The sequence below is a fragment of the Phoxinus phoxinus genome, assembly GCF_949152265.1.
Source record: "Phoxinus phoxinus genome assembly, chromosome: 17".
Lineage (NCBI taxonomy): Eukaryota > Metazoa > Chordata > Actinopteri > Cypriniformes > Leuciscidae > Phoxinus > Phoxinus phoxinus.
In genome coordinates, this window is record NC_136892.1 from 12,560,139 (window position 1) to 12,631,187 (window position 71,049).

General features: G+C 37.3%; 6 protein-coding genes across 11 annotated transcripts in view; 2 read left to right on the plus strand and 4 right to left on the minus strand.

The window, feature by feature from the left end:
- Nucleotides 1-679: 679 nt before the first annotated feature.
- Nucleotides 680-19,329, minus strand: cluhb (clustered mitochondria (cluA/CLU1) homolog b). Of its 4 annotated transcripts, none has more exons than XM_079585382.1 (26): nucleotides 17,053-19,329; nucleotides 16,437-16,621; nucleotides 15,706-15,877; nucleotides 15,388-15,531; nucleotides 15,139-15,266; nucleotides 14,891-15,045; nucleotides 14,672-14,797; nucleotides 13,644-13,791; nucleotides 13,476-13,568; nucleotides 11,885-12,279; nucleotides 11,144-11,443; nucleotides 9,578-9,621; nucleotides 9,364-9,464; nucleotides 8,030-8,182; nucleotides 7,338-7,400; nucleotides 6,983-7,227; nucleotides 6,819-6,903; nucleotides 6,148-6,301; nucleotides 5,256-5,395; nucleotides 5,062-5,142; nucleotides 4,851-4,976; nucleotides 3,420-3,541; nucleotides 3,209-3,302; nucleotides 2,987-3,121; nucleotides 2,840-2,913; nucleotides 680-1,231 (listed from the first exon to the last, which is right to left on the minus strand). In XM_079585382.1, exons 1-26 carry the CDS (start codon nucleotides 18,296-18,298, stop codon nucleotides 1,105-1,107), a joined length of 4,836 nt encoding a protein of 1,611 aa, XP_079441508.1. In that variant the 5' UTR covers nucleotides 18,299-19,329; the 3' UTR covers nucleotides 680-1,104. The 4 variants fall into 4 exon arrangements, with proteins under 4 accessions (XP_079441508.1, XP_079441510.1, XP_079441507.1 ...); XM_079585384.1 differs by having other exon boundaries at nucleotides 9,578-9,846; nucleotides 18,738-18,848; XM_079585381.1 differs by having other exon boundaries at nucleotides 9,578-9,846; nucleotides 17,053-18,421.
- Nucleotides 19,330-19,818: 489 nt separating this feature from the next.
- On the minus strand, nucleotides 19,819-24,413 carry ccdc92bb (coiled-coil domain containing 92Bb). Of its 2 annotated transcripts, XM_079585731.1 has the most exons (5): nucleotides 24,255-24,413; nucleotides 22,661-22,823; nucleotides 22,507-22,554; nucleotides 22,091-22,440; nucleotides 20,065-22,011 (listed from the first exon to the last, which is right to left on the minus strand). In XM_079585731.1, exons 2-5 carry the CDS (start codon nucleotides 22,788-22,790, stop codon nucleotides 21,682-21,684), a joined length of 858 nt encoding a protein of 285 aa, XP_079441857.1. In that variant the 5' UTR covers nucleotides 22,791-22,823; nucleotides 24,255-24,413; the 3' UTR covers nucleotides 20,065-21,681. The 2 variants fall into 2 exon arrangements, with proteins under 2 accessions (XP_079441856.1, XP_079441857.1); XM_079585730.1 differs by having other exon boundaries at nucleotides 19,819-22,011; nucleotides 22,091-22,554; nucleotides 24,255-24,393.
- A 3,349-nt stretch (nucleotides 24,414-27,762) lies between these two features.
- aifm5 (apoptosis inducing factor mitochondria associated 5) lies at nucleotides 27,763-38,047 on the plus strand. The gene is made up of 18 exons (XM_079585597.1): nucleotides 27,763-28,038; nucleotides 28,313-28,388; nucleotides 28,625-28,734; nucleotides 28,849-28,958; nucleotides 30,442-30,486; nucleotides 30,583-30,664; nucleotides 30,750-30,862; nucleotides 31,461-31,547; nucleotides 31,624-31,715; nucleotides 31,853-31,983; nucleotides 33,948-34,063; nucleotides 34,161-34,232; nucleotides 35,399-35,462; nucleotides 35,559-35,635; nucleotides 35,720-35,837; nucleotides 36,314-36,412; nucleotides 36,507-36,765; nucleotides 38,005-38,047. The coding sequence occupies exons 1-17, from the start codon at nucleotides 27,945-27,947 to the stop codon at nucleotides 36,584-36,586; spliced, it is 1,566 nt and encodes a 521-aa protein (XP_079441723.1). The 5' UTR covers nucleotides 27,763-27,944; the 3' UTR covers nucleotides 36,587-36,765; nucleotides 38,005-38,047.
- Nucleotides 34,070-42,832, minus strand: liat1 (ligand of ATE1). Its single transcript, XM_079585598.1, has 4 exons — nucleotides 42,453-42,832; nucleotides 40,883-41,169; nucleotides 36,578-36,710; nucleotides 34,070-34,163 (listed from the first exon to the last, which is right to left on the minus strand). Exons 1-3 carry the CDS (start codon nucleotides 42,643-42,645, stop codon nucleotides 36,579-36,581), a joined length of 612 nt encoding a protein of 203 aa, XP_079441724.1. The 5' UTR covers nucleotides 42,646-42,832; the 3' UTR covers nucleotides 34,070-34,163; nucleotide 36,578.
- A 10,192-nt stretch (nucleotides 42,833-53,024) lies between these two features.
- On the plus strand, nucleotides 53,025-54,702 carry trarg1b (trafficking regulator of GLUT4 (SLC2A4) 1b). The gene is made up of 3 exons (XM_079587204.1): nucleotides 53,025-53,652; nucleotides 53,907-54,030; nucleotides 54,233-54,702. The coding sequence occupies exons 1-3, from the start codon at nucleotides 53,290-53,292 to the stop codon at nucleotides 54,238-54,240; spliced, it is 495 nt and encodes a 164-aa protein (XP_079443330.1). The 5' UTR covers nucleotides 53,025-53,289; the 3' UTR covers nucleotides 54,241-54,702.
- Nucleotides 54,703-63,354: 8,652 nt separating this feature from the next.
- cpdb (carboxypeptidase D, b) overlaps nucleotides 63,355-71,049 on the minus strand; it is an 18,036-nt gene continuing 10,341 nt past the window's right edge. Inside the window, exons 20-21 of one of the 2 annotated variants that reach the window (XM_079587013.1) lie at nucleotides 70,691-70,787; nucleotides 63,355-64,091 (exon numbers count right to left, since the gene is read on the minus strand). In XM_079587013.1, coding sequence (XP_079443139.1) covers nucleotides 63,889-64,091; nucleotides 70,691-70,787 — 300 coding nt within the window. In that variant the 3' untranslated portion in view covers nucleotides 63,355-63,888. The remainder of the gene's footprint in view (nucleotides 64,092-70,690; nucleotides 70,788-71,049) is intronic. The other variant, XR_013794743.1, reaches the window with a different exon arrangement.

The following is a 71,049-nucleotide window of genomic DNA, read 5'->3' on the forward strand; positions in this document are numbered from 1 at the left end:
TTAGATCTTTCTCTCTCACACTTCGAGCATTCCTTGACCATTTCAGAAATTGCAACCCAGTTCTATACAATCTATGTAATCTATAGAAACCTAGACAAACCAAATGATTCATCGTTTAAATATTAAGATCAGTTGGATTAAATGATAGAAAAATGTGTTAAACTGAATGAGAAGAGGTGCAAATTTAACGTTTTTTAGCACTAATGAAAAGGTATGTGAATGAAATGTTTATATAGATGAGAAAATAATTTTGTGTCACACCTTGTTATCTGGAACTATTGAATCTGCCTTCAACCCCTTCCTTGGACTTAGACGTTACAGAACACCGGACCTAGAAAAGAGTGTGTGTCCGGTTTTAGTTTTTTTGTGATTTGGTGAGGATGATTCCCTACCACAACCCCCTCCCACCAAATTTGGTGTTATTACCATGGGATTTTAAGGTATGGTTGCTAGGTGATTTAGTTTTGGAACCTTCAGAAAACTTTAACTCGATTAATTTTTTTTTTTTTTTTTTTACTTTGCTGCCTCTAACTGAAATAAGTTTAAGTTGATGCATTAAAATAAGGCAGCATTAAAATTGCTAAACAAAAACGAATGAAAATGTAACTAAAATTAAAATGAGAGCTAAAAAAATAAATAAAAATAGTAATAAAAAAAAAAGAATTATAATAAAGTAACACTGGTTTCGACTGCTTTATTTGAATCACTTTTCACAAAGTATTTTATCACAATGCAATAATCATATTTCTTGGCCTACATTCCTGAAATCAAGCTAAACGCAGTGTAAACTCAAGTATGAAGTGCATGCATTAGCCCTCTTTACTAGTCTTGTATACAGTGCACTCAGCACACATCAACATACAAAGGAAGATATAAATGACCAGACAGGCCTGTTTACAAATGTGCAAATTTGCAGTTACAATCAACAGCCAGATACACTCATGCTTTTTAAAGGGAGTGCTATATTTTCTTGCAATATCATCCGTGTGGTCATGAGTCAGAGCTTCACTTTTTCTTTTTTAATTTCCTATTAATATGTTTAAACCTAAACTAGAACATTCTTCATTTAATAGCTCATCTGTCTGTTTACTTCATTTAAAGGTGTTAGTCGCCTTGAGTCACAGCTTGCAGTGTGTCGAGGTCCTGCAGATCCTCCATTGACTCGACGTTATTTTGTGTGGGCTGACATGTTTTCTGAGCGTCAGTCCTGAGCTTCTCAAGGTCACTGTCACTTCAGGGATAAAAGAAAGTGGATGAATTTTAAATAGTTATTTAAGACAATGAGTAAATGCGAAGAGAGAATAATATAGAGAACAGAGATTTTCATATTTAAGTTTCAAAGTATGGGTCTGACACAAGGGTGAAACAATACATTTGTTTGTTTAGCATAATATATTAGTAAAAATCAGTGAAGACATGTAAAAAAAAAATTAAGACAGTTTTAATGTGACCTTCATATAACAAAAAGAAAGAGAAAGTGTTTTAAAGTTTGAGGTTGATCTGATGAGTTTTTGAAATAAATTATTGGATTAAAAACACAGTAAAACAGTAATAGATTATTACAATTTAAAGGAACTGTTTTCTATTTTAATATATTTTAAAACGTAATTTATTTCTGTGATGCAAAGCTGAATTTTCAGCATCATTACTACAGTCTTCAGTGTCACATGATCCTTCAGAAATAGTTATACTATCCCCCTAGTAGTGGGTGGAGTCATGTTTCATATTACAATATGTATTTTAAATATTTTTTTTATATTGTGATATTGTGACAGAAATTTATTAATTTGTTATAGGAGAACGCATAAAAAAAAACTATTCAATGGAATGTGGGAGACACCCAGTGGCTATTTTTGGTACAGCGACTAAACAAAATCATATACAAACTTTAATTTTAAAGTTCAACAATATAACAAAAAGTAAGACGTTTAAATCTGTTAAATTAGTGAAACACATATTTTTAATCTCTCCCTCACATCCTGAAACAAATCCTTCCCTCGTGGGTCAAAATGACACAAAGCCCTAAAGTTATACTTTTATTTTTTGTCTAGAAAACTTATATCATTTCATTTTTATGTTGTTGTTTTAAAAAAAATTTCTCTCTATTTTTTTTGTATAATTCTTTACTTGATATACCTTTAAATTACTAGATTTTATCAATACATAATATTATTTAAGCACATTCTTTCAACTTAAATTCAAAATAACTCACCAATACATACAATAACCAGCTGAAATCAGCTCAAAATATCTCACTCTGGGTCAATTTGGGTGTCTCTGCCGACCTCTTGTGGAAAATAAATATATAACATGATTTTCATGACTCTAGCCACTAGATGGCCTTATAGCCTTATGACCTTATGACCTATCTGGAGCAAATGCACTCTCCCACTGGGTCAGTTATCGAGATTATCTCATTCAGATACAAATGTAAACATTATAAAATAATTTTTGGGTACAGTTTTAGCAATTTTAGGGTTTTCTATATATACTGAAGCATTCATCGCACTCCATTCATTCCTAAGGGGGTCAAATTGACCCGTGAGGGAAAGATGTTACTTTTTTTTATTACAACCACATATTTTTTTTGAGTATTTGTAGTTCAAGTGCGACACAAATCCTAATGTCTTGGACCACTCCGATGAACACTCAATTTAATTTCTAAAAAATGTTTTTAATGAGTTTCGAGTCAAATTATCCCGAGGAGGGAAGGATGAAAAACAATCACAGCCACATAAAACTGCCCTTTAACGCATATTTATGTTATAATTACATTGCAATTGAAAAGTTCCCAGTACACTCTCATATCTTACTGACTTGTAATGGTTATTTTTCTTACCTAAGAGGAATAAGGACAATCCCAGTGACAAGATTTAGTTGCTCCACTATCCAGACACGACTTGGAGAGTTCAGCTAAATGAGGGGACAACTCAATTAATTCATTATTATTACACAACAATACCAACTGAGACGTGTGTGTACTAACATTGAGACGGGAAACATTGGTGTCTGATCCAGTCTTGTAGATCCAGTTCATAGTTTTCTGTAGAATCACTGCCTGATGTGTCAGATGCTTTAGGTACTCTGAACTCTCTTGGGTCTTCTCGTGTGCTTCTCCCACCTATTAAAAACAGCCTTTATTCAAATCTAGACTAGATTCAAGGCAAAAACAAACCTGCTCATTTTGTATGGGCTTGTACCCATTCACCTGCTTCCTGTATATGCCGTAACGCTCCTTTTCATGCCTCAGTGCAGCACGGAAATCTCCTTTACTTTCATGCACCTTTGCCAATAAGTGATGACTGTAGAGAAGGACAGGATCATGAAACACTTTCCAGTTATGTTTTCTTCAGGTTCAGAACATATGCGTACTGTATCCACAACAAAGTGGCTTGTTTGTGTTTGTGTTCACCCTTCACCTTTGTGCCAGTTTGAGAGATGAGGGTCCCTGATATTTGGAGGTCAGGCCAAGGGCGTTCTCCAGGAACTTCAGGGCAAGATCACAGGCCATCATACTATGAAGCACAAGGCCTATTTTACTCTGTACAGGACATGAACGCAAAGCATGCTTGGGTTAAAGGTGCTTTAAAAAATGTTGTGCATTTAGTACATAAACATTTGCAAAGATATTCATGAGCATTACTTATTATCATGAGTATTGGGGGAGATGCAAATAACATGGTAAGATTTTTTTTATGGTTTTGAAAGAAGTCTCATGCTCACCATTTACTTGATCAAAATATAGTAAAAAAAGAGTCATATTATGAAATACTTATACAAATTAAACTGTTTTCTATGTTACAATATTTAAAAATGTGATTTATTCCTGTGATGTCAAAGCTGAATTGTCAGCATCCTTACTTCAGTCTTCAGTGTCACATGATTCTTCAGAAATCATTATAATATGCTAATTTGGTGAAACATTTCTTCTTAATATTAATGTTGAAAGCTCTTGTGCTGCTTAAAACTTTAGTGGAAACTGTGATGCATTTTTTCAGCATTCCTAGATTAATAGAAAGTACAAAAGAAAATAACTTATTTAAAAATAGAAACCTTTTGTAAAACCATGTCTTTACTGTTGCTTTTTGTCAATTAAACGCACCCTCGCTGAATCAAAGTATTCATTTCTTTAAAAAAATATTTTGAACAATTGTGTGAGTGTACAGTGTATATATATATATATATATATATATATAATAAAAATAAAAATAATTGTAACATTTTACAATAAGGTTTAATTAGTTAACATTAGTTAATGTATTAACTTACAATGAACAAACAATGAACAAAACATTTGTTACAGTTTTTATTAATCTTTGTTAATATTAGTCACTGATAATAAGTCACTCATTGTTTGTTCAAATTAGTTCACAGTGGGTTGACTAATGTTAACAAACACAACTTTTGATTTTAATCATGTATTAGTAAATGTTGAAATTAACATTCATTTAGATTAATAAATGTAGAAGTATTATGAATTATTAATTCATGTTAACTAAAGTAGTTTACTGTTAACTAATGAAACCTTATTGTAAAGTGTTACCGAAATTAAATCAAATTAAATGTAGCCTTGAGCATGAGGCTTCTTTTTAAAAACCTTGAAGAAATCTTATTGCACACATAGTATATATATAAAAAAATATATATTTCAGCAGATGTACACAACATAAAATAACAGAATATAATGTATAAATCAATATAAATCTCTTAATTAATATGGGAAACTATACAATAATTATACAAATGTTGTATAAAAGCATGTCATACTGCAGGCCACTTTGGCATTTTGTTGGTTGGTTTTCAATGTCCCTGTTATTCATTATTATCACATTGCTATGATTATAACTCACATCCAGTAAAGTCATCTCAGGATGGTCTTCTCCACACACCAGGAGCATCAGGTATCGAGCACGGTATAATAATCGCAGCGCAGTCATTGGCTGCCCTCCAGCAAAGCAATATAGACCAAGGTGCTTCTACACAAATAGGAAACAACTTTGTTTGTCACTTTCGTACACTGACACCAGCATAACTGTATGATACATAAAGATGATTACGTACATATTCCTGTATCGTGTTGGGATGCTCAATTCCCAGGACTCTTTCACTGATCAGCACAGCCCTCTGCTGGTGACTAAGGGCCTGACAGCATTAAATACACATTTTCTTTTTAAAATGTCATTTTTTTAAAACTATTTATTCAGGTTCTGGGTTTTTAGTCTGTCATCTGTCAATTTTAGAGCATGTGATACTACCTCAGCATAGTCTCCGAGGACGTAGTGTATGCGTCCCAATAGCCTCAGACATACGCAGACGTCCTGATGCAGAGCCCCGTAGACATTAGTGAAGAGACCCAGAGCCTGGCTTATTAACTCACAGCCCTCTTTCAGACAACCTGGTGATGCACAAATGCATATCTAGTTTATTTAGTTTTTTCTTAAAGAAATGAATACATTTATTCAGCAAGCATGCATTAAAGTGACAGTAAAAACATTTAAAATGTTGCAAAAGATTTCTATTTCAAATAAATGCTGTTCTTTTGCAATTTTGCAATAAATTTATAAGCAATTATCAACATTGATAATAATAAAAATAAAAGTTTTTTTTAGCAGCAAATCAGCATATTACCGGTATAATGATCTCTGAAGGATCATGTGACACTGAAGACTGGAGTAATGATGCTGAAAATTCAGCTTTGCATCACAGGAATAAATTACATTTTGAAATATATTAAAATAGAACAGTTATTTTTAAATTGTAAAAACATTTCACAATATTACTGTTTGTATTGTATTTTTAAACAAATATATGCAGCATTGGTGAGCATAAGAGACTTCTAAGTGCCTTAGAGTTACCTTTAAAGGCTCTCGATAAAAATAGATGATTATTATTAATAATAATAATAATAATAAATACTTTTATTTAGATTTTTGCTAATACATTCCAATAATAGTTGCCACTTAAAAATAAAATAAAAATACTAAATAAATTAATATGATATCTATCTATCTATCTATCTATCTATCTATCTATCTATCTATCTATCTATCTATCTATCTATCTATCTATCTATCTATATCTATATATATCATTTATTTATTTCAGCCAGATAAAGTCCCCAGATTGAGAGCTACTTTGAATGCTCACCTTGCTGGACCTTAGACTGACCACAACGCAAGAGATAAAGAGCATCGTTGGCCCTGGGACTGATGTGCTTTACTACGGGGAAAATGTTAAGGATGTCCTCTTCAGTGAACACAGTTCTGTGCTCAGAATCAAAGTGATACTCTCTTAAAAGAATCTGAAGGAGAGATAGAGATGGGGTAGTTATCAGAGTAAGAAAAAAAGCAAAATAATCTTGTTAAATCTTGTTTTTAAAGGGTTAGTTCACCCAAAAATGAAAATTCTGTCAGTAATTATCCACCCTCATGTTGTTCCAACCCCGTAAGACTTTCGTTAATCTTCGGAACACAAATTAAGATATTTTCAAGATAAGCTCCATAGGCTTCTATTTTAATTGAAACTTTCCGGCCCATAAAAGTTATTAAAGACATCGTTAAAATAGTCCAAGTGACTACAGTGGCTCAACCATACGTTTATCAAGCGTCGAGAACACTTTTTGTACGCAAAAAAAATAAAATAACGACTTTATTCAACTATTAATTTTCTTCAGTGTGGGCCTCTGAGTGAGTTCACGTAGTGTAACAGCGCAGCGCTTCTGTGTTGTACGTCACACGTAGGCTCACTATTGGCCGACGCTGGTCATGTGTGTGATTACTGACAGAAATTTCATTTCTGGGTGAACTAATCTGAAATACCTGAATGCCAGTTTTGACGGCAATCTCTCTGAGCAGGGTGTTTCTCTGCAGCCTGCATTTGTCCACGGCCTCCTCCACACTTCCACTGCCAGAAGGAGATGAGATCCCACTCATATCAAATCACAGCACAACATCTATTTGTGTTCAGAGAACTGGTCACTCACCAGGGCAGGCTGTAATGGTAGTACTCCTGGGCCTCAGTTTTGATGGCCACCCAAAGGTCACTGGGAGTGAGGTTGGCCCAGACAGTCGCGGTGCCGCCCACAGGTGCACGACTCCGCCTTCTCCGACTCCTGCGTCTAGAAGCTAACTTGTCGTTTTGCTGAATGACTCCGGCGTCGGCAAAGGAGCTCAGGAAGCAGTTGAGGAAATGGCTGACGGAGGCAGACAGGGCAGATGGTTCCACTGCCTGAGGATTAAGGATACAAGAACCAGTTTGGGCAAAAGAGTCATAACAAAAGAGTAATATACAGCATTATATTTTATAAGCATGATATATAAGCCATTTCGGACACTCACCAAAAGATATGTCTTAAACAGATGTTTTGCACATCTGGTGATCAGCTCACAGAGTGCAATTCTCTGAAAGAGGTTCAAAATAGTTACTTTTTTCAAAAGGAAGTATTGTATAATGGGCATCATACACACATTTTTCGTTTTAACATCTTATTAGTTCTTCTCTTCAGATTCTCTTCAGACTAAAATGAGTTAGTCTAGTGGTACAATTTTAATTTACATTTACATTTTATCATTTGGCAGACGCTTTTGTCCAAAGCGACTTCATCTGGTTGATTTTTGAAGGCAGCATAGTTGTATCCTTCGCTACATTTGATATCCCACAATCCTGTGCTTTCCATTCTGACAGTTGAGCTAAAAAATAAAGATGGCGTCTGAAAGTTGTGGGTGACGGTCAGTTTGTGTGTAAATGTTTTTGACCGACTTTTTCCACTTCTGATGTCATTTGTAGCAAGAAATTGCTATTGTAGTTATTAGATATAGTTCAGTTATTTATCAGCAAAGCTCTTTCTATTTTGCTGTAGATCATTAACCTGTTGAGATGCCTCAGAAGTCTGTCTGAAATCAGTGTTGTGAGGTGCCTTCACGCACAAACGCTGCCTAGGTTTCCGGATGCCATCACAGAAAAACAAACTAAAAATCCAAGGAACCAACAGAAAACAGACGTGACAGGCATGAGTAAAATACACACTCACATAGACATGATCAAGCCTTTCTTTCAGGGGTATCTTCTGAATATTCTCCAGCACAGCGCCCAGGTAGCGGATGTTGATGCCGTGCTGGTGCAGAGCCTCAGTTAGTGTGACGCCGTCTATTGGCATTGATGTGTGATCAAGGCAACTCTTCATCTACAAACACACACAGTTAAAGAAGGGATTTTTTCCCATTCTGCTCGGGGTTACACAAGGACAGACATCAGGGATAATCTGTTGTATATCCTTATTCAATTGTATATCCTTATCTATATTCTCCAATCCTTATAAAAAGCAATTGGGCTACTCGATTATGGCAAAAATCCTAATCACAAATATTTTAGGTCTATAAATATAAAATATTGAAATCACGATTATTGGTGGACCATATGATCAGTCTTATTTAACGATATGAGTCATTTTAAATATCAGGTAACTTTCACAATTATTAAAACTTAAGCAAAAACTAATACTAGGCTATCTAATGTAAGAAAAAGGTCCACAAAATAACAAACAAACAAAACCGACAAATAAATACAACAACAACAAAAAAACTAAATTAAATAAACAGTTGTTTTTAGAAAGATGTACTAACAGTGGTATTCAGATAATTAATAGAATGGAATAAAAATGGAATAATCAAATGTAAAATAACACTGCATTTAACACTGCATAGTCTTACTGTACACATTAAATATAGATTAAAGTTATTCAGTCAAGATCAATTCAGTGAGTGATTTTCCTTTGTCATTAGTTGTTTGATTATCATTAATGACAGAGATCAGCAGATTTATTAGGCTGCTGTCACTTTAAGAGCTAATGCACAGACCCAATATACTGATACACACACGTTTTCTTTCTCAACTGTGTACGGTTATGCCATAACCCACGTTATGTTTATGTGAATACTCTTTAAAAGGGCATTTTAAATTTTTTGCGGATCTTGGCCGACACTATGCTGCTGTTTGGGTTGTGTGTACGCGTTTAAAAGCCCATTTGCTTATACGCATTCGGCTCCGACACAGAGAATGCACAAAGAAAGGTACCTGGGGAACAGTGCCTCTTTTGTGGATTAATGCGCTTTTAATAACACTGTTTAATATCAAACACGTGCTGCAGTTTAGCAACAGTAGACTGTATTTTACAATACTCTCTTATTTGGCTGTTTGAATGTTACGTTTGGGCTTTTAGCGAGGAAGGAAAGCACACCGCTGTGAAGGAAAGCAAGGTGCGCTGGACGGTTTACCTCGATTATGTTGTTTTCATAATTGTTGGAAGCCAAAATCAAAATCGAACATCAATTACGATTAATCGCACATCCTTAAAAAGCAACTTACAAATGCAGGGATTTGATTGGAAATGAGGAAGACTGCAGCATCCTTTAACTGCTGTTTCTGTTTCTGGATATCTTCTGCACTTTCCTTGGGGAAACGTACACCTGATAAAAGAACAAAAATATTAGTAATGCAATGTTCATATTTATCCATACACATATTTCTAATAGGTAAAAAAAGGTAAAAACAGAACAGGTCCAAAAAGCTAACAACACACCTGCACAGAAGACGTTGGGGTTGAAATGTATGTCAAAGGTTTTCCTGAGGGAGGAGAAGACATGCTTTATTGAAGAACCCTGCTGGGTGTTATTCACAGGCACAGTTTTTAGGGAAAGGTGCTCTGAATCCTGGTCTGGGAGTGTGACAGAAGTTGAGGATAGCTGAGGCGTAGTAGTTGGATCACTCTTTAGTGCAGATTTGCCAACATCTTTGATTTCTCTGTCATGCTCAGTACTTTGAGAGACAGTTTCCATAAACATCTGGTATCTGGTGGCATTTATATAAAAAGATCGTTTAGCTCAAAACCTCACAGCAAGGTTAATATTTGCATAATGATGTAGAGCTTTTTTCATGCTGTGCATTTCATTTATTTTTACTGCTGTAATCACTTTACCCCAAAAAATGTTTCTTTATAATAAAATGTTTCCTGTTAAACTAAATATATACACTTAATTATAAGAAAAACACTAAAACAATTCAATATGAATTCAATATTTTCACGAAAACTGTCAAGACCGGGTCAAGAATCATATTTCACCAAATGTTTGTATTTAGGAAAAATAAGATTTTGCATCTTGGTTTCATTTTCATGAAAATTAATTAAAAAAAAATCTGCAAAATTCTCAGTAATGTAACGTGGCAGGACGTTATAATTTTAAGTTTATATGTATTTTATTTATTAATATGATATTCTCAGTTATGGTTCTCATTAGATTCACATTACTGAGATAATCTTTTACTGTATTACAGCAAAAAATACATACATTTCCTGTATTAAATTTGTATTTTTTAAATTGTATTTAAATATTTAATTTTTTTAATATTTATTTAAAAGCATCAGCAAATCCTTCCATATGCAGCATCAGCTTGCATCAGCAAGGAGAATTGAGGTATAAATGTGTAAAGTAATATGGAAATGAATTATTATTTAAGATGATAAAAAAGTATTTATTATCTTAAAATAGACTTCATTCTCAACAGTGGATAAAATATTATTCAGGGTTCCCACACCTTGGTTAACTTCAAAATCAAGGACCTTTCAAGGACTTTCCAGGTCCAATACCCTCAAATTCAAGGACTTAATGTGGGGACACATTTATTGTGTCCAACAACAAACGTTGAGGTTCCATCGTACTAGTTTCGTGCGAGTGTGAACTTCACGGCAACATACAACACAAAGTACCTCACGCGGGAAACACTTAACGCAACGCGTAAATGCGCGTAACTAATGTAAATCAAGCAAGCTAGTATGCATAGGCCACAGAGTGTTAGTGAAATAACACATTAGCGGACTGGAGGGAATAATATGGAATTTTATCCAGAAAACTTCTTGCACAAAATAAATTCAAGCACTTTTAAAGGACCTGTATCTATGTACGTTTATTTTCAAAAACATTCCAGGGCCTTGAAAAAATGTTTTCAGATTCACAAACTTTCAAGGATTGCAATGACCCGTGGGAACCCTGATTGATTCTTTTGTTTTGTTTTTTTATTTTTGGGTGAAATATGACATTTTTGACAGGTTCACCTGTGTATTAATCATAAGACGGGTAAATATAATTACCGGTGCTCCACAAATGCGTCAATGAGTTCCTGTCTCAGGCAGACCAGGCGATGAGGATGAAGCCTTGGGAAGCCCAGTTGTTTACACGCAGGACTTAAATCCTCTCCTTCCACAGGAAGGAAGTTGAGGTCGGGAGGGAAGGTAAAAAGTAGATCCAGTATGTAGTGCCGACCATCATTACCCACAATGCCCTTGTGCTCCACCGACGAGCACAACTCTACTGCTGTATCATCTTTGTTCAGCACTAGGTGGCGCTGCACTCGCAGCTTCTTACTGGGTTTGTCAAGCAGCTCCAGATACCTTCAAAGAGTTTGAAATGTGTGCGGTTATGAATTCAAATATATCGTTTATGTAATTTCTGACAAATTCTTCAGCCTAAAGGCCGATTCCCAACAAGAACCATGAAGATATATATAACGATAACTATATTAGTGTCCACACCAACACATGATAATGCTCTGTTTATCATAACCGCATGCTGCAGTTCTGTCGTCTACTGCTTTAAATGCTCAAGCTCTTTAAAGCAAGATGGATTGTGATTGGCTGCCAATGTTTTTATCGTTCATCAGCTGGAAAAAAATAGTTCTGAAAGTGCTTCTCCTGTGTCGTTATCATCATAGTTATGGTGTGAACTTCCCAATTCTCATAGAATTAGAACGATTATTAAAACTTTATAGTTATCGTTATTATTATCGGTATCGTCCTTGGCGTTAACAGTGACCTTAAAAATTATGCCTTTACCTCTCATCGGACACAACGGTCTTGCCAAAGTCAGTGGAGCCATAGACAACACTCTGTGCTTGGTCACGGTCAAGAATTCCCGGCACGATAGTTTGGGCAGTGACGCGGTAGCCGCGGTAATCGATCACTACAGTGCCAATCAGGTAGAGTTCTTCTTGATCCACTGCCCAATAAGCCCTCACACCGTTCAGGTCAAGAACAGGGGCGGCGTGGGCCGCAGCCTCCCCTCCCAGATCTCTGTATTGGTCCTGCACATCAAAGCCTAAACTGAAGAAAATATTGTTCCAGATGAACATCTGCTGCCGTGGTTCTTCACTAGGGTTGATGGGCACCACGTTACCATCTACCACTGCCATGGCTCCTCGAGTGGCAGTGCTGACAAAATCACTGTTAGCCTGATAAAGTCAGTAAAAGGTCAGTATTAGAAAGAGCCAATGAAAATGTTCCTTATGTTACATTTTAGATCAGATTTGGTTTCTAGAGAACAAAGGCCCTGTTTACTAGCCTGGTTCTACCAGACTCTCGTACATTTCATTTGTACAGAGAGTCTGGCCACTCTCCATTGACAAGCGTTAACTTCCTTGAAGGCAGGGACTCTGTTGAAGTTTAAAACTATTGGATCTGCCCAGAGTCACTCTGGATAATAACCAATCGCTAATGTTTGGTCGTGACGTATGATGACTCAAACTAGCGCACAACCTCAACGTCATCGTTCTCAGCCACTCCCTCTGTTCGCTGGTTGGACCGGTAAAAAATTGACTGGAGAAAACCCAAGAATACACCGCAAACCCAGACGTAGTTCTGAAGGAAAATGAAAATTGAGCGGAAGTACGTAGGAGGGCCGAGCCAGGCTACCTGTTTACACCTGGTATTAAGATTTCGGTTCGGTTTGGTCGTTTTGGTCGATCAGATCACAAGTAGACGAGGAAGACCTGGTGTTTTGGTCTCTTTTGTCCACTTTCAACCACTTCTGTCCTGATTTCTTTGAGGGGATGGTATAAGTACATGTCGTTTTTCAGATCTTTCGATCTAATGGACAAAATAAGCTTGCACAATTTACATATGAATGTGACCGGAGACGATGGAAAAACATACGGAGAGCATCAGCTTTCGTTTCTGCTCTGACAGCCGCAAGACACGACGAATGCTGTGAGTGTGTGTTAGAAATCAGGAATGGTGAGAGAACATTGAGCTTGGTACGTTTTTCATCGTCAAACCAAACTCTGGTCTCCGGCCAACAACGTTTAAATCCCGTGTGGCTAGAGCTCTTCTCATAATGTTTATGCGCTAGGTCAGTAGGCGGAGAGTAGATGGTATTTTGTGGCTGTTCGAATGTATTCGACCACATGAGCGTTTACACCACGAAAGCATTCTGGTCGAATGTGTTTTCGACTACCTCTGGAAGTGGTTGAAAGTGGACAAGCTCAAAACCTTTTAGACCCCGTTTACACCTGTATTTAGCGTCGTCCACTTGTGATCTGATCGACCAAAACGCATCTTAATACCAGATGTAAACCAAAAAGTACTATGTGGAACTGTAAAAGCTCCTTTTGGTTCTAAGTTGAACACGTATGATAAGTGGTAAAGATACCTTAAAAACCGCTCTGTCCCTCATCAGACGATCAGTCACGTTTTTTCTCGGAAGCTCTCTTGTGGCCTGAAGTTCTTCATTCCAGTCCCGGGCCTTTGTTCAACACAGAGGAATGAGTGAAAAACTACTTGTGTTACTGGCTTATGCGCTGACTTTCAACATGTTTACCTGAACAGGCACATGCTCTTCATAACCCAGGCGGAAGGAGATGACATCCTCCGCTCGAACACAGTCCATTGTATGGTCAAGTGCTGGAGCAGTCCAGCTAAACACCTGGAACGGTGTGGCAATCCTTTCAAAGGGGTGTGTGGACCCTCTAAAATAAGAGAGAAGTTGAGTAGTTTCTACATACTCTATTACATTTACCAGAAAAACAATAATTTTTTGTATTATCATTTTATTTAGACAACTAACGAACATATTTTGCAGGTAAACAAGATTTAAAAGTTTATTAAAAAGTTAAAGTTAAGTTTATGTTTTATTATTTAAAACAGACAGTACGTTTACAAATGAGTACATTTGAAATTGCTGTATCTCCAAAGTTACTTTAATCAGTACAATTACATATGGTAACTTCAACTCAAGTATGTTTTAGCTAGATATTTTGACTATTCATTTTATAACTATACCATGGACATAATTGAATATAAACAAACTGTGTGGGTAAATTTTACAAATCTGTCAAGAACATGTTTCAGATTCTATTTCACTTTTTGCATCTTGACATTGCATATTTTTTAAATTGTTTATTTATTTATTCCAACTTATGATTATCATTAGATTCTCATATACTCACTGCTCTGATAAAGTAATGTTTTACCGGTTTACAGATACAAATTTTTATATATATATTTTTTATTTCAAATTATATTTATATTTGAAAATGTCTTTAAAATATTTATTTTCTATTAATATTTTTTGTATTATCAAAATCTATTAAAAGCGGGACAAAGCATATCAAAAATACTTTACATTGTAAACCACTATGATGCATAAATACTTTTCCATTTCTGTTGTATCTGACTCTTGGTGATTATATAGGCCACACACACACACACACACACACACACACTGTGTGTTTTTTTTTTTTTTACTTAGATATTTTGACATTTTTTATTGAGTAAAATATTGGCACAGTACCCATACTTTAGCACAGTTTGTTGTACTTTTTTCACTTGTTCTGAAAACTGTCATACCTCCTTTTCAGCAAGGCACTGAAGTTCTTCTTAAAAATTGGACTGATATGACCCAGGAGATCCAGCAGAGCATGACTGAGGGCACTAGGATTGGCTGGCTTTGGATTAAAGCTGTAAGTCGTGGATCTAAGTAAAAAAAAAAAAAAAAAAAAAAAGGATTTATTTGTTTTTCTAGTAGGGCATGGACAATTTGAAGGGCAACTGTAGATTGTAACTCACTGATTTACGTAGAACCCACGAGTTGATGCTGTTATACTGAAGTGTCTGTCTTCCATGGTCACCACATTGAGATACATGAGGTCTCCATGCATCTTTCTGTTTCCAGGAGGAGGATTCCAGCTACTCATGGTCAAAACCTTCAAGCACTCTAAGGACTGTATAAATGACAGACAATTTTAATATTATTATATGCTATCTTCATCTAGCACATTTTTAATGCCATAATGTCAAAGTTCCTCAATTCCTACCTTCCCAAAATCTATATGAGTTTGCAGAGGTACCAGCAGACGCTCCTTAGAGCCTGGAAGAATGTGATTTGGAGGACTGCAGCTGACACGCTTCAACCCGTCTCCTCTTCGCTTAGTTTTGCTGCTCTCTGGGATTTAAATTCATTGTGTATTATTTACAGGTCTCATGAGGTCTACTGTATAAGGTTATCTTATCTTAACTTCTAAGCCCGCTGTCCTACCTAAGTGTATTTTATCCTGGTTTCTTACCTTCATTACGGTCTTCTGTGACACAGCTGAGAAATGACGGTGAGCTGCCCTCCACTCCATTATAGCCATCAGTAAGGTCTAGGCTCTTTAAAAGGTCTCTGATGTGGCGTAAATGGATACGCACTTCTCGAACATTGTACGGGTCTTTGACATAATTAAAAGGGGAACGGGAAGACAGATTTAAGGCTATTTGTTACTAGTATATATTATGTCTAAGATTTCAACCAGTTTACTATTAGGTGAAGTCTCCAGTGAAAGCTGAATTGATCAAGTATAACGATGCGATCCGATTTAGTGCGGTACATTTTCGGGGCTTACCTTCCACAACTCTCAGAACGGAGCCCTCCTGAAGGCCTGGTATGGATGTAAGGTGGGTAAAGTTGTCAAGAGTGACTCCATTCAGCTGCAGGGAGAAGCAGGTACGCCGACAGGTCTCCTCCCGGTCCATCAATACTTGCCGAATTTCTTGCACCATCGCTAAAGGTGACACCTTGAGTGCAATAAAGACAGATAGGTAGGTAGATACTTTTTTGATTGATGATGGATTGATTGATTGATGGGTGGGTGGGTGGATTGATTGATTGATTGATTGATTGATTGATGGGTGGATATATTGATGAATTGATGGATGGGTGGATTGATTGATGAATTGTTTGATGGATTGATTGATTGATTAATTGATTGATTGATTGATTGATGGGTGGATATATTGATGAATTGATGGATGGGTGGATTGATTGATTGATGAATTGATTGATGGATTGATTGATTGATTGATGGGTGGATATATTGATGAATTGATGGATGGGTGGATTGATTGATGAATTGATTGATGGATTGATTGATTGATTGATTGATTAATTGATTGATTGATTGATTGATGGGTGGATATATTGATGAATTGATGGATGGGTGGATTGATTGATTGATGAATTGACTGACTGACTGACTGACTGATTGATTGATTGATTTATTGATGGATTGATGGACAAATACACAGACATTAAATAAATAGACAAACAAACATACAGACAGACAGACGGACGGACCTGGAAGTCAGTGGGTTCTGTTCCTGGAGCTTGGATCTTCACCGTGAATCCTGCATCCTCAGATGGGTCCATGTCAGGAACAGCAGGAAGCTCTTGTTTTTTGCAGTCGTCCTCAACCTGTTCTGTCATACTGTCTGCTGGGGTGTCTGGCATATGCTCACCGGTTATGGTGCCAGGGCTGGGTGCTGGGTGGAAAATACAAGAATATAAATATAAAGTGGGGTACAAAAGCGTTAGAAACATTCACAAATGTTTATCGGCACTACAACACAAATACCTCACAGAATTAGGGGCTGTACTGCTGTTAATTATTTGGTTACATTTCATTTATTTTTTTTAATATGATATAGTCTATATTTATTTTCATGTTATGTCTGATTGATATTAAAATTCTATGCTATTTTGTCTAAATAAATAAACTAAAATGTTTTAAATGCTGCAAGTGAATTCAGGCATCACAACATCATGGATATTCATTATCTAATTGCTAGTGTTAATAAAGATTAAAATTAAGTAAGCAATGGGGAAAATGAGCATGCACAATTAAATATATGATACCAATAAAAAAAATCAGTGTGGTACCAGTATATTGTGCATTCCTAGACAGAATACACACCTTTAAAGTTCGGAGTGGCCAGAAACAGTTTATCAACCACAAAAAGCGTGAAGCGTTCAGTCTGATCCTCTTTTTGTTCTACCTGTGCCACAGCGAGTGTTTTCTGCTCAGAGTCCTGCAGTGATAACCCCGTGCTCTGCTTTAGCGCTTCCAGGTCCCACTGCATCTGGTCTACTTCTGTCTTTTTCCACATCAAATCCTGGGACAGGCTTTGCTCCATCTCCCCTAACTCATGCTCCACCAGCCCAAAGCTAATCTCTGTAATGCCTGGTTGCTCTACATGAGATATTTTCTTCTCCACACAAAGAAGAAGCTCTGCAGTTGTATTAGCTTTCTTATTAGCATGCTCTCTTGTCATAATATCAATCTCTAGCGTCTCAGGAGTATGTGCGTGTTGCTCTGAGTCTGTTTTTTCCAGGGCATCTTGGTCTTCAAAGTCATCCGGTTGTGCTACGAATTCCAAGGCTTGTGCTTCCCTTTGCGTCTTTAGAAGCAAAGGATCTTCAGTTGTAATGCCATACGCATGTTGCATCTTCATCGTGTCCAGGTGCGTTTGTGCTGCACTGTTTGGACAATGTTCATTCGATAGCTTCTCATCTTGTTTCTCCTCAGTGTGCATCACAGATTGCTCGTGTCTGATGTACTGCTCTGTTTGAGTCCGACCATCTTCTCTCTGACTGATGTCAATGTCACTTTTTGAGGCATCTAGAGAAGATGCAGCAAGCCCAGGAATGCTAGCTGGACCAGAAAGTGAAGTTTGACTTTTTGCAAATAGCCCTGTCCCAGGACCAAGGAGAGAAGTGTCTGCTCCACTTCCGTGAGTGCATATTCGGTTTTGAGCTGCTGGTATTTTGTATAGGGATGACAGAAGGGGCCATTCATCCTCTATAGAGCATAATTGATGTGTGCCTGCAATGTTTGTGCTCCCCAACAGCTCTCTATTCTTCTCTCCTCCGTTTCGCAGATTGCTTTCATTAACTCCATCCTCTCTTCTGGCATCTTGTGCTTGCTCCCTGACCTGATGGTTGCTGCTAAGCACGATGTCCGGGAATAGGAGATGATCTTGGTCCAGAACAGGAGATGCCAGCAGGTCAGCTGAAGTTCTTGAAGGAGACAGACTTTCTATATCGCTATTTTCCTGGGATAGCAGCAGAGACAGCTCCTCAGTCTGACGCCCGACTCCCTTGGCATCAATAATCTCAGACACCTTGCGGCAACAACTAAATATGTTCGCCATATTGTCCATCTCATTACCAAAGAGCAAGAACTGTAATACTGGACAAACAAAGCCCACTGTGAGTCAGCTAATAAGAGCTAATTTGATTTTAAAATGACCTTGGCAGCTAGAAAAACAGTGCTTTGTCGGTAAATCTGTAAGACAAGCCTGACAGACAGTTGACATACCCAATTACCAAGTCTGGCATTTGGCCTGCGCATCTCTACAATAGCTGAAACATGTTCGGTTCTAGTAAAGATAGTAAATACATTCTATATTTTGCATGCTAGAAATGATCAAAAGGATGATTTATACATAGATTAATTAATTGACTGGATAGTTGTATCTGGTATATATTCATGTATATATCAGTAGAAGACCAGAAACATTGCATAGATAAAAATAAAATTGATTTTTTCTTTTCAATTTTTCGGTAGGCTATATTTGAAACTAATGCAAGTCATATTACACATGCAGACGTCTTCTCACAGTTCATTTCCTTCATAAATGTGCCTGTTGTCTCATAAATCTCCATAGAACCACAGGAAAGGAGAACAGCTTGCTCCATGCAGGGATGTCCCTCTCTCCAACAAAACGCAACACAATGTATAGTGTCATTTCTCTGCCCTTCATCTCCCCCATACACACATTAATTCTCGGGGGGAGGAGTCTCGATGGAGTTCACTGCATCCCATTCCTCTTCCAGATAAAACGTAACTCATTTCTTCAGTTTCTTCAAAGAAGAAAAAAGCACATGACATGACTTCCTGAATCCATCCCAATGCAAATGAATACATTCGCGCAGAAGTCTTCCATATTCACTGCGTGCTTCTGAAGTGCGTTTCTCGGTCTCTGCTGTCCCAGGGTTTGCTGCTATGACAGAGCGCTGCAGTACCGGCGGAATGTGCAGCCTCAGGACGACCTGCTTTGACAAGCTACAATAGACTGAGAAGTGGAAGGACTAGAGCTCCCTACGAATACTAAACGAAGAGAAGAAGAAAGCGTCAATGTTGTTGGAAGCTTGTCGACCGTCTCCTCATCGGTCTTCGGTTGTCTTCTCCAATACAAGCATATTTGCGGTTAGGTTAGAATCTCACCTTTACGTGATGCGCATGCGCACACGCTACCAAGTTTCGCTAAACTAAACTATCCTTTTTAATTCGTATTTCTTATTAATATATGGTGTATTCAGGGTCCCCCGCCCATATGGTATTATTTTTTTTATTTTTGAACGTCTTAAAAACTGTGCAGATACCCTGCAATTTGAATTTATAATATATATAATATATACAAAATATAATAATAGGCTACTTCACAGTTCTAAAAAAGTATATCTTATCTAATATGTTCGAGGTCGTTAAGCTAGGTGACATTTCTAATATTGTAATATAAAAAAAGCACAAAAAAAAACACTAGGTGTTCTTTATTGTGGATAAACACAACGTGCCACAGGTTACTTGCCCTTGTTGAATATAGCTACATTTAATGATCATTAGAATCATGTTCTTCACACAAATGTCCACCATTTAATTTGATTTTCTCTTTATTTTATCAAAATTATGACATTATCACTCACTAGCCCTATAAAATCACTTGTTCTCAGACCATAACTAATACTTCATTAAATTAAAATATATATTAATATGTTCCTACTTAGAACAAATATAACTATGTATATTTAAAAGAGACATTAATACTACTCTATATAAAACACATTATCAGGCAATCAGACAATATCAAAGCCAGTTTAGATCCTGAAGACCATCATAGTTCAACAACATCACACAGACCCTGTTGAGTTTAATACATTTTTATCATTTAAATTGTGCTTATACAATCTGTCACAACCTTGACATGTCATTTCTGTAAAAAAAAAAAGTATAATCATTATAATTTTATGTAATTCCTATCTGTTTAACAATGTATCACTTAGAAAATTGAACTTTTTAAAATCAAGTCAAGAATTATAAGTTTCTACAATACAGCATCAGAAAAACAACATGACTGCTGCTGTATTTAATACATGTATGAAAATGTGAAGATTACTGTAAGATTCCCTGATAAAATAAAATAAATCAGTTTTGTAGCCTTTTTTATTGTTGTTGTCCCAACTTTCAGAAAACTTTATAAACAATGTATAAGCATATATATAGGAAAAACTGAACAAAACAACACCAATACGCACATGTTTGTATTATTTAATAAATAAAGCATGATTCACTTCATATATGTTCAATACATCATAAAGCTCTTTACCAACTGACCCACGGCAGCGCCATCTTTGATGTTTAACGTGAATGAAAGCGAGGCTGTAAGGGATAGATATAGGTTGTACTATTATTTAATTTTTAAAGTGTTTTTGGATTTTGCTGCTGACAAAACACTGCAAAAATATCTTTACAAGAAGTTTCAGTAGACAAAAAAAATTCTCAACAACATGAACTATGGAAAAATATAAGTGATATAGGAGCTTTTTACAGCGGATGCCATTGAAAGCATGGTAAGTCTATCCCTCACATTCATACCTGTCATAGTTCTGCTCTGAATAAGGTCTATAGAGACAGAGAGACCAAAAACACAAAAGCAATATAATACACCCGTTTACTTCATCTGCCCTCCCTGTTCTTTTAAAGTGTGTCTAATGTGACCAGAATAATTCACTTCATTGACACAAATAATTATTGAATGGAAAGTTTTAGAGTGTTCTGGATTCAACAATGAAGACTAATTTCCCAAAATCTTCATATTCAGCCTATATATTTTCTGGAAGCAAAAATCCCATTAATTTCCTCCATAGGGGAATGTATTTTGAAAAATATTTTTTTAAAGACAGATCTACTGTGAGCTGCAAGGTTTGTATTATGGTACATGCTTCTGTTGAAGACACCAGTCCAACATTTCAACTAATTTTTTTTAATTAATTGTGTTCAACAGCAGAATTCCAGGTGAAAAACTACATTACCCATGCCATGATTCTGTAGAGAAATTGACCAATCAGAGAAAAACACGCGCCCACTGACATGAAGCACCACAAATGTAGTAAGCTTTCCTACACTTAAACTACTTAAACAAATTTGCAATAATATAGTATAAGTAAAGTACAATAAAATAGTAATTAAAGTCTTCAAATCAATATTTTTTATATTCCTCCAACTGGTTTAATTTGGTTAATTTTGTTCATTAATTCGTAGAGCTTCATGGGATTGTAGTTCTTTCCCTCATTAAATCTTTTTGTCAGATTTTCAAAAGTTTGTAATTTTGTTGTAATTCGCATTGTAGCTGGTTGGTTTGGTTCATGGCTTAAAATTATAACTCCTAAACAAAGACTTTTGAATAATCCCTATAGGAAATCAATGGGAAAAACACCTCTGGAACCAAGGCTGCTGAAAAAAAGGGACGGGCACTCTTACACTCTATAACTCTGTTGTCTCTGGTCCAATGTCTTCCCTCAGTGGTCGGTTCCTGAATCTACCTTTTCGAGCTTCCGACATCCTTGAAAGGCCGGCTTCACTCCAGGGACCTCCGAGTGACCTGTGCAAGGGGAGGAGCCTATGTCTGAAAGGATAAAGGAAAAGGGCGGGGTCAGGCATGGGGCGGGGCTCCTCGGGCCCAAGCACCCTTTCGCGGGGCACGCATTCCCTCACTCTCTCCGATCTCCGCATCCTTCCTGAAGCTCGGCTTTGACGTGTGTTTTCCGCCATCACTGGAGATGTCCACGGAGAACTTGCAGTCCATTCCGATTCCTATGAACAGGTAAAAGAATGAAACTGATTCATGTGTCAAATTATGAGTAGATCCATCGGATCCATAGTGCCTCCTTACCTGCATGACACCTCCATCATCATCTTCTTCTTCTTCATCATCTTCCTCAAAGTCTTCTGCCTGGTGATACAATCGAAAGTGTGCTGAATGGAGTTGGAAAGAGAGTTGAGCGGCCACATCGGTCTGCTTGCGGAGGTCACGACTGAGCGTCGTGATCTTATGACTGCGCCGTTTGAGCTCATCCAGGAACCGCCGCTCTTCATCTCGAAGTCGAACCTGCAGTGCGCTCGCAAGTGCCCCCTTTTTCCGAAGCTCCACCCGCAGCTGCACCAGCGCACTTTCCTGCTCAGCCAAATGCTGCTCTGTCTCCAGTAATCGTGCCTGCAGCAGCTCTTCCTCCAACTCAATATCTATGATAACACCGAGTTGAGGGAACATGTGGGAATGGCTGGAATTTTGTGATGTTTTATACTCACCTTCTGGGCTTCTTACTGGTGGTCTTTTACTTAGATCACAACTCAGCTCTGTAGAGACATGTAGAGAGGTGGAAGTTAACAGACATATACGATTGACAATGCAAAGTGGCATTTTCAGAAAGGAGAATCTATACAGTGAGGTTGAGTGACGGACCATTGCATCGTTTCTTCAGGTTGTGTATCTCTAGCCGTAGACCGGTCAGGAGGATCCGATGTTCCTGCTGCAAAAATGCTACATTTCGATCAACACTCTCCACCTGTTGGGCAAGTGTGGATCTATCCATGGATTGCTCCCAGATGTTGGCAGGTAACAGCTCCTTTTTGCAATTAAATTGAAAAATGTCAATACAAAGTGAACACACTTTCTTCACTATAGGCCTAACCATTCATTTAAAGCCTGAAGCAAAATGGTTTCCATAAAAGGGATAGTTCACCCAAAAATGTAAATTTTGACAGAATTCTCCTTTTTGGGTGACCTATCCCTTTAAGGCAGAATATCCTATAGCCACTCCCCTCCAACCACTAGTCTGATGCGAGCTAGAGTTGGCAAGGATGTGTGTTAAAATAAAATCCCACCCTCTATTTTTTCTTTCTTTCAATAGAGTGCAACAGTGGCCTTAATTCCAAAGTGTATGTGAAACCAGCTCTACGTCATTCGCAGTGCTTCACTTGACTGTCATTTGATTCTCTGGTAAAAAAATATTTGCAGGATCATGGGTATAGGCCTAATGTAGTTTTTCACTGTTAAACATGATTATTTAGAAAATAAATTAATCCGGGCAGATGGCTTCAACAAAAGCATACCATCGATTAACAACCTATTAACTCACATTAAGTCTTTCTTTAAAGGTTTATACGTTATTGTTTGCAATTAATTCCCCTGTGGAGAAAATTAATGGGATTTTTACTTCCAGAATCCAGACCCTGACTGTTGCACTGTTTTACTCTGAATTATGTCACAATAAAACAAAAATTCTGTTTCGCATGGACTTTAACAACCTTCTCTTCGGTGAAATGTTTTTTTTCTTTTTTTGACAAATGTGTGTGTGCTATAAATCCAACTTGGTTTGATACGCTGTTTTGTTATAGTGCAAAAATATACATTTTTAAGTGTGACTTAAATGCTTTTTGTGGTCCCTCTATTATACACCAATAATAACATTTCAGACGGATCCCTATTATTCTGGATCGTAAAATGGCTCTTTTGTTACAACTGCAGCATCAGCAGCTTAGGAGGATTCAGTTTAAAATCAGCATTATGTCATTGGTATATCCGGGACATTCTGAGTCTGACCCAGGAAATGCGTGACGACGACAGGCGTATGTAAACATCGCAATGTATCGCCTTTAAGGCGAACAAATGTTGGCAAAACAAGTTTTTTTCTTCTTCATAGAAAGCACACAATCCTCCCGTCGACGTCTATTAATTCTTTTGTATATTTTATTTGTATTTTATGCCGTTTCCACAACGATTTCAACTATGACTACACACCCATCAAACTTCGCGCATTGGAATATGTCAGCAAATGATTAACGTTAACGTATAAATAGATATGAAACAGTGATTATTAACAGCTGAGTCTGCTGAAACGTATGGTGATATCGTGAAGGTTACGCTTTCATCACGGCTCTGACGATCTTGAATCTTTATTTAAATCAAATACGATGTTTTAAAATCAGTGCACCGCGTTATTCTCAATTATATAAACATGCAGGTGGAACATCATTCACGCTACAATGATACTTACGGTTTGACTGAGTAGATGAAGGATGCAGGACACCTCCAGTGCAAAGCATCGCCACCAAAACAGTGCGTCAGGGACACGAAAGGGTTAGTTAGACATCTGCCATATCCATCCCTATCCCTACATCTCATTAGGATTTATCATTTTTTCAAAGACATACACAAACTCATAACAAATAGCCTAGTATTTATACCCATATATAGCCTAACTGGAAAAAAAACTTTTTACTTAAGATGCACTTTCTTGTATAGGCTATGTTATGTTATGTTATGTAAGTCCATTAATAACGTTAATAGGAGTTTGTTACTGTGCATTTAAATTAATTAATGGAACCATTAATGTGGTTATTCATAGTTTTGAAGTGTTTAAATCAATACAAAAACACCAGGATTTTTTTACAAACACAAGGTTTTAGTTAGTTTATGTTATTGAATATGTGCTTTGTAAAATAAAGCTGTGTTACTATTATGCTCTTCATTATTTGCACATGTTATTTCACTCAAATGGTGTAACTAAGGTTTATAGCAGGTGTTAACGCTTAAAGGCACACTATGTAAGATTTTTGGTTTAAAATATCCAAAAACCACTAGAATGTTATATATTTTGACTTGTGTATACATTATCCCACATGTTTCCAACAATGTTTAAATCAAAAGAAATCAGCTATTTTAAACAGTGTAAAGGCCCGTGTCATTGTGTTGCCTGTTTATGACGTCATATTCATCTTACCCTCGATTTCCAGGGTTACTAATATAGCTCAACACGGTTAGTCTTATTGTTTGACTCTCGTTTTCTTGATTTACCGCGAGTACCATGTTTGTACCATGCCTCAGAGACAACACTATTTTGTCAACTAACATAGCAAAATCAGAAAGAGCTTTATGTGTAGTAACAGTAATACAGCATTTTCTCCACCATACAATATATTTTAAAATTAATTACATGCCATTTAGCAACACAAGTCATCCTGCTTTTATTAATATTCTGATATCGATCTAGCTTTCTGCAGTGAGCAACAAGTGTCTCATACCAGCCACCGAGTGAACGCACAGAGTAACGGTATAACTTTAAAGGTAGGGTAGGTCAGAATTGTCTAAAAAAACTTTTATTCAAATTTGTTTAAACTGTCTTTATATACCAATACATAATTAAAATGCAAGTACTCTGAAATAGAGAGTATAAAAAACTGAGTGACTCTATTGTATTTAATCTTCAATAAACACAGCTCATTAATTCCATTCACTCCCACCCAAAAACGGTTGCGCGACTGCGCGCACGTGGGCAGAGCCAGTAATAGCGCGGTAGTCATGGCGATGGAGAGTGACAGTCGCGCAAGCCAATCACTTGTTTCGTCCCGGTAGGAATTAAAATGAGCTGTGTTTTTTGAAGATTAAATACACTATAGTCACTCAATTTTTATACTCTCTTTTTCAAAGTACTTACATTTTAATTATGTATTGGTATATAAAGACAGTTTAAGCCAATTTGAAAAAAAGTTCTTTAGACAATTCTTACCTACCCAACCTTTAAGTCAAGGGAAGGAGGCAGACGGTAAACATAACTTTAATCGTAAAATAAAGAAAAAAATTTGTCCTGACGGATTGCTTTCCATCAGCTGTGGAGGTGAAAACGGCAACTCCCATGATTCAACGCTCATTCACTGTGTCAAGCTACGCCTTTGTTATGGTTTTGAATAAGCGACCTCTTGCAGCGAAACTTGCATACTGTGCCTTTAACAGTGATTAACAATTATTTGGGATCCATGGTCTGGGGTGCTATAAACCATTCAAGCTCATTTGATTAGAGAGAATAACCACAATGTCATCCTGGTGTTGATCACTACAGTTATATACATGATTCCTGCAGTGATTACACCAAATGAATGCAATCACCTTCATTGAGATGCCAGCATGGCACCCTTTCGTTATTCAAATCAAAGGGTATTTATTAATTTAAGTTCAAAATACATTCTAAATAATTCTGTAAGAGGTCCTCAGCAGAAAGCCTATATTTAGCCACAGAATATGCAGTACTGAACCAAAAGAGTCAGGATATACTGACTAGGAAGTGTTCTCGCAAATGAGCTTGAATCTTTTATAGCACCTCGCCAGACTCCATTTAGATTTGTAGTTGTTAATCACTGTTAACACATGCTGTAAACCTTAGTTACACCATAAGAGTGAAATCCTGCACATATACAAGATAATGAAGAACATAATAGTAAAACAGTTAATTAGATTACAAAGCACATATTCAATGACAATAAACTAGCAGAACTTAAACTGTAAAATCCTACTCTCTCTCTCTCTCTCTCTCTCTCTCTCTCTCTCTCTCTCTCTCTCTCTCTCTCTCTCTCTCTCTCTCTCTCTCTCTCATAGTGCTAAATGGTGCTAAATAAACTCTAATGTGCTTATTTGCACACACAAAAAAAACTTCCTGGCTTAAATTTTTAAGTACAATCAACTTGGCTATATAAGTCATTTAATGACATTAAACTGACTTAAAACGAGTTGAATCTTTTATAACAAAAATGTCACAACTTGAGTTAAAGCAATGTAAAAACATATGTTGTCATAACTTATTGATCATATAATTTTTTACAGTGTGGAGTTTGTTGTTTCCTTAGAATCGGAGACGTTTGTACGTTTATTTTGATTTTAAAAAACTGCTTGCAAATAGATCCAGCTCTTTTATTACATGTTTTTTATTCAACCCCTGTGTGACAACTATATGTTTTGCTTCAATATCTCTTCTATAATTGTCTTTTCTATCTGCTAATTCGGGGGAAGAATAAATAATTTCACTGCATACACTATCAGAAAATACAGCTGAAATAATGTCAGTTGTTGTTTCCACGTTTAATGCTAAAAAGTTAATGCTAAAAAAAAAAAAAAAAAGAAGCTCATTAATCAATTTGTTGCCAAAACAAATGTGACAAGATCTGTACAAAAAGTAAGATACTGAAAAAGTGTTACAAAACCTCAGAAAAAAGGTACAACGCTGTCACTGGGGCAGCTGCAGTCCCAAGGTACAAAAGTGGAAAAGGTACATCTTTGTACCTTATTTACCTCTTAAAGGTATACATATTAGTAGAACAGGGTATTGCCCCAGTGACAGCTTTGCACCTTTCTTTTTTCTGAGAGTGTAAATGTTGGTTTGATTTGCCAAATCCAACAGTGATTCAACTTTGATCCATGATGTTGATTTACCTGTGAATGACTGGATCACTTGATAGTAAATAAAACAGTGTAGCCTATATTAGTATTTATTATATTCATATATCGATTGTATCTTGAAAGGAGCGCATGAGCACGAGCGTCAGTGTTTCAGAGAGAGGTGCAGAGTCACGCACTTTGCCCTATGCACAAGTCTATTGTCGCGTGCTGCTTGCTCAGCCGTTCTCTCTTCTGTTGTTATGCCACAACAAATGGCATTGCTCTTCTACTACTAAATACCCTCTATACACTCTACGCAATCCTATGGAAACACTTTACGCTTTTGAAAACTGAATTTCCTTTTTTCCGCCCACAAAACTCCTAAATTTGACCTCTTTTTTTTTTGGAGTAACCAACTTCATGCGTGAGTTTGAGCATCCGAATGATGAAATGTCTAAAGGACAGGTCTGGTCTCCTGGATTAGGGGCCTGTGAACCGATCATTACGGTCATGACAGCCGTCCCAAGGGTTTGATCGTATGACAGCTGTCGACAGAAAGGATAGTTTAAAAATAAATTACTGGAGAAAGTCTTCTCTTGCTGATCAATCTGTGATGTCTGAGAAAAAATCAGGTAAGCATCCAATCATATTTATTTTATTTTTAATTTTTTGAGCATGAGTTTGGACCAGGGTTTCAGGGTTTTGGTTTATTTGGTTAATCTGAAATCAACGAAATCAATTCTTAATGTTCACACTGATGTGACTATGCTGTTGACTTAGTTAATGTTTCATAATCTAATTCATAATATGGTGTAGTTGAAATCATTGTGACATTATGCTTTTCTCCGTGGCATTGTTCTTGCTGTGTTGACAACTATCATTTATTATTTTACATTACGGTTATAGGTTTAGTGGCTGGTTTGGATCCAGAGGAAGAGGTGACAGATGTCGTATGTGACGAGTCGGATCTCAGAGATGGAGAGTAGGTTCCACAGAAATGTTCATGTGCATCATATTTATAATAAACATATTTATTTTATGAAAGAACATTCAAAAGTCAAATTTTACTTGAATGTATTTGCATATTTATTTACTTGGATTACAACAGGTTGCATCAGGTTTGCTTTTATGGCTGTAAATGTATTTTGTGTCTTATGTTTTGTACATATAAAGCTGTTGAAGGACAAGATTTCTGACTGTGTTGTTCTTGTGATCTAGAATGATGGAGGTTGAGGTTGGTGAGCACAATGTTTTGCTGGTACGCTGTGACGGGATGTACAGTGCCATCAGTAACCAATGCACACACTATGGTGCTCCACTGAGCAAAGGTAGGGCATTACGAATCAGTAAATGGAGTTTAGTGCCAATGACTTCTGTCTGTATATAAATAACATGTGAGAAGTGAAGCGTTACTACAGTGGGTGTTTCGTGTTCCTCTGCAGGGGTGCTGTCGGGTCACAGGGTCCGCTGTCCTTGGCATGGTTCCTGTTTCAATGTGAAGACCGGTGACTTGGAGGAGTATCCTGGGACTGACTGTCTGCCCTGCCACAAGGCACTGGGACATCGATTCATACACACATAACTAAAATACAGTTTTGTACTGCTAAACATAACGATTTTACGTTTAAGCTGAAGTCCGTAACTTTTTTGGGTTAAAAATGATCCAAAATACATTTTTGAGCAAGTACATAACCAGCCAGTGTTCAAAACTATCTGCTTGCCTTAGCTCGATTCAAAACGGTAAGCTTGTAATAATGTTTTAAATTTAGAATTCGATTTCTGCGGGAAATTCGAGCATGTCTTTGCAGCATTACGTCACATCTGTACACAAAAAGAAGGTGTCCCGGCTAGTACGCTATATTGCGTGTGAGGATGTTGGAGGTGGAGATTTATAGCCTTTTCTCACAGCACTCATAAAACTGGAGATTCACCCGTTGTAAAATGCAAAAGACTGCGGACTTCGGAGTGGCTACAGAAAAAAAAGAGACGGCAACCGGGCCCAGCCGAAAATAAGGATAAATATTGGAATGCTTTTTTTCCTTTAGTTGGAACACTAAAAACAGAACAAAAGTGGATGTTACTTGTTCAGATGACATTCTGAAATTCTAATGTTGGTCATACTTCCAAAAAGTAGAATCTGTGATTGCGAATGCCAGTATCCACACCGGCGCAGTGACTGACAGCCGCACATTCTCCTCAAAACATTGGATTCATCCGCGCTGTGCCGTGCCGAGGCACAACCCACGTAAAGTTGATAATTCTGCGAATAACTGCAATTGCAGATTTCGAACAGAGATGGCGACAAAGTGGAAAACTTTAGTTTTAGCTTAGAAAAAGACTGCAGCTTTAAATAATATGTAATGTATATTTTATGTAATATTCTATATATTGTATATAAATATTAGATTATTTATTATACATTAAAAATATTTAATTTAGCTTGTTAATTTAGTGTTTAGTGTTTATATTTTAGAGTGTAATTTATGCCTGTGATTTTTAAAGCTGAATTTTCAGCATCATTACTCCAGTCTTCAGTGTCACATGATCCTTCAGATAATTTTTGCTCTAGATAATTTCTTATTATTATTATCATCAACTTTTATTCTGCAAGAATGCATTAAATTGATGAAAAGGGACAGGAAAGACATTTATAATGTTTCAAAAAACTTTTATCTAATCCTAGGGGGATAATAACTAACATTATTATAATAATGGAGCACCAATAATAATTGATAACTGAGCAGTGAATCTGAAGGATCATGTGACACTGAAGACTGGAGTAATGATGCTGAAAATTCAGCTTTGATCACAGGAATAAATTACATTTAAAAATAATGAAACATAGAAAACAGTTATTTTAAATTGTACAAATATTTCACAATGTAAACAACTTTTTAAACTTTTTTTTAATCAAATAAACTTCTTCTAAAAACATTTTAAAAATCCAAACTTTTAAATTTGGATGTCAAATTATTCTAAACTTTTGAGCGTCACTGTACATGCTAACATTTTTTAATCCGATTTTTTCTTGACAGGTGAAAGTCGAAAACAACAAAGTTTATGTGTCTGTAAAGAAAAGGGTAAAGTTGACTTCTATTTAAAATGAATGAAACCAAAGCGAAAATCAGGACAGTTCTGACAGTAAAATGTAAAATAAAACAAATGTCTCTGTGCAGATTCAGGGTCAGCCTAAACGTATCAAATGGATGGGGGCCAGAGATCATGGGGTGTTACATACTGTGATGCTCCTAGGAGGAGGTGAGAGAAAAATGTCTCACAGATTTCCTTCATTTGCTGTGACAGTTTTAATGTTGTGGATGCTGGTGTGTGTTGTTGAGCACAGGCGCAGCCTCTTTGATGTGTGCTGAGACACTACGGCAAGAAAACTATAGCGGCAGGATTATTATGGTATCTAGAGACGAACTCCCTCCTTATGACAAAACCAGACTCAGCAAGGTAAGGCACAAGATCTTTAAAAAATGATGCTAAAATAGTTTTTGCTGAGAGAAAATGTTTTGAACAACACTCAAAAACACAAATACAAACTGAAATCAAAATTGACAATTTTTATGGAATATTGCAGTATTTATTATTAACGATTTATCCGTGCACATAATTTTTTCTTCTTCTTCAAAAAAGAAAAGAATATAGGCTATCTTCGTAATCTTTAATCTAAATAAAGTCCCTCCCTATTGCAACAGCATCTTTTACTGGCGCAAATGTTCAGTATATTAAATAAGAATATGCTGGTTGTTTTGTCTTTTTCCACAGATACAGTATATTAAGCAGCACAACTGTTTTCAACATTGATAATAATAAAATAATTGTTTCTTGAGCAGAAAATCAGCATATTATAATGATTTCTGAAGGATCATGTGACACTGAAGACTGAAGAAATGATGCAGAAAATTTAGCTTTGCCATCACAGCACATACTAATATATATATATATATATATATATATATATATATATATATATATATATATATATACAAGCTTATATTATTTTTATTTTTTTACATTGTTTTATTTTTAAAGTTTAATCTCGATTTAGGTAATGAATGCTGAGAGCGAAAGTCTCTTAATGAGAAGAATGGATTTTTTCCACAAGTATGATATTGAGGTCTGGCTGAAAAAAGAGGTGAGAGTGAATCTTGTGTTCTTTCTCATTTATACCACAAGAGACATATGATCTCTCAGAGTTGTTCTTTGTGCAGGCTTTATCGATAGATACAAACAAGAAAACTGTGACATTTGATGATGGCTTAATCCAGTGCTATGACCAAATCCTTATTGCAACAGGATGCAGGTAAGTATCTGGCGATAATTGTTGATATAAAGTATTATTTAACTGTACTTTTTACATCTAGATACAGTAATATTTTCATAATTTACTCAACTTTCATCAACGCAGAACTTACACACTGCTTGATCTTTGTTTTTCAGAGCAAAATGCCTAGACTGCCCAGGTGCAGATCTGGAAAACGTGCTGATGCTGGAAACCCCGGAGGATGCCAGGTGCATCCATTACACCTGTATGGGCTGCAGGACAGTCGTCGTAGGCACTTCCTTCATTGGTACACACACTCACCACACTCTCCCCAGCACTTCTGTAAGGCTAATGTTATTAGTTGGATGTATTACAAAGAAGAATCGTCAAAGATAGATTGGTGAGCATCAAAAAAAAAAAAAAAGTAAACATCTTGCCACCCTCAAGCTTTTGAACAGTAGTGTCATGATTCCAATTCTGTGTCTTGTGTTTTGTAGGACTTTTATGTTGAAGTGTATTCTCAGTTCCCTTTGTTTCTGTGTTCATTCCTGTGTCCTGTGGCCATGTTTGTAGTTTTGTAGTTTTTCCTGTTGATTATTAACAGACTGAGGTAAACTAGGTCACAGGACAGAACCAAAAACACAATGAAGGGGGAACACAGAAAATACATGTTACAGTACGCCCCCTTCCAAAAAGGTGTGTCCTTGCGCTGTAACTAGTCCAACTGTGGAGGGAGGGGGATCTGGAGGAGGGTGTGGAGCAAAAAAAAAGAAACCAAAGAGTCCTGGAGACAGGACCAGGAGAAGTTAGATGTAGAACCAAAGGCCAGCCAGGACAAGGCCCCTTGGCGGAGTCGAAGGCGGGATGAGCCATGGTATAGACAACTTGATTGTAGACACCAAGGGGACGACCGACAAAGATTCCGCCACCAAAGATGAAGACCCAGGTGGAGATGACAGGCCGATGAGCCCACGTCAGACTGATAGCACTGTAGACCGTGGAGGAGCCGCGGCGATGAGCGTCCGAGGTGTAGCGGGATATCCACAGGACAGAGGCAGAGCAGGTGGGACAGAGGATGAAGGCGGAGCCAGATGGAGCCGAAGGTGCAGGCCGGATCGATATCCAACCAAGGCAGAGCTGGAGGGACAAGGGAACCCGGTGCAGCCGTATGGCCGATGGTGTCCGGTGGAGCCGAGGGAAGGAGGAGCCAAGGCGGAGCCGATGTGTCGACAGGCGGCGGAGCCAGGGGATCCTCTGTGCTGGATGGAGCTGGTGGCCTGAGGACACAAAGCAGATCCTTGCTGCGTGTTGGAGATGCAGAGGGGCTGAAGGACAACAGTGAAGGCGGTGCTGAGGAACAGGCTGTTTGAGGAGGTGGGGAAGGGAGGTTGGGCGGGCAAACTGGAGATCCCGGGGACGCTGGATATACAGAAGGCCCGTCATGTCAGAATCTCCGTCATGTCACTCGCTGGTGGTGGATGGCTGGTCTCTGGCGGTGTGTTCGGAGTGGGGCTGGTGACAATGTCATCCTCAGTGGGGCCGACGGTGTAGGCTGAACCGCAGTTCACCAACATCCACTTGATGAACTCAGCGAATGATCCTCGAGGACCCACACCGGGTAGGCGAGTCTTTGTGCGCTCGCTCAAACTGGCCAGATAGAAAGCGCACAGGTGTGGGCCTCAAGGCTCTTCTGCTCCGGCTCCAAGCAAAGCAGTAGCACAGCAGGTGAATCCATGCTAATACGGTATCGGTCGGTCACGAAACTTGATGTATATAAACTCACACCACGAGGAACACTTCATGGAGACAAGCTTTAATAACAAATACTCAGGAAACCGGCTTAACTCAGGAGAAATAGACTGACGATATTAACGAGAACCGACAAACACTGAGGGAGAACTGAAGGCTTATAAGCATGAACAAACAAAGGGAACTAATAAGTTGATTTACAAGACACAGGTGAATTAAATGACTTATTTAACAAACTGAGCAAAACTAGGTCACAGGACAGAACCAAAAACACAGTGAAGGGGGGAACACAGAAGATACATGTTACACTTTTATGGGGCTTTTTTTATATGGACAACCCCTGGTCACTGTCGTCTTTCTATGTATAGAAAAGAGCAGCATGACCATTTTTCAGAACATCTTCTTTTGTGTTCCACAGATGAACAGCATATGGGTGATGATGACAAAGCATTATGTGAACTATTTTTTCAACATGCTTGTTATTTTTCTAAAACAACTAATCTGTTGTGTGCGGCATTGAAGGCATGGAAGTGGCGGCCTATATGATAGATATGGCCAGTAGTGTCACAATCATTGGAAGCAGTGAACTCCCTTATCAGAAGACTCTGGGCCCCGAAATAGGGAAGGTCACCATGATGGTATGTGACAAGGGTCAATACATCCATCTCATTATTTCAATATGTGGTTTATCTGCTTCATGATGATCATCTTATTCTGTTTGGCTTGTTCTTTGAGATGCTGGAAGAGAGAGGGGTGACGTTCTACATGAATGACGCTGTCGCAGAGATTCAAGGCGAAAATAGGAAGGTAAGGTTCAACTTGTTCTAAGTCTCATTTGTCTCAATTTCTTTTTTTTTTAAACAACACAAGTCCATTCCATTGGAAGTCAATTAACTGAAATAGATGCTCAAGAACAATAAACTGGACGATGGCCACTTTTGTTATACTTTATTTTAAGGTGTCCTTGTTACAGTGTAATGCTGCCCTCTAGCGGAGTGTCTGTAGTGTCACCAAACTTAGTGTAAATAGCCGCTACCTTATACAAATAAGTACTGAGTAATATTTCATTAACAATATGTCCTTAACTTACTTTATAAAACGGTTAGTTCCAATCCTTGATTCTGATTGGTCAATAGATGTATTTTATTCACGATGAAACACGGCTATGACCGCTTCACCCAACGGTTCTATGTATCACTACGCAACACCCATAGCAACCACTCTTAGCAACTTAAACACATGTTTGATCTCATTGATATTGTTCATTGAAGCTATAGAGTATTGTGAGAGATCGAGTAAGCGAGTGTACCTGCATTTACAGTAGATATAGCATTTTCCTTCAGGTCAGTCCTATACTCATAATAAAAAAATCTGTCTGAATTTCCGCTGCGATATCTTGTCCTTTTAACAGTTAGGCTATGGGGTTTTCCCGTGCCTATCTGTCCGTTGCATCTTCCTTTTCCGTGATCAAAAGTTTGAGTCCTTTCAATGTAAAAGTCTTCTCTACTGACTGACTCACTCATAAAGACAGTCTTTGCCGCCATCTATTGCCGAAATAATGTTTGTAACTTCTGTTGCTGTTTACGGTCAGGGACTATTTTTTCCAGCGGAAGGAAGGCTTTTAGTGATTTTACTTCATGAAAGTTGCATAGATACATATTTTTCAGCTTTAATATGTGTATTGTGTGGAAACCGTTTTATAAAAACAATAAGGTACTCGAGGCTGTGCTGTATCGTGAATAAGTCACGGCTGAAGGGGTTGCAGGCACTCCGCTTCGCGTCGAGACTTATTCACGATACAGCACAGCCTCTCATACAGTTAGGGTTAGGGTTTAGTTTAGGGTTAGTTTGCTTACTTGTAAGTATGCATTATTTACTGCTATTACTATAGTAAGTACATGTAACTGGGACACTATAAAATAAAGTGTTACTGAATTTTTCATCCAGTTTATGACTTGCATGTTTTTCCGCAGGTTAAGGCGGTGAAACTGAAGAGCGGTATTAAAATTGAAGCTGATGTGTTAATTGTTGGAATTGGTATGTACAGTCGAACTAAGAACAAAGTGCTACTTCAATTTAAATAACTGGAACAACAATTTTTGTGCTCTCGTCTCCCTATTATCTCAATACAAGGTGTCAATCCCAATTCAGAGTTTTTGAAAGGGACTACGATAAATATGGACTCGAAGAACTTTGTCATTGTGGATGAGGTAAGTGTTTATGACTAATTTCCTTGAGTTTAAACAATCACCTTTACACTTCCAAACTCTTCAATCGTGTCCCGGTCTGTCTAGTACATGAGGACCAACATAACAGACGTCTACTGCGCAGGAGATCTGACCTGCTTTCCTCTCAAAATGGCAAAAGGCCAGAAAGTGAGCATCGGCCACTGGCAGATAGCGCAGGCACATGGTAATCAAACATTTTAAATGTGTACATCTGGCCATTTTGTCAACTTTTAGAAGTACATTAGCATAAAGACACCGTAAAGCTAACAGACGTGCACTAAAATACTTTAATAGTGATGCACCGGCCAAAATGTGAATTTTTGGTTTATGCTCCACAAAGCTCTGAAAGTTTGTGCTTCTGCAGAATATTTTGGTTCACTGATGGAAATTCATTGAATGAAACTGTTCAAAGACGCGTTTTACTGTGTTAGCGTAATAAGCTCTAAGCTATAACAGGAAAATAACTTTCCTACGACCTGTGAACCGACAATTACTCAAATTTAAGTTCCAAAACTTTACCAGTGTTGGTTTTCGACTGAATGAAAACTTTGATTTTGGTTTCAGTAAAAAAAAAAATTGTTGCATCACTACAGGTAGTCTTTAATTACAAGCATGAAAAGAAATGTTGCTTTGATACCATTATAACATTTGCCTTATTAGGAAGGATCGCAGCCTTCAACATGTTGCGCAGGGAGGTGGAGCTAAACTCAGTCCCATTCTATTGGACCGTCCTGCTGGGGAGAACCATTCGTTACACGGGTACAGCCTTCTACTTACATGCCCGACATGCTTTAAGGATTGTAAAATATGATTATTTGTTTGTAATGATGTCCTGATTCTTCATTATGCACAGGGTATGGGGAAGGATACACTGAGTTGGTGCTGAAAGGGAAATTTGAGAACATGAAGTTTTTGGCACTTTACCTCAAGTAAGAAGCTTGTGAGAAGTCTTTATACCCGTTTTCTCTTTCAAGTGTGAGATATTGGCTTTGTGCTTGTAAATACAGGCATGGTGAGGTGGTGGCTGCAGCAGGATTGAATGTTGAACCGGCTGTCTCTGTGGTGGCAGAAAGGTTGGCAGAAGGAAGAGTGATTACAAAGGCGGAAGCAGAGTGAGTGAGAACTCAAATTCAGTGATGTTAAAAGTGCACAAAATAAATGATTCATCTTTCATTTTATTCATCATTCTAAACAACGGATACAGTCTTGGCTGGTTAGCATTAACCTAGTTAACCCCTGCTGGTTTCCACTTTTTTTTTGGCATGCAGCAAATAATGTTAATATTTCATTATAACATAGTTTACCCACTATACTACACACAGATGAGGCAAAACATTATGACCACCTGAACAATGGCTGCATCCGAAATCGCATTCTTTATTACTATATATTTGGCGAAAAACAGTATGTAGAGTAGTATGTCTGAATAGTAGGCGTAAAGTACCCGGATGACCTACTACTTCTGCATCTAATGGACTCTTTACTATCCCCTGAGGCCACAGGAGAGGATTTGTGAATGGCAGTGAATTGATGCAGCTGACGCTGGTTGGTCACATGACAACATGAAGGATATCATGCAACATTCTCAGAACTTTGGCTAACGTTCAGACAAGGTTCTCTCAAAGTTCTAAATAAATATTATTCCAGTAATGTTAATAGAACCTTCGTTCAGAGTTATATTGTTTTAAATAATGTTCTCGAAATGTTTGCACAAAAACATAATTCATACAGTTTATTTTCTGAAACATTTTAGTTGGATGTTCGTCTAGCATTTACTGTTACTACGTGTTTTAGAAAAACTTGTTTAGAGAACATTCAAAAGTAGCATTCCCATAATGTTTGCAAAATGATTAAATTGAACATTTCCTTAAAGTTTTTATAACTAAAAAATTATTATTTTCTAAACTGGACGTTTTGAACTTAACTTAATTAATTAGCAAAACGTTTTTAGACAATATTTTTGTTAGCTGGGTACACACATTCAATGACAACAGTCGCAAAGTAATTATTCAAAAGAAGTACCTTCTCAGAGAGTATACGATTTCGGACACAGACTGTGAGAAGGAAAAAGCTGGTCATGTGATCTCAAAATGGCTGCCACCATGAAGGAGGTACCTCCCTTATGGAGATTAAGAGTTAATTTGTCTATGCAACTGATATGGATTCTTCTTCTAATGCGGGTGTGTACATTTTTCTTAAACATTTAGTGAACGATTCTTTTTTTTCAGATATAAAAAACATTTACGTAGTAAAATTGCTTGGTTCACTTTAAAGAGGCTAAAAGCGACCAAATACTGTCAGATCTCTGATGTATTGTTAATTTTTTACCTGAGGTTTTCTTTCTATTATAGGTCAGATGACCTTAGCTGGCTGAAGCTGCCGCCCATGTGACAACAGTTTGAACTCCGAATGATCAGAATTCAGCCATTCTGTCCACAGTCCATCCCATCCAATCATGCCTTTACTCAGAAGATGTTTTTGTAACATTTATTAAGGCCAGTACATTACAGTATGTCTCTTAAAGAGCTTTCTACACAGTTCACAGAGAGTTTGCCATTTGAACATGGATATTCAGAGAGGAGACCCACTACCCAAGTGCGGCTAAAATAAGCTTTTATTCTGTTCTTGCTGCAGCTCCAAAGACAGAGTTCGCCAGTTAGCTCAGGTTCAGATGCACATTTTTTTTAATACTGAAAATGAACATAATGCTTCAGTCGTATATTTATTCTAATCATCATTATTATTTATTAACATTTAGGAATGAGCTTATGAAATATTTTTTTTTTTCGTATCTGGTTTGTATAGTATTTACTCAGTGTTTAAATGGAAAAGTAGATTAATTAATTAATTCTTAAGTACAGTCACTCTGGCATACTGTGCGCTTGATGGATCTAGGTGGCGTAGTTGGTCATCAAGCTGTGAAATGGAGCATGGGTAGTGGAAAAATAGACAATCACTGAGCGCACATCCAATCATAGCGCTTAGGAGGATTAGATGAACACAGAGCGATGGATGCTGAATGTGATGGTGGTCACAAAAGCAGGAGTATTATAATAGAACTGGGCAAACATGTTACAAAAGGGCATATTACAAAAGAAATGCTGAGCTGCTCTCTTATATCGCCTCTTATTCTCTATCTCTTCTGCAACGCAACCCAGTTTTTTGCTTCCAAATCCTCATAATTCACTTCTGTTCTTATCAGCAAGAATTTGTGCAGAGATATATGGGTCATATACGACAGTCCAAATCTGGAGGTGAAATGTGGGCCATGAAATAGGGCTTATAACTTAAGAAGCTATCGCAGAGAATTGAAAAGATCCCTTTATCAAGTACACTAAATGGTAAAAATCTAACATTAAAATTTTCCATTAACAATTAGTTATTTAGATGAACTGCCTATAGTTTTTATACACACACACACACACACACATACATTTGTATTGCTATTATTGAGACAGAGCAGGTGTCCACAAAATGCACAACAGAAAGGTGAGAAGAAGCTTTGCTATACTTGACATTTTGTCATTCTGTACAGACTGATATTGCTGATAAGCACAATATCACTTTTATTGTTATGACTTCCATGTTGGTCCAGCTTTTCTATCAGGAAGCATGTTGCAGTCCTATTGCATTTTTGAAATCATGCAAATAAAGGAGCCCTTTAACCCTCTAGGCCTCTTTAGTCAGAAAAGGTTAAAATATTTTACGTTTTTTTTTCCTCCATCGGAATGGGATGACACTTGGTGACTTTTGCCGCATTAGCTATGTAAATACACAAAAAAAATCACGGACATGATTCGTCACACATGGCTCCTTCGTCGGTCAAAAATGACCGACATTGGAAATGAATGGGAAATACGGAAACTAAAACTTTGGAACAAACTACAAATCAGCCAATCAATAACAATAATGCTTTCCACGTGTTCCCTTTCTAACAGAAACATTTATTGTAATCATAATGCAAAACCTGACACTTATCTAACAAAAAATATCTAAACCTTGACAAAATGTAGTCTTTTAGAATGTCTAAATCTAAATGCAAAACCTAATAAAATTAAGAAATTATCTCTAAAAAAACCAACCTTTTTATATATTTATAGGGAGCTAAACAGGTGGTTTTTAAGTTTTTATTTAACGCATCCAAATGGTACTATTATATAAAAAAAAGGATTTACAAAGCATTCACTCTATTTTAATGTGAAATATTGCATTTATTGAAAAAAAATACACACACACACATATATACATACATTATATATATATATATATATATATATATATATATATATATATATTCTAATATATATAAAAATAGCTCATTCAAATTTTATAAATATTGCATAGTATCATAAAATCCCCTCAAAATTCTAAATAATAATCAAAAAATATTATTGAACAAAAATAGATCACATTGATTTTCAAGGCTTCAGTCACTTTTGACCGAGAAGGAGCCAAGTTTGACCCCTAAACTAAGAGGTCCAGGGGGTTTAAGAGGTCCTTTCCCACTACAAGATGTGAACACAGGATGGCAACCATATTTTAGAGTTTTAGTTTATAATGTTATCATCACCGTTTTAGATACAGCACAGTAAGGAATGAATTGTTTGAATGTACACACGAGTCGCCATGATAATAGTCAGAAGACAGTCACACACAAGGTTATTTATATCAGAACAAACATTACAATGTGCTGCAAAACAAGTGTGTCATTTGCACTGGTTGGGCAGTTTTAGTCACTGTTACTCATTCATGGTCTTGTTTTTTTTTTTTTTTTAAATACAGCACATGTTTGTCATGCTCATAAACATCTGTAATCCTTAAAAAAAGCAATAAATTATTATGTTTTCTGGTTTAGACTTTGTTACTTTCATTAATTATAGTAATTTGTTTGACCCAAGAGTGTGAGAATATACGTATTCAAGGTAAGATGCTTTAATGTTTGTGGAATAAGTCTCTTATGCTCACCAAAGCTTAAAAATAAATATTTTCTATTAAATATTTTCTATTTCAATATATCGTAAAATGAACTGAGCTTTCACGATGCATGAAAACTTTCTAACTACAGTTATGTTATTAATAATAACACCAAGAAAACACCCACAAAACCTGTTCATATCTAACAGACTCTGCACATGATAGTAGACTGATAATAAGACAAAGTTATTCATGTTAAAACTCCAGACTTGTTTTGTGTATTTAGTTTTGAGGTGTTTGAGTCAGTGCACAAACCGGTGTGAATGTTCTTGATGCCATGTAACGTTTACGCCGATTGGCTCTGTAGACCTCCAACCGCTGGGCCTCGGCAATGGGGTCTTCCAGAGCTCCTTCCCACCTCAAGCTGTCCTGTCCAAGGTGGGTCAAATCAGATTTGTCCTCCTCAGTTGGAACCGAAGCCACTTCTGATACAACCTTGGGGTTTTGGGATTTGCTGCTCTTTAGTTCTTTGGCTTTGGCATGACCTTTGCCCTGAGCATCACTTATCTCTCCATTGGTCCACTGCTCTGTCTGGAGTTTCTCTGGAGGGAGGACAGACGGGTTGATGGATAAACATATATATTATTTTGTTGGTAGCACTGAAAAATTATTATTCCTATGCATTGAGTACCAATTAAATCTCTAAACATCCTTAAAGCAAGATATGCTTATCTATGTATGTAACTACAAATGATATTTAGACTTTTCAGATAATATATCTTAAATATCCATGCATTTTGCTTTGTACTATCAGCAGATTTTGATCACGTTTTATGCATAAAGCTTATTATTTAAAGGGATAGTTGACCTAAAATATGAAAATGCTGTCATCATTTACTCGCCTTCATGTCATTTCCAAACCTGTATGACTTTCTGTCTTCTGCAGATCCCAAAAGATATTTTGAAGAATGTTGGTAACCAGTCAGTTTTGGATATAATTGACTTCTATTGTATAGAAAGAAAAACATTTCTCAAAATGAGAAAGAAAGTCAGACAGGTTTGGAAGGACGTGAGGGTGAGCAAATGATGACAGATTTTTTATTTTATTTTTTTGTGGAAAAATATGCTTTTAAAGGCCCATTGAACGTACACCGATAACCGATATATTGTCCGTTAAATCTAATACCAATTTTTCAAAATAATTTTTAAGAGCCTGATTACAAAAACAAAAGTCTTACCATTAAAAGCCATGTCCCAAGCGCACAATAATAATGTTCTTATTATAATTTTATGTAGCCTAGACTTGCGGTGCACATGTTGCACTTTACTGTATTTTCCATTTATTAAGTGATTCCAATCATATTTCAAGTAATTTAAAACCACCATGACGAACAATGCGCATCTGAAACGTCTCAGCTGAAGGAAATAATAAAAAATAAATCGGGTTTAATATATCAGCCGAATTTTCTTAGGCCGATAACGATAAAATTAAAACTGATCATATATCGGCCGATACCGATAAGATGGCTGATATATCGTGCATCCCTAATTGCAAGTTCACAAGACCGTAAGTGCATATGAAGTGTGTCATTTGGGACAGGGCCTTCCTTGGTAGGTGTAGGTGGCGGTGTGCACCTTTTCAGTTGGTTTGAATCCACAGAAGAAGAGGACTTTAAGTTTTGGACGCTTATATATTGTAAATGTTTTAGAGCACACAAGCTTAGATAAACTTAAAGGCTAACATATTCATACTAAAAGCCCAAAAAAATTACATTTAGAGATCATGGGGACTTTAAGGCTTCTTGTTTTCCATTAGCTACTTCCTTACTTTATTTATTGCATCAATGACAAGGTAAAGCGTCAGATGTTTTTAAAACCAACTCACCTGAATCCTTAGTTTGGTTGATACAATTCCTCGTTTTCTTTTTCTCTTTTGTTGTGTCTTTCCTTTTCTTTTTGCTTTCTTTCATTGTGGCAGTCAAAGGTGGGACGTGAAATCCTTTTTTAACTGAAATCTCCTGCCGCATGTTTGTTGTTTGAGAAGAACCTTTAATCCGTTTTTCTCTAAACGATGCCATTACTCACGGCTTTCCCAGCACATTGCTTATAAAGACTTTGAAAATACATTAAATACAAATTTCATTTTAATGAGCATTAAAATAGATATTATTACTTCAACATCTATAAACAAGTAGATTGCGCGCGCGATAGAACTCACAGCGTTCTAGCAAAGTGAAGGTCGTTTGAGCGTGATGACGCATCTCCATAGAAACAGAACTCCTCCCATGTGCCCAAAAGGAGTGGGGGAAACGGTCTCATATTTTCCAACTTTTTTATAGAACATAAGAGCACTTGCAATGCAACAACAACACGCATAATATTTAAATCATCACCAATTTTATTCAACTGTATACGAAAGAAAAAATACATATCTGCTTTTAGCTCAGGACACTGACCCTATACTTAGAACAAGCCATGGCCATCAGTTAGAGAATAACACGGTGCTTAGCAGCAGCCAAACTTAGTAAGAGCAATAAAGGTTACAGAGGCGAACCATAAAGAGAACTACCATCCAAAAAAATAACAATTATTGACAACTTATTGACAGACGCAGACCTTTTCACTTTCAAAATGTGTTTTTTTTTGTCTCTGTGGCACTATTAATATACTTGTTTGTTATATAAAACCTTTGAGAACAATTAATAAATAAACATTGCAAAATTTCGCATACAAGCCCAATTTTGCCGTTTTGGAATCTTTTTAAGCCTCCAGCAACTCCAAATATCTAAAAAAAATATTTACTTTAATTCATTTTTACATATTCATACATGTATAAAGTGCAACTCAATAATAAAATAAAATAACTTTGGGGGTTGTTAAGTAAACTTTTACATATACAGATGATTGGCTGAAAACGAATCGTCCATGAGCAGGAGACGTTTTGATTGGTTGGAACGGTTTAGTCCCGCCCCCTTTCTTGTGAGTCGAGGCTTAAGGTTGGCTGAAGCTGAAGTCAGTTATAATCCACGGAAGTCCGTCGTCATAGCGAACCCTTGACGTCGCAGATCCAGTGGCCAGCTGTTACTAATCGCGTCACTCCCTTTGCCAGCTGATCGCAGACGCCGGTTAACGTGCGAGCGAGAGGCGAAAACGGAGGAATCTCTTTGCAAACGAGGTGAGCGTTTGAGGTAATCAACTTTTCAGACATTAACGTTACCCAGATTCGTAGTAAATCTATTCCGCAGCCTGCTTCGGTCGGGTTTGAGATAAAACAGCTTTATTCACTTCGGGGAAAGGCGAGGCAGTTCACGCACGTTAGGTGGGGCGGAAAAAAAATCCGCTTCTGAGATACGAACGCTTTTTCTTTTCGCCATAAAAACGAAAGATTATAATATTAGAACAGGCCATCATCGAATATGTTGGACGCCGGGCGGAGGTCATTACATAAGTTTCATTCCATTATACCGGCCAAACTTCCAGCCTGCTAAAGCCTTTACTCGAGGACGCAAGCCGGTGTCAGTGTAATCTGTGTGTTTAAAGTTATTTCAAGAAAAATGTAATCCGAGGCAGCAGAGACATGTTGAGCAAATACAAGATAGTTAATCAGTACAATCACGTCAGTCCTTTTTTTTATTGCTGCATAGATGCCAACGTGTCTGCTAAAGTGTGTTTCCTCATTTGGTTGGGTAAGAACATTCTTATGTAACGTTAATTCATTCATTCATTCATTCACCTCTGATGGGGAAATCTCAGCAGATTTGGCTCGATATGTGACGTTGCAATCGGTTTTGCTGGTTAGGAAGTGACGTAACAAACTATATAGGCCTATATATAATGTTTTAATACGTCACATACACAATACTGTAATTTTTGTGTATGTGAAGTATACATACATACACGCATGCATGCATACATACATACACACACACACACACACACGTATATATATATATATATATATATATATATATATATATTAAAAGCCTTTTATAAAATGTGTAAAAAATAGGTTTAGTCTAACAGAGTTGTATTTATAGTAGTAATCATTGCATAAGATGTGCCTTTTTTTTTATCCCGTGATGCCATACAAGTTAGTTACTCTCAACTTGCTCTTGGTAATGCAATAACCTTTGAATGTCACTGAATGTACTGGCATGGTTCATCTCTTTTTTTGTTTCTTTTTTTTTGTTTTGTTGGTCAATATGAATTACAATGAAATCTACATAAGAACACTTGTTTTTAAACTATATTTAACGCGTAGACATGTAGATTGTCTGTATTGAGCAGGCCTCAGTATTTTCTAAGACGTCACTCTGACGATGCATATCAGCAAAAGTCCTTTACAAGACGCTCTTCGTGACATCATGTATATCTGTGGCTCTATATTATTGGTTTTGTTTTCTGCTAGGTTAGTTTTTGAGTCATAGCAAGTCAACACTTTTCAACCAGGCATCCAAAAATAGACAGCTCTTCTGTATCGGTGTTCAAATCACAGTACCGTAATGCAGTTACAGCCCTGTAAGGTACAGAGAGCAATCTTGGCTGCGTTTCTCTCATGTATGAGGAATCGGGTTATAAACCCGGACTGTACTTCACCCTGTTGTGGATCTGAATCATCATCCGTAATAAAGTAAATGTGTTTCAATGGGCACAACCACATTTCTTTATATAGATGATCTCAATGGTGAAGTACGTGTGCACCATACTTCCCTCAGTAATGGTCATCATGATGCGATGCTGTCAAGCAAGATAGGCTACTTATTTACATTCAAAGATCTTAAAGCTGATCTTTTCTTGGATGAAAAAAGGAATACATGTTTTTAAATACAAAAGGCATGTTTCTGTATTGATGTCAGTGCATTAAAATGGCCACCATTTGCCCTATCTGCAAAATCCATGGCAAGTCAGTACTCGGTCACATCTGATTCAGCCTCAGGCTTTTGCAGTGCGAGTGAGTTTTTCTTTCCGCCCTTAAACGGCAAAGAGCGATGGAGAAACCTTCCCACCCTGTTCCTCAGTACACGCACACTAACTGATTCAGTCCTTTGTGTGCTCATAGATATCACTTTGTCAGCCCTGAGAAAAGATATCAGCGTTAGCACAAAGTCAGAGTTTAACTGTAGGGTTTATGCTTGTGTGTGACGACTGTGGCTCAAGATAAGCAATTTAATTGTTTGTTCTCGTGCGACTGCTTTAGATCCCAACAAGGGTCGAACAAGTCTTGGTACCATAAGACACTTTTTGTGTTAACAATGTAGGCTAGTGTGTTAGCCATTAGCAGTAGCGAGCTGACCTTAATGTTTCCCTTTTCCATTCACGCACTGCAGCTTGTGTACACCCAGACCAGATCAATAGATCGACTGGTGACAGGGGAACGAGACGAGCGTGTTCAGATATTCAAACACTGTCAATACAGTTCTCTTAGGCTAATTTGCTAGCCCTGATGCGACGCCCCTGGATATTTCATTGTGCTGAAACCAACATCCATTCATTTCATTTAGCTGATTCGTATAGCAAATCTCTGCTCTTGATAACAAAATCAGTAAATAATAATAATAATAAGTAAAGAGGCCACACACTCTGCTCTGTAGTTTACGCCCTTATGTAGTTTAGGCCTCCTATCAATCAGAAATCATGAATTTTGGCACGTTGGGGAAAACATGTCTCTATAATTTTTTTTTGCAAAACTCAAAATTGTTGGAATAAATAAAATTCACTGCAGTTTCCAGCTAAATTTGAGGCACTAAAACATATTTTTATTCCTTTTCACACAAATTATGATTACAGGGGCAGATTATTGGTTAATAAAGAATTACACAATACTATGCCATCCATCAAAACAGTTTTACTAGAGCTGCTCGATTCCGGATACAAATTTTGTTTCAAATAGAGATCACGATTTTCCCATGATTCTGAACGGACTACTAAACCTAATAAAGAATTTACTAGAGGTTCTGACAAATCTTAATTGCGATTTTAAAAAGGTTTAATTTTCAGGAATTATTCAAAATTAATAATTTTGAATTAATGATTCAATGACTCGCTCATAAATACTTGACTTGTTTTATTACTGGATGAAATTGTTTTTGAATTAATCTGTTGAATGAATGATTCAATGACAAATGCATTTGTCGCCACCTACTGGTGAAATGATGTAATGACTCAATCGTTATTTGAAGCGCGAAGTTACTTTCAAAAGGTGATTTGCTCTATTTTGATCGCTTCCGTAGACATCAGTGTTTATATCTGAACTATAAACTTATCTCGGTACTTCTGTGATGATTTGAATTTTTGTAAGACACCGTGTGGTTGAATTAAGACGGTTTGTGAAGCGGTTTCACACCTAAACATGATTGACAACTGCTCTCTCTGGCTCAACACAGATTTAAATGTTCTCCTGTGATTTTATCAACGGTTTAATAGACCGGCGAATAATAGTTAAAAGGAAACACAAAAGTAGATATTTTGTAGACTGTTCATGCTGCTCTGTTTGAAATAATGTAAGTGGATGGGGACCAGACTCCAACTTTGCGTGACAGACTGAAAGTTTGAATAAATATTGGTTTACAGTCATGGTCACCATTTTAATCTCATATGGAAAGGTGAAGCTTGGACGTTCTTATAGAGATCTTGTTTTGTGTTCCACAGATGAACAAAACTCATACAGGTTTCAAAAGACATGGGTTGAGTAAATCATGAGAGAGTTGTCCATTTTGTTTGTTTTTTTGGTTGGTGAATTGTCCCTTTAAGCTGCCCGTGTGAGAATGAAACATTGAGTTATGTGTAATATTCCAACTGTTTATCATGTTCGTGATGTTCTGTGCATCATAGATGACATTATGTCTGAAACGTGCTCTCAAGGCCTTACCTTGTCCTCTGGCCTCCACCCCAAATGCCTGCTGATTCATGTCTGCGTGTCTGCGCCGGCTTGCTGGATGGGGGAGGGTGGAATGAACGAGGGACACAGAGTACTGAGAAAGAATGGTAGATGATTACCAAACGCAGTTCGGGGAGGGGAAGCAAGACGGAAAGTGCGAGCAACCTAAATCTTTTTCATAGTTAGCATGATTCAGCATGCGATTTATTTATTTCCTTGTGCAATGGAAAATATAGACTCTTTAAAGACAAAACACGCTTGTAAGCAGGAATGTTCTGCAAGTTTATATCAGCATTTCTTGTTGGGAATGACAGGCATTCTTGGGCTTCATTTGTGAAGATTGCCAAAATTGTTGCGTTCGATTAAATTCAGTGATCATTTTCGAAAGAATGCTTCACAAATGTGCAGCCACTTATGTGGAAAGAACATGACATTATTCCGATGCACATTCAAGACACGGAAACAACTAGAGACCATAAATAATCAGAATCTTACGTCTTAAAGGAAAAATGTCAATTTCTAACTTTTTTTTATTTTTAGGTAATGAATTCCATGATGTTAAATACGATGAAATTAATTCATAGTTAAACGTAAAGGGGTATTTTAGCCAAATATTCTGTCATTTAACTGCATGTTGTTCTAAACCTGTATGACTTCTGCAGATCACAAAAGAAAAAGAATGTTAACAACCATATTACCATTGACTTTCAGTGTTTGGACAAAAAAAAAGATAGTAAAGACAATAAAAAAATTTAATTTAAATGATAAAAAAAATGTATATATATTTTTTTAAATATTACTGTTAAGGGCTGATTTTTCATTTACCCTAATACTGTTGGCAAAACATTTTTAATAAAATGATTTTAAATATATTTTACTTGTATAATTAAGTTATACATATTCATTGTATTTTTTTTAATGTTTTTTTACAAAGTAAAGTTTCAATAGTAGTATATGGAAAATATATAGTTATTAAACAGGAACTTAATTCCCTAAAGTAATGTTAAATAAGTTGACAAGCAGAATTTGCAACCAAATGTCTCACTTATTTGAAGTGTTTCACGTTAAGTTTCCAACGCATTAAAATGTACTCGATTGAAAAATGCACTTGATCAAAACATGTTCAAAAAGATATCGCACTGACTGTGCAAAACGGATGTCAAATGGCCGTGAACTGGTCAGAAACACTTGCACTGACCCAGGACAGCAGGCCTTTGTTGCATTATTTGTGTAAAGTAATCCGTCTTGTTTTTATCTTCCAGGTTTGTAGTGGATCCTGATGAACGAATATTGGCTGACCTACCGCAGTTCTTCCCTGGCAAACTTTATGACCCTGTCCTGACGCTAAAGCTGCCAGCTGAAGAACTGTTGTGGTCAGCTCTACCCAGCATGCACCGTTTTCATCTGAGACTGCCGTGGACCTTATTCATTCTGGATCATCTGTTGTATGACCCATCTTTGACGATGGATGGCGTTTTATGTTGGAGAAAATATTTCTTAGGAAAAAAATCTTTGAAAAATGTCTTGATGTATATATAAAAATGTTATCAAGCTAAATATGTTTGAAATTCAGGATGTTTTTTCTTGAAAACTTATTTTTTGAGGAGAGCTAATACCAAACTAACTGATGAGTTATCATTTATATTTGAAGTATGCAGGATATTTTGCATGGCAGATGTTATTGTAAATAATTTTTGTACATTTAGCCTTTGCAACAGCTGCTGGCTCCAGGCATAAAACTAAAGTGGGAATAAACATATACTGAAAATCTCTAGTTTCCATGGTGCATATTGTCTCATTCACAGTAGCCACAATTTTGAATCTGTTTGAACATGGGATAAGGGTACAACACATACTACATCTGAATGATTTGTGGTTCAGGCAGCAGCATTGGTGATTCATAGTGACCCCTGAATCACTGCAAGTTGTTCTTTACTGTCTGGCTTCAACAGGCTGATTCAAAGCCATTGTTTATTAGCAATATTATGAGGATTTTTATCTGAGGGAGTGTGTGGCTTTGGTAATAACTAGTGCAGGTATGTGTTGATTCAGGTGGGCACATACACTTGACTATTATTCAGGGAATAATACATGTAAATATTCCCCAAAATGAATTTGATAATGACATTAAAGTTTTAAAAAATGCGTGTTTTGCTTGTCTAAATGAAAAATTAACAAATGTCATGAGCTATTTGGGCTAAGATTCACACAGGCACAATTTATATTTGTACGGAAATGTACCCTAAACTAATTGAAAGGATTTCAGCATTAAGCGTTTATATCAGCTGGGTTGGTTGCAAAACACCTTCAATTATAATATTTTTGTGAATTCTTTATTTAAAAAGTAAGTCTGTTGTTGGATTTGCCGGTAAACTAAATATCACTGACAATTTCAAGAATCGCATGTAAAATCGAGCTTTTAACTGAAAGGTTAAACTAAACATTTATGTTTTCATGCATGAAATGCTACAAATGTATTGATTACAATATGTATATATAGGGCTAAATAGTGGTGTTATCTCGCGCTGAAATCAAGTTTAGTGCAATGCAACAATATGACCGAAGACCGATAGAGGGGGTCAGTGGTCAGATGGACAACACAGAGCCGCTAGCCGAGTTGGATCCACTACATTCATTCAAACGTTTTCATTAACGATATGCATATTTAATCATTTTGGTAAGAGAGTTGGAGAATGAGGAGAAAGTTGTTAATCGTTTTTAGAGTGCTTTTGACAGAGCATGTGTTTGAAAACAGTAATAAGGTCAGTATAATAGGCTACGGCACCTAAATGTAAATGTACCTGGATGAGTGCATGGGGAGTCATATTCGTGACTGAGATTCGCTCCGCACAGAAACGAATCGTGTACTGCGTCAATTAACCGCAATTAACACCTGAATAAAATAAGTTGACTTTTTTTCACATTTCCGGGTTTCTCAGAAGCGGAAGTCCTTATAGTTGAACTTCTATCCACATTATTATATTTCAACGCGGAAGTAAGCTATTTTCTGTGAATGTGCGAGACTTCCGATTCATTAGCGGCTATAGGCCTAGGGAAATAACGAGAAGAATAACAAAGTGCTGTAAATGGTAAAACTATGTGCGCTACAAACCAGTGTGTTTATAATTACAATACATTAAAATAATAGGGTAAGAAATACCAGTTTGCAATATCAAGCAGTAAAATAACTGGAAGCGGATGACACCGGAAGCCTCACACATTCAATTTATGGCCCCGCCCCGAGACTACATTAGGCTATATATTTTGTGTTCACATTTGCTCATATAACAAAAGAAAAAATCCACAACAGTGTTTTCATCTTTCAAAAAGAGAAAAAATAGAGATTGATGACGACAGTCAGAAGAAGAGAGATGTCAATTTTCCCATCACTCCCACAGCCGCTGTATTAGAAACACCCTCACAGCAGTCTTAAAGGCCCACTACCTTGAAATGTGCAGCATTCAATGTGTTGATGCAATTTCAACTGAAACAGGAAGACAGGGTGGGAATTTATCGGACAGCTCCTCCTCTTTTTTAAAATATTCAATATAGCATATGGTTTATAGAGTGGAGGTATGACATCACTTGTAGGCCAAAACTCGGAAGTGAGTTAGCAATTAGCATTTTAGCACTTCCGGTTTCCTCCTAATCTCTAACTGTTTATCTTCCAAATCGCTTTAAAATTTAGCATTCTACACAGAATTCAAGTGGGTCCGATATATTTTGTGGTCTGTGCCGACTCGTGCATATGATCCACTCGTGTCTCTGGACCGGAGCAGACTGTGTGCACACTGGGGCGGTTTACATGACACTGTATTTAGTTCCTGTTTTCGGTCAAAGTCCACAGTAGTCGATTGTCGAGTTCACGCGTGTGATCATAGGTAACTAAACCTATGCGCTTGAACTCGACAATCGACTACTGTGGACTTCGACCGAAAACAGGAACTATACAGGTCTGTGCGCTTGTTGAATTAACATCATTTTTATGAATATCTTTCACATCTAATGCAGTCAGATTCACCGTTTACTCTGAAGGAATCACTCAACATGGCTGGGCACTTGTAATGACACATCAAGATGATAAGAAAAATAAAAGCAGGTTTAAAATTTGCCCCATTCAAGTCAATAAGGTGCAAATTTTAAAAATAGGATAACACGGTGTAGGCAACACCGATTTTTGTCGTTGTTCTCTGTATTGACAGCACTCCAAATTTACAAAAAATTGAGCTCAATGTTAAAATTGACCGGAGTTCTCCTTTAAAGGAACCGTATGTAAGATTGTGGCCAAAACTGGTACTGCAATCACTTTCAAATTACTGTAGTGGGGTGTATCCCCTCCCCCTCCCCCCTGACTCGAGGTTGCCAGATAGGCTGCAGGATCCAGCAGGAACGTAGGCTGCTACAAGGAGCTTCCAATGGCAAGACTAGAGCAGAGCTGGCAACCCGGATGCCGAAACACTACTGACTTTGTGATTGGTAGATAGGTGGAGGGCGCATCAGGCCAAAACACAACATGACAACATCAATATCAGTTGAGGGCTGCAACTTCACTTTTAAGTTACAATATCCTGGCCGGACTACTGTTGTCAGTGATATAAGTATTTGAAATGAACATGATTTCTTAATGTCTACTGACATATCAGGGCCATTTTATGATTAATTGAAATACATTTCTTACATACGGTTCCTTTAATTTGCCCCAATGAAAAGCATATTTACACGTCTAAATCGTTTCCTATCCCCTATTTAGTCCACTATGTCCCATTTCCCATGTAGAAAATAGTAAATGTGTGAACAAATGACCGTTCAGCCAGCTTCAGCATCTATTTATAATAGGGGCAGGGACACTTCAGATTCTAGAGAGCATTTGATTGGACAGAAAATCTGATGAGAATCTGAGGTGCAGAGTGATGTCATCAAATTCATTGATCCCGGAAGTGAGAGACAGGTCTATTTTGAATGCTTATATCTTCTTAATGCGAATTTTGTCATTGTTTTGGAGAACACATAGCGTATGGATAAGTTTGTAGCTTAACAGTAAGGCTAACATATTCATACTAAAAGCCAAAAAACTTACATTTTGATTTCATGGGGACTTTTAACTAGTTTTATTTGTAATTGGATGCAAAGGTGGGCTAATTAAATACAAAGTATAGTGTTATAAATGTACATACAATACATCTGCAAATGTTGTCATTGTTTTGTTATGGATAAGTTTGTAGCAGTATACTACAAGCCAAAAAATTTACATTTGGATTTCATGGGGGCTTTAACTAGTTTTTTTTTGGTAATTAGATGCAAAGTTAGGCTAATTAAATACAAAGTAAAAAAGTAATAAATGTAAAAAAAACAAAAAAAAAACAGCTTTACCATGGTGATAACCGTTTAATCGCATCAAAAATGGTCCAAAGGATGGAAGGAACTTAATCTGGACTGAAAGGCTGAAGGACGCAGGAGTATTGTTGTATGTTATGACAATGATGATAATTGTTGATAATGTTTTTTTTCCCTTTTCTTCAAGCATTACTAAAATAAATAAATAAAGGATGCGCGCGTGGGTCCACCAATCAGATGCGCCTGTGCGCCCTCATCACTATGCTCATCACAACGTGCCCGAAGCAAACTGATTGATTTACTCCAAGTGTCTAGATTCGCTTCTCCAGTGATGCGAGTGGTAAATATTGATGAAGTGGATGGATGTCCAATAATAGGTGTCCGAATTCCTCGCTCGAGCTGCTCTGCGAACAGTTGGATTAAATTAAATCTTATGCTGACAAGATAATTTAGTGAGAGTGTAGGCTACATTTTATGTTGTTCTTACAAAAAGATATCTATTCTGCATGAGATGGCTATTAATACGGACGCCCGTCACGCGACACATGTCCTGCGCGAGAGCGCCGCGCTGCAGTCCACCGACTTCGGAGATACTCAGAAACTTCTTGACATCTCAGACAAAGAGCTGAAGAGAGAATTAAACCACACACCTTCTGTTACACACCTCGTTACGTCTCTTGACTCGGACAAGAACGAACAGACTGATGTTAAAATTGCCTCTGTGCCCTGCTCTCCATCCCGGGTCAGTTTCAACCGCGGGCCATCGCCCACGCCCGGGGAGCGCGAGCCATGCAGCTTCATGTGGGTGGCTGTGATCTCCTGCTTCTGCCCGGCCGTTCCAATAAACGTGTTCGCGCTTTATTTCGCGCATATGGTGAGTAGTACGACTTTTAAATAAGGCTACTTTTGGAATTTAACTTTTTTAATTACGTTTAGAGTTTCAGTAATAACTTAGAATGCAGATAGAGAAAGAAAAAAAGTTACACTTGTTTGATTTTATGTTTAGGGCTGTGGCTCATGCGGCCCCTCATTGTTCATAATGTGACTATTGGGGCCACCAACAGTTCCATTGAAAATCTAGTATCATAAAGCTTACTTATGCATGGTTTTCTTTCTGTTTCACTTCAGTCTCGGTCCATGATACAAGCAAAAGATTATGATGGGGGCAGAAGACTTGGACGTCTTGCTTTGTTGCTTAGTGTTGTTTCCATTGTTGTGGGTCTGGCTATTGTCATTTATCTGGTGATGATGGGTAAGCCACCTCTTATTTTCTCTACACACCGCACTGGGGGGTATTGAGGTCACGTCCAAATTAACTTCAAAAACATGAAAACTGTCAATAATACAATCAGAATGATATACTAATATATCTACGTTGTCCACAACCAAGTTGAAATGAGATCATTGCTTCTGCACACACTGAAATGTCTCTCATTATCTTTTCTCTCTCCCAGAGATTTAGTTGTGGACATCCTACATCCAAAATTGATGTAAACGGGTATTGGAGCTGAAACCAAAGAAGATGAATAAAGATAAATGCCATGTGAAAACCTCCAAAAAACAAAGCTAGATTATCCATTTATGTAATATACAGTATTAAATTTGTTTATTTTTATTTTTTGACGAGTTTAATTTCTTTCTTCTTGATGGCTTTTAGCCATTTCTTTTTCTGTTTTGGCAAATGTATTAGCACAAAACTAATTTTGGAATAAATCTTTTTAAAAAGCCTTTTTAATATTATTATCTACATGAAACAATCAGCTGCATAAGTTTTAATTCCATACATTTAACTCTTTCAAATAACAATGATTCCTATGCAAGTTAAGTTAAGTTAAATCTATACATTTTATTTCTTTATTTTGTATTCTCTCGTACATTATGCTAATGTATGCATGTTGCAAATAGTGAGAATATGACATCTGTTCTGAAGCTGGTGCATACAAAAGCACATTGTATTATTGTGATATACATTGCATTTTGTGTAATCTGTTTAAAAGGACAGTTCAACTAAAAATGAATCTTCTGTCATCATTTACTCACCATTATGTCATTCTGATGAACTCTTAGGGCATGGACTATCCCTCAAAATCTATCCCTCTTTTTATTACATTTTTATTCCCTGTCATTTTGCATAGCCTTATATAAGATCACAAGAATGCAAGAGGGAGGTGTGCAGTGGAGATAGCTGGGTATAGCAAAAATATTGTATTGAAAATATGTAGAGGCTGAAGTTCTGAACAAGGTCTATATTCAACCAAAAGCACATGCATGTCTGAAAAAACGAAATGACAAGTGCATTCGAAATGTGCAAATTTGCTAAAACGGTGCCATATTTTAGCTTGTTATGAATGAAACTAAACATACCCGATTGTCTAGTTGAAGTGTGATTTTTGCAGAATGTTTGACGGTTCCATTCGCACAGGAAAAAAACATGATGGATTCTGTTTTCGCCAGGATAAGATCAGGTGTGGTTATTTCATTTTAAAAAGTGCATCCTGTTCTGCTGTCAGCCATCCAGCCTCCAGAGCAACTCAGATCAGAGGAAGCACGTCTGGTAATTGATATCCTCGTCACATAAGTGCATTCCTTTCATCTTTATACATTTAGTCGTTATCGGCCTCAAACTGAGGTTATTATTATGCTATTCTTGCATTCAAGTCTAATTTGGTGAGCATATGGTAAGGCATAAAGAGCTTTAAAACCACTGCTTTAAATGTTATTTTATGTTTTCGTACTGCTATAAGAATGAGTCTTTTGATGTTGTTCCTGGTTTTGACATGGATGCAGGATGTCCAGCACACAAAGACGTTTATAGCACGCATCTATTTTCCAAACCCACAGAACTTTTGCTTTCTTCCTGGTCATAAATGATCTAAACCTCCACTAATGGCTGTGTTCAGATAGTTACAACGATAAAAGCTTGTAAATGGGTCTGGTGCAGAGTCCAATATCACAGAGCAATACATGCTATAAACTAGTGTATATTACAACATTTGCCTTTAAAACAAAACACATTTTATAATATATTGCTTTCGCTTCAGTTTAATCAATGGAGTTACAAACATTAATAAAATATTTAGTGTTGCCATTTGACAATCATTCTTATTTATAAATTACCTTATTGCAATATATTTTTTATAATGATCTTGTACAAAATACCAATACAATTAAGTAGAAGTGCATTTCTTCTAGAAGTGCATTTGTGAGGTCAGGCACTGATGTTAGACGAGAAGGTCTGGCTCGCAGTCTCCGCTCTAATTCATCCCAAAGGTGCTCTATCGGGGTTAAGGTGAGGATGCGTGCAGGCCAGTGAAGTTCCTCCACACTAAACTCGCTCATCCATGTCTTTATGGACCTTGCTTTGTACACTGGTGCGCAGTCATGTTGGAACAGGAAGGGGCCGTCCCCAAACTGTTCCCACAAAGTTGGGAGCATGAAATTGTCCAAAATGTCTTGGTATGCTGAAGCGTTAAGAGTTCCTTTCACTGGAACTAAGGGGCCAAGCCCAACCCCTGAAAAACAACCCCACACCATAGTCTCCCCGACACCAAACTTTACACTTGGCACAATGCAGTCAGGCAAGTACTGTTCTCCTGGCAACCGGCAAACCCAGACCATTGGATTTATCACTCCAGGGAACACGTCTCCACTGATCTAGAGTCCAGTGGCGGCGTGCTTTACATCACTGCATCCGACACTTTGCATTGCACTTGGTGATATAAGTCTTGGATGCAGCTGCTCGGCCATGGAAACCCAATCCGTGAAGCTCTCTACGCACTGTTCTTGAGATAATCTGAAGGCCACACGAAGTTTGGAGGTCTGTAGCTATTGACTCTGCTGAAAGTTGCCGACTTCTGCGAATGTGCGCCTCAGCATGCGCTGACCCATGCGCTGTGATTTTATATGGCCTACCACTTCGTAGCTGAGTTGCTGTTGTTCCCAATAGCTTCCACTTTGTTAGATTACTACTAACAGTTGACCGTGGAATATTTAGTAGTGAGGAAATTTCACGAATGGGCTTATTGCACAGGTGGCAACCTATCACGGTACCACGCTTGAACGCTGAGCTCCTGAGAGCGACCCATTCTTTCACAAATGTTTGTAGAAGCAGTGTGCATGCCTAGGTGCTTGATTATATTGTTTAAACAATATAATCACTAAAATAGTTATAGGCTATATTATCCTGTTAAGTCTCACAACACTTACAAATATAGCCATATTATATAGTCTTAATATATGTATTTTGCAACACATTCATGACGTTTTCTCATGAGATAGGATTATTTTTAGCAAATAGCAACGAGACAAATCTTAAAGTTTCAATAGTTTTTTCTTCAATCGAGCAAGAAAAAAAAAGTGTACTTTGATTTTACTTGACGGTACTTGATTTTGTCCATGGGGAATTGATTGGATGGTTGTGGTTTGCTATTGGTCGATCTCATGTGAGTGACAGGTTGCCCCGCCCACATCATCAGAGAAGAGATGTCACTGCAAGAAGGAGGGGAAGTTATTTTGATTAAAGATTATGAAGGCACTAATAAATAAATAAATAATAATGTGCACTGATGTATCATTTACTATAAATGCTGCAAAATTCCATAAGAAAATAAGAAATGTTCATTTTGAGTTCATGGTGACTTTAAGATCATTCTAGAGATTAGTAAAACTGTCATTCAATATTCTTTCCCCTTCAAAGATCTTCATTATCTTCTATTATACTTGAACCAAACACCCACAGCATTGAGCTCTTGACCTATGGAGAAAGTGTTTAAGCAGATTGTGACACGCTCAAATGAAGTTTAGAAAATCAATAGCACTTATTGGTCTTATTCTCTTGCAGACAGAAAGGCCCAGTTAGCCCAGCGGGAGGAGTAATGCACGGCTGTGAGCTTCACTTAAACATGAACAGAGAGTTGATTCCTCAGCTCACATATCCTGCGAGCACAGCGTGAAAGCTCGCAGGATTCATTAAGAACAGAAATGTGTTTTATCGAGACAATGGAACTCGAAGAGCCAATAAAGCCGCATAAAAAGAGTCATGTGATGCCGAAACGAGGTTTAATGTCTGTGTTGCAGCGGAGTGCTGTTGTCTCGGATCATTTTTCTACAAGTGTTGCTATATCGAGAGACAGCTTTGTGGAAGTTGTTGAGGTAAACCACAGCTGTTAGGTCAATTCCAGGAAACTTCTAATGGACTTCCCCAATCCCCACCCAGAGTCCTCTGTGAGAGAGCTGACATTATGGCAATACACCAGAATATAATAAGAATGACAATGAAAAGGGCTTTATCTACAAATGAGCTTAGTCTATTGCTATGGTCATCTTCATTTTGTTCTAATTTCTTTTCTTGCATGAAAACAAAATGAGATATTTAGCAGTTTGAGCTCTTTTCTATTTAATGAAGTGAATGGTGACTGTGGTTTTAAGGCCCGTTCACACCAAGGGCGAACTAATAGAGCCTTAAAAATCTCTACTCGGCTCACATACTGTTATTAAGGCATAAGTAGGCTTATTCGGACGCAGCATATGTTGAATATAAGTTTGAAATAGTTTTATCTTCTGGAAATGGGCTCCCTTTAAGATTTTGGTCACACATAAACCATCTCAGCAGCACATGGCCTCTCAGCTCTCGGACTGTACCACTTACAGGAAATGAGTGTGATGGGACTCCCTGCATTACTTAGCTTCTCCATCAGCTCATTCCCACCTGAATACTCAGACTGATGCAGCACTCAATAGCTAACAATTTAAATGTACCATACTAGATTTGAACACTTCCTTAAGAAATTGTAATGATGCTTGTCTGCCTGTGCTCCATCATACCAGGGATTTCTGTGGTTACAGGCCACGTTCACACAGCAACAAAGTATGGTTATACTGTATATTTGAGTCTTTAACAGCGGCTTCACTGGACCCTCTTTACTGGTACATGAGCCCCAGTGTTTTTACTGTGCCCCAGTAAAATATTACAGATAATCCTTGTCAATTGGATTATCATATACTGACACGAGAATAATTTTTCTCTGATAGCTAGTAGCTATTATGGGCAAACTTTTTTTTGATGGGAGGGGAGGCGAGGCTGTTCCCCTGGGGGAGAGCAGGGGCGAAAGTACCATTTTTCAGAAAAACATCATTTTAAAAGATGATGGTTTAGACAGAGATATATTTTTGCTGTGCTCAGTCACTCACAAGTGTGGTCTATCAATACCAGGTGGTATTTTGTAAAAATGTAGAATGACTTCAGTATAATTTCACTTTGAACTTAAGACTGCTCATGTTACTTTCGACCCCGTCAGTTGGGACGAAAGTAACACACAGGTGGGTCAAAAGTAACACAACAATATACAAGGTAGATTTTTTTGTGTTACTCTTGTTTTTTTTTTTATTAGCCTAAATATACTTGAGTATGACCTTGTTAACATGTAACATCAAACATGCAAACATATTTTGGCCTTTATCTTTGCAAAAAGTTTTTTATTTACAATGAAAATGAAAATTAACAGTTTCATCAAATGTTTCAAAAGTAACAAAACAGTACAAACTTGAATTGTTTAGAATATTTTTGTATTGGCAATGTCAATGCATTTTATAAAATGTTTTTTCAACATGAAAAAATATGAAAATTACATTAAATTAGCATAATATCAATTCTCAACATAACAATAGTCATATTTCCATCCAGCTGTTTTTATGCATACATTTAAAATGTGCATAAAAACATCTGGATGGAAACCCTGCAACTTCATAGGTGGAGGTGGAAAAGCTATAAGGTATGGCTAAAACCTAAATGTGACTAGGTAAATGGAAACAGATTGAGTGAAAATAAATAGTGACACAGAAATCAGCTGATTTAAATGTGACTTAAGCTTTAAACGCCCTCTCATAAACATCTGTCATATTCTGTTGGTATAATATGACATAAACATGTTTTAAAGGGCACCTATTATGGAATTTTGAAATTTACCTTTCATGTAGTGTGTAACATAGATCTAAGTGAACAAAAACATCCTGCAAAGTTTGAAATATGAAAGTGTACCGTATATAAAGTTATTGTCTTTCAAAAGTAAGAGTCGACTGAGTCATTTTTATGAATCGTTAGAAGACCGAAGCTTTTTCTCTGACTAGATGACGTCAACTTGTCAAGTTATTTGAATACGATACGCCCACTTATTGCGCTCCAAGGCCAGCAGGGAAAACATCATGGCGACGAGACGCTGTGTTCTGAAGTGCGACTCCCAAAAGCAAACTTTTTTCATCTGCCCAAGGAGGAGCATTTGAAGACTAGTGGCTACAATTCATATATACAACTATACCACAGAAGTATAGTCCGAGCCTTGTGCTTTGCTCGCGCCATTTTCAAGACGATTGCTTTACCAACTTAAATGCACTCAAACTGGGATTCGCGAGCCGACTGATATTGAATGAAGGTTCAGTTCCAAGTGTATTTGCATCAGCTTCCTCCTCCGTATCACAACCTGTAAGTGTTATTAATAATTGTTGCTTTTATGTTTTATGTAGCATGCTTAATAATTATTTTGTTTGTTGTGTAAGCACCGTTTAGCTTCTAGGTCTTCAATGACAATTGTATTGAGATAGCCTATGTGAAGTGTTTGTCGTTGTTTTCGGAGTTGTCTTAAAGAATAGAGTAATACCTCGTAGTAACGTAACTACATTTTATTTTTTTTATTTTTGTAAAAACGTTATGTTTATGCATCGGGCTAACGCAAACAAAGACTGATTGTGCACAATATGAACTCTGGGCTATGCTCTCTAACATAACATTACATTCTTTATCTTATTTTTAGTTTTTTACTACAAACTACAAAGCAGTGGACTATAATAATTATTATAACACAATTTAATTGATAAAAGCATCATTGTACTCCGTGTTAAAGGAACACTTCACCCATTTGCATTAGACTTTGTATCTTTAGAAACCCAGTCACATTTTCGAATGGTCATGGTTTATTCCCTTATTTTCCCCTGAGATGGGAGAAATAAGGATTTAAGTGTTCCACTTCCTGCTTTTTATGACGCAAAAATCGTCAATTTGCGTCATAAAAAGCAGGAAGTCAAATTTCTTTGAATAAGGGTAAGACTACAAACACTAGCTCATCATTTATCCAGTAGAAGGCGCTGTTCCGCATGTTTTCAACCCGCCCATAAAGGGATCTCACTCACAGAATGTACATATAGTGTCAGCCATTCTTTATTTGGAAGCTAAAGCTAACAGTTTCTTATTCTGTGGAGAAAGCTGAGTAGTAGGGGTTACCATCCTCTTTTTCCCGGACATGTCCGGCCGTCGAGATGGTCCAAAATGTCCAGGATTCGGCTTTTGCTTTCTGCAGTCGCATTCATAGTTTACATGCACACCTTTTGTTTCAATCTAACTGAATTCATTCCGATTGGTGAATCTGAATGTAGTGTTTACATGAACGCTAAACAAGTGATCGTTTGATGTGCGTTTTAACATTGCTAGGAAAATTCCCTCTCCTCCGTGAGAGATACGAGACCGGTGCGTCTCACAGGCGCCGGCGCCACTCATCAGTAATCACGCCACCGGGCTCGCATCGTTCTCCGCGGCCGTCAGTCTCGTTCCTGCTCGTCACAGTAAACATGAGGAATGGCGACTGAAGAACGCAAAAGCCGAATCCTGGACATTTTGGGCGACATCAAAATACTGGGCAGACTCACGGAGACTCACTAGTAGCATATAGCCTTGTTGTTTACTGCGATCTCTTACCGGTAGGCGTGGCCTACTAGGTCAGCGAAGCAAGTGCATTCTGGGAGTTGTTGTCTTTCATCCCCATAAGCCAAAAATACATTTTCTGGCTTTTCTCAGTCTAGAAGGCTCCAAATTCAAAAATAATTTCACATTTCTTCTACATAAATGACCCATTTTAAATACACATTCATCTTTCCAGAGGTGAAGTGTTCCTTTAAACAATAAGTATTATCTATGTAAACACTGCTGGGTCATCTGACCAATCAACGCAGATTAGCGTCGCGCAAAGGAGGGGTTTGGAAAAATGAGTCGTTGAACGAATCATTTGGGAGTCGGTGAGCAAATCAGGTAAAAATAAATGCATATTATACGACAACAAAAGTGTTTTTTGTCATTGCATGCACGTAAAACTGTTGTTGGGGACTCCCTAAACAACATTAGGAACATTTTAAATGTCATAATAGGTGCCCTTTAATGAATGCTGCAACACACAAAGTCACCACATTAGCAGAGGGACAAAAGAAACACTTGTTTTCACTATAGCGGGACAAAAGTAACAAGTGTTACTTTCGTCCCGACAGGAACTCCTGACATTTAAACCCAATTTACTTTAATACCGAAAAACTCTGACAAGGCAAACTTCAGGATGTGTTACAGCACTAAATAACCTGTAGATTGATCATTACTGTGTGACACATGAAACGAAAAACACAACTTGTAATTAGAAAAAAAGTACCGCTTCAGTATTTACTTATCGTAGCCTACTCGAAAACAGCTTTCCGGACCTAACCGCGGGAAACGATGAGCGTACTGAACGTGCTGTCATAGCTTGAAATGCTAATAGAGTGACGGCTCTGAGAAAATCGCTTTGTTACTTTCGTCCCGCGTTACTTTCGCCCCGGTTCTCCCCGCATCTATTATGGGCAAACTTTTTTTTGATGGGAGGGGAGGCGAGGCTGTTCCCCAGTACTGATGAAACGCCCCTGGCCCCGAGTGACAACCAAATTCTATAACCCAACTTACTTTGTTGAGCCCGTGCTCTGGTCCTAGGGTCGAGCACAGCAGGGGTGTCAAGCGGGCTTGTCACCATGAAATCAAAAATGACAAATCTTGCATATTTTAATTAATGTGTCCACATAATATTTAATGAAAATAACTTCCTCTCCTTTTTTCCGATGACTGGTTTACTGGCATATGGGGCGGGACAAACTGTCACTCACATGACATCACAGCAATAGCAAATCATAAACATACATTAATTTCTTGACAAAGTCCTGCACTAAATTTTTTCTTGTTCGAGAAGCCGTTTCACTTGAAACTGTCACAATTGACAAAAGTGTGGCCCACACAGATCAATCGCACCAGGGTTTGTTCCCAATTGATTTGGTTGAAAAACGAACCCTGGTGGAATTGCTGTTAGTGCGGTTCATTTGATTAAGTGTGAACTCTGCCATCCAGGCACTGAAAAGATGGGTCTCGATCCGCTTCCAAACAAACTTTGGTGCAGTTCGAATGATACATGAACGCAACACGGACCAAAGCCATGTAAACGAACCAAAAACAGGAAGATGAGACCCTAAAAAGTTCCGGACCAAACGAACCGAATTACAAGTGTGAACACACCCTCAGATAGGCTATAAAACTGCTGTTGGATCATTTCAATCTGACAGATGAACTGGAACGGCACCTGAATGTTTGTTCTTTCAAATATGATACGTTATTTATGTCACCATCTTTGATATTACTTTAGACCCAGTCGCTATGGTTACATGCAATTGAATCCCCAAATCAGACAATATTGCCTAAAGTCTGACGTGCTTATGTTGAATAATTAGGGGTTAGGGATTTGAACAAAATGGGTAATCATAACGGTGATGCTTTCCCAAAGCAATCACATACTGTAACATTATTCCTCATCCCATTCTCAACGGTTTCTTTTTTTTTTTTTGTCAAAAGTCTTGGTGCTTTACTACCACCTGCTGTTCATTCAATGATAAACAGTTTACATCAAGGATCGCTAGACTAGGGATCCATCTTTCTTAATACATTTATGACAGCAAACTCCAAGATGAGCTGAATAACCTAACAATCCTGGATCAAGTCAAATTGTCGGGGAGTATTTCACATACGAAAAACGGGCCCCAGGGATGCTTTTAAACTTAAAACATACGTTTATTTTTATTTTTTAAACAAAAATATACCAACTAGGTGTGCATCCACCATTAGCAACAAGGTAAATGCATATATTTTATTAAGTTTAAATACATACTGAATGAATGTAGTGGAAAAGTTGCATATAAAATAAAGACATGTATAAACAAAGACATTTTAATTACTGAGCATAAAGACAGTGACATTTTATTCTTAAACGTTGTGACAGTACATTCATTTTGCCTCCACAAAGAAAGGGTCATCCTCACTCTCGCTCTCATCCAGAAATTCCTCTCGCAAGGGTGACTTCTCTGAAGCCATCGCCTCCATTCGGAGGTCTTCCCTCTTGCGACGCAACCAATGAACCCCGTCTCTGAACTTGGCAGAGCGAAGGTGCCAGATGAGGAGAGCGCAGATCAAGATGCTCATCAAAGAGGCTAAATGAGGATGAAGAGTTGCAGGACAGTTTACTACTACATTTTTATAGGAGTCCTTTCATTCAAGTCATTAATCAGTTCACTCAGAGGGAGTTTGACAAGTAGCATAATTATTATGACCTGAATTTATAACAGATTTAATAATATGGGTTTAAATATGAATACTTGAATTTGTAAATCGGCATATTTTATAAAACATTTTATATTTATAGAGATCCTATTATGTCCTTTTAGGCAAGGCAAGTTTATTTATATAGCACATTTCATACACAGTGGTAATTCAAAGTGCTTTACATAGAAGAAATTGAAATAATTACGTAAATAATAAAAGAAATAAGAATAATTAAAACAGTTTAGAAAATAAAATACAGTGCAAACAGTCGGACAAAAAGTGGCACAGTGCTTATTCAGTAAAAGCAAAGCTAAGCAGTGGTAATTCAAAGTGCTTTACATAGAAGAAATTAAAATAATCAAAAGAAATAAGAATAATTAAAACCCTATCTGAGATGGAAGTGATTGAGCAGGTTTGCGGTGCCACTGGACCTACAATCCAGGGACGTCCTCTGCTGGGGTGGTGTCCCCCACAGAGCACGTTTCACTTTTGCAACAGCGAACCTCTATACTCTCTGTAGTATAGCTAATCTTCACTCGCCTCGTCGGAGTGAAGCTCTCCCGTTCCCCTTCAAAATCTCTTCCAATCAGACAGCCCTGATCATTAATAATCACCCCTATCTGAGATGGAAGTGATTGAGCAGGTTTGCGGTGCCACTGGACCTACAATCCAGGGACGTCCTCTGCTGGGGTGGTGTCCCCCACAGAGCACGTTTCACTTTTGCTGTTTTAAACAAACAGCGAACTCTATACTCTCCATAGTATAGCTAATCTTCACTCGCATCGTCGGAGTGAAGCTCTCCCATTCCCCTTCAAAATCTCTTCCAATCAGACAGCCCTAAAAATTAATAAAATCTTCCTGAATCACAGTTTGGAAAATAAAATACAGAGCAAACAGTGTATTTTACAAAGTTTTGATTTTGTTTTTGGAGTATAATAGAATAGGTTTTCATGCTTGAATGTTTAAAAATCATAGTTTTGCAGTACCCCTTTTCCCAGTCTGTCAGGAACCCAGTCTGCAAAATGTGAGAATGACACCGTTTAGTTCCTGGCTTTATGAAGCCCCTCCTTCCAAAAAGCAGAATGTGCTCTGATTGGTTGGCTGCCACGCCCTTTCCATCACTGCAAGTTTTAACACCCTACTAAAGCACCTCAACCAAAAAAAGGGGTAAACTCAACTCAAACCAGGGACTACAGGTGAAAATTAGCACAAGTGCTACAACCTGGTATAATGCATCTCTCCTTTTTTAAATTAATGTATATTTTACATTGTTATATTTTAATAATTATTTAAACGAGGAATTGTGATGCGTGTGTTCCCGGAAGAAAACTTAAGGCACAGTATGTAAGCAGGGCTGCCAACTTTTGTTGTGCCATCTCCCAGAAATAAGTTTTTGCAGGGTGGGATGTCTGCTGGAGTTGCTTTTTTTTAGTTAACAACACACTATGGTCATTAAATGGCTGTTTTGAGTTAAATGTAACGTTATGTGACATTGTTTTCCAGATGTTTTTTTTTTTTTTTTTTTTTTTTTTTTTTTTACTCTTTCAGCGGTTGAAACTGATTAATTACGAGACATTATACATTTCGGTAAGTTGTACTGTATCAACATACTTTCTAATGTTCACTTGTTTTTATTTACTATTAACTAGTAGTAAAGAGGAAAAGACAATCAGTTCATGTGCCGCTTAAAGGTGCTACAGCAAGCTGTCACGACTCACGTCACATTTAAGACCACCAAAACGGCATTTATTGTTAGAAATTCTGTCAATTTTATTACAAATTTCAAACTTAACGCGTTGTTTCATATCAAAAGTAACCAGCTCGGTCTTTTCTGTCGGTGTTGGGGTCTTCTTTGCTTCGAGATTTTTCACTGTGTCAATTGAATGCGTGAGAGTTGGCAGCCCTAATGCAAGTTTCGCCACAAGAGGTTGCTTATTCCAAACAATAACAAAGGCATAGCTTGATGATGCAGTGAATGAGCGTGGAATCATGGGAGTTGTCGTCTTCACCTCTAAAGGGGGGGTCGCACACCGGACGAGAAGCGCCGTGCCACGTTTGTAAAATTCAAACACATTATTCTCTATGAGTGTACACACACCGGCGGTGCCATTCGGCGTCTGTCCGCGGCGCCCAGCAACGGCTTAGGACCGTGTTCAAAATCCTGCCGCGCCACAGAGCGGCATTTACATCATTTTATATTAAATTTACATTTATTCGTCTCAAATCGTCGTTAATGTATATACAGACTTCACTCTGTGCTGCAATATACATTTAGTTTTACATTCATTCACAGAAATCAGCTGCTTGAATGAAAATAGCGGATGTTATCGGATTTTCAGGTGATATTCTCAAATTCATTAAGTTAACGGACGCTCTGAGGTAAAGTGTTCAGACTGCAGACTTAGCAACGATTGTATTTAATTGTACAGTACAATCATAACATAGTACAGACATTATCTTAATTCCATAATGTCCTTAAAGGATAATTCCGGTATTTAACACCTTGAGTCTATATTGTAGTTTGTTTTGGATGAACAAGAGTGGTGGACAACATTTTTTTGACAATGGTTCCTCTCTCGAGTTTTTGACTATAAAAGAATTGGCCATGGACCCATTTAACATTGGAGTCAATGGCCATGTCCGAAAATGTCATTAAAACAGCCAATAATGTTCGTTTACAAAACTGTTAAACTCACCGAGTGGTTAGTGGGGTTCATTGATGTTCCAGAAACAAAAAGTGTTGCGAAATACAGTTTCTGTCGTGTTTTATTCGTCATTTTGTAAAATCCCATTGAATTCTGTTGAAGGACTGAGTGCTCGTTAATATAAATGCGCTACTGGAAACGGAAAGGGGGCTGTTTACATTTGGTCGATGTAATCTTTTTGCTCGCTTCCGTTTCTCATAAGGCTAGCGAGCAGAGCAACTGTGCTCCGGGAGAGTAAGCGAAATAAACAAACAAAACCTTGAAAATATTGAAAGACGCGACCACTGACCAGTGCAATATGAAGTTGAACTCGACTGTGACCGTGAGTGTCCCGCGAGACATAAACATCGGTTATCGCCATCAAGTGGTCGGGAGTGTGCTAACGCTTCAGATTCAAATATTGAGCGGAAGTTACACGGTTGTGAAGTGTCTGAAAAAATAAATAGTTGTGATTGATTATTCATATAATCTATCTGTTTTCAATTTCGATAATTTAATATGCAATATATTAATCATATTCATGATTAGTTATTAAAATTCCCTATAGATCATTTGAGCTAATTCATATGGACCCAGAGTCCGAGTCATTTACATTACAATATCATATTAATAAAAGCTGAATGACTTGAGTTGCTAAATGGCATGCAGTTAATTTAAAATGTGTATTTATATATATATATATATATATTAGGGGTGTGCAAAGCAGCCGATATTTGTATCTGTATTTGTTGAGGGGGGAAAAGTATTTGTATTTGTATTCGAGTAAAATTCAAAATAGGCGTAAAAAAAGAAAAAGAAATTGCGTTACACTTCTAATTTACGTTATAGTGTAAGTATTCTTTAATTATATACATTCTAATAATGATGGATATGCAATATTGGTTGATATTTTTCCATAAATCCAGCAATGAAACAAGGAACGTCATTGAAAAGAAAATAACGTAACAGTCATTACCTCATCCATGGTTAAAACAATAAAATACCATTGTGAACATTATGAAGCCTACATCTTGCTGTCTGCAAAAGACTGAGTAACTTAAACGTACCATATAACTCCCACACGTCCATACAATTCGACACAACTAACGTTACAACGAAGTTGTGTCCGCTCAATTGTGCTCTTTCTTGCAAGAAAACGATATCTATGAAAAGTTTCAGTCAGGATTCAGGCCACATCATAGCACAGAAACTGCGCTGGTTAAAATTACAAATGATTTACTTTTAGCTTCTGACCAAGGCTGTATCTCAATACTAGTTTTACTCGATCTTAGTGCTGCGTTTGACACTATAGATCATAAAATACTCTTAGATCGACTTCAAAATTACACTGGTGTTCAGGGACAGGCATTAAGCTGGTTTAGATCGTACCTATCAGACCGTTACCATTTTGTCCATTTAAATGGGGAAAAATCAAAGATAACGTCAGTAAATTATGGAGTGCCGCAGGGATCTGTATTAGGCCCCCTGCTATTCTCAATTTATATGCTGCCACTTGGTAATATTATAAGAAAACATGGAATAAGTTTCCACTGTTATGCTGATGACACTCAATTATATATTTCATCACGACCAGATGATAACACTAAATTATCTAAAATGACAGAGTGTGTTAAAGATATAAAATATTGGATGACGTGTAATTTTCTTCTATTAAATTCAGATAAAACGGAGGTATTACTGATTGGTCCAAAAAACTGCCCACAAAACCTCTTACAATACAACCTTAATCTAGATGGACGTCCTGTTACTTTATCCTCTACAGTAAAAGACCTGGGTGTTATACTAGACCGCAACTTGTCTTTTGAAAATCATATCTCAAATGTCACAAGAACAGCCTTTTTCCACCTTAGAAACATTGCTAAGCTACGTAATATGCTATCAGTTTCTGATGCAGAAAAGTTAGTTCATGCATTCATGACCTCGAGACTAGATTACTGTAATGCTCTATTAGCTGGTTGTCCTGCATCCTCAGTAAACAAGCTACAGTTAGTCCAAAATGCAGCTGCTAGAGTTCTTACTAGGTCAAGAAAATATGATCATATAACACCAATTTTATCATCTCTACACTGGTTACCTATTAAGTTCCGTATCAATTACAAAGTATTGTTACTGACCTATAAAGCCCTAAATGGTTTAGCTCCTGTGTATTTAAGAGATCTTCTATCGCCATATATTCCATCGCGCTCTTTAAGATCGCTAAATTCGAGGCTTCTGGTCGTACCTAGGATATCTAAGTCCACTAAAGGAGGGAGGGCGTTTTCACATCTAGCTCCTAAACTCTGGAATAGCCTTCCTGATACTGTCCGAGGCTCAGACTCGCTCTCCCAGTTTAAAACTAGATTAAAGACGCATCTCTTTAGCCAAGCATTCACATGATGCATCTCATACCTTTTATACTACAGTTAAATCAGATCAAATGCATTCATATTAAGAACAGCAGCTACGCTAATTATTTCCCATCTGCCTTTTTTGTTGTTATCTCGGGACATAACTCAAATAGAGTTCGTCAGCTCCAGTTAGTATCCAGCCTCTCATGGAGACTTCAGATGCCCCAACGTCTGTGATGAGACGACTCGACGCCTGTGAAGAGACGACCCAACGCCGGCGATATGTTATGCCCTAAATTTCATGATTAACTAACTGTATTTTTGTATGTATATTTTTGAAATGCATTTTCTGTAAAGCTGCTTTGAAACAATGTGTATTGTGAAAAGCGCTATACAAATAAACTTGAATTGAATTGAATTGAATTGAACACACGCATTTTAACCGAACGTAAACGTTACTCTGTAAACAGCCTATTGTCTAAATTACCGCGCTAAACAGCTGCGTAAACAGAGCGAACATGAGAGCGCCCGACTCCAGACGTCAATAATGCAGCGTAATGGAATAATCTCCCGATCAAACTCCACTTCCCGAAAGTTATAAACTGCCTCAGGAACCTAGTTAAGGTACAAAAATCTATTCAACAAAAATAGTGATGGAGTTAAGTGTTTTTTCGCTCAGCCGAGCGCTCTCTGTTGCTGTGTGGAGCAGCCTGCGTCCGTCACTCACTCACTCTCTCACTCATCCGGGCGTGCACTGCGGTCTCATGAGGAAACGCAGCTTTTTGATATAAAGTTTTTCCTATTCCCGAATACAAATATTTTTTAAAGTATTTGTTCGAAATAAGTATTTGTAAAAAACACGTTATTTGTGCCTTTCCGAATACCGTATTCGGGTTCGGCTCCACCCCTAATATATATATATATATATATATATATATATATATATATATATATATATATATATAGCTCTTTGACTATGCTAGCCGCGTAAAAAAAATAGTGGTGTCAACATGCATGATACAAATATGTTACTCGCAGTAAATCAAGAAAAAGAGATTCAAACAATAAGACAAACCGTGTTAAGCTATAACACTGATTCGTTTTATGATAAAGGTATCCAAACAGTTGCTCACCTGTCTAACACATAATATATTAAAACATCTTTGGTGTTTCCATGGTTTCTACAGAAGTAAAATCATAAATGAATTTATATCTTGTTAGAAACATTTGGGATAATGCAAGTGCCGGTACACAAATCAACAAAATATATAACATTGTTCTATTGTTTTTTGCATATTTTTTTTTTTTTTTTTAAACTTACATATTGTGCCTTTAAGCCTACAATTGAGGCATTTCAGGGAGAAAAGCATAATAGGTCCTCCTTTAATATCAACTTCTTTTGACCAATGAGAGCACTGTAATTAGAAGTGTTGAGATTAAAGTGTTAAGATTTACCTGTGCCAATGACAAACACTGCCCGACCGAGGGGAGCCCTGTCTGCTGTAAAGTCAATCACAATGGGACTGGTCACTCTGTCTGAGGATATGTTCACCTAAAACCACAGAAGGAGAATGAGAGAATTGTAGAATGTGTGCAGCTTAACCTGGACAGAAGCAGCGTGATCATTAATATTTTTTATTACACTATTGTCCAAAAGTTTGGGAAGGGTAAGATTTTAAACGTTTTTGAAAGCAGTGCTCACCCAAGATGTATTTAAATCAAAACGCAGAAAGAAAGAAAAAAACAGTAACATCATGAAATAATAATTGGTGAAAGAACCAGTCACTCACATCAGATCGCAGCAATTAGCAAAC

Coding starts and splice junctions, on each gene's coding strand:
- trarg1b (XM_079587204.1), top strand. CDS start 53,290: ATGGCTATTAATACGGACGCCCGTCACGCGACACATGTCCTGCGCGAG. Junction 53,653..53,906: donor CGCTTTATTTCGCGCATATG/GTGAGTAGTACG, acceptor GTTTCACTTCAG/TCTCGGTCCATGATACAAGC.
- cluhb (XM_079585381.1), bottom strand. CDS start 18,298: ATGGACAATATGGCGAACATATTTAGTTGTTGCCGCAAGGTGTCTGAG. Junction 8,183..9,363: donor CCAATCAAATCCCTGCATTT/GTAAGTTGCTTT, acceptor GTGTGTTTGTAG/ATGAAGAGTTGCCTTGATCA. Junction 1,232..2,839: donor ATTGTCCTTATTCCTCTTAG/GTAAGAAAAATA, acceptor TTATCCCTGAAG/TGACAGTGACCTTGAGAAGC.
- liat1 (XM_079585598.1), bottom strand. CDS start 42,645: ATGGCATCGTTTAGAGAAAAACGGATTAAAGGTTCTTCTCAAACAACA. Junction 41,170..42,452: donor CAACCAAACTAAGGATTCAG/GTGAGTTGGTTT, acceptor TCCTCCCTCCAG/AGAAACTCCAGACAGAGCAG. Junction 36,711..40,882: donor CATCAAGAACATTCACACCG/GTTTGTGCACTG, acceptor CTGCCACCACAG/AGACAGCCGGTTCAACATTC.
- aifm5 (XM_079585597.1), top strand. CDS start 27,945: ATGACAGCTGTCGACAGAAAGGATAGTTTAAAAATAAATTACTGGAGA. Junction 34,064..34,160: donor TAGGGAAGGTCACCATGATG/GTATGTGACAAG, acceptor TTGTTCTTTGAG/ATGCTGGAAGAGAGAGGGGT. Junction 34,233..35,398: donor TTCAAGGCGAAAATAGGAAG/GTAAGGTTCAAC, acceptor GTTTTTCCGCAG/GTTAAGGCGGTGAAACTGAA.
- ccdc92bb (XM_079585730.1), bottom strand. CDS start 22,790: ATGGATAGATCCACACTTGCCCAACAGGTGGAGAGTGTTGATCGAAAT. Junction 22,555..22,660: donor CCTGAAGAAACGATGCAATG/GTCCGTCACTCA, acceptor ATGTCTCTACAG/AGCTGAGTTGTGATCTAAGT. Junction 22,012..22,090: donor ATGATGGAGGTGTCATGCAG/GTAAGGAGGCAC, acceptor ACCTGTTCATAG/GAATCGGAATGGACTGCAAG.